The sequence below is a fragment of the Boleophthalmus pectinirostris genome, unplaced genomic scaffold (assembly GCF_026225935.1).
Source record: "Boleophthalmus pectinirostris isolate CB_2022bp ecotype Guang Dong unplaced genomic scaffold, ASM2622593v1 HiC_scaffold_22, whole genome shotgun sequence".
NCBI classification, from domain to species: Eukaryota; Metazoa; Chordata; class Actinopteri; order Gobiiformes; family Gobiidae; genus Boleophthalmus; species Boleophthalmus pectinirostris.
The window spans coordinates 30,976,053-31,048,141 of record NW_026571190.1 but is presented as its reverse complement, the minus strand read 5'-3'; the positions used below and the strand labels follow the sequence as shown (position 1 = coordinate 31,048,141).

Sequence of the window (72,089 nt, the reverse complement as noted above, 5' to 3'; positions counted from 1 at the left end):
ATTTTCAGAATTTGTAGGATTAAAACTAGTTCGTGGTGGGTTTGTTCATGGATTATGGCGTGTATGGGGCGGTGGACACTGTAGGGTTGTAGTAAATGCCTGTAGTATGGTGTGTGTAGTCGCTTGGTGCAGCCCGCGTGCGGCTGTTGCTGGGAGCCCTGGCCAATCACCGGCGCGACTCGTGTTGAAGTGCCGTGTGGGCTGAGAGGCATGACATCACCCCCTGCGAGAACACTCCATGTAACAGATGTATTTACTACATAGGGCTGCTGCTGCTGCTGCTGCTGCCTACTATTGCGCCGTGGGCAGTACGGTCCTCCAGCAGCACAGCCCTCAGCACAGACCCTGCCTCCGTGTGTAGCGTAGTCTGGGAGGGGCGTGCGTCTCCGTCTGTCCTCGCGTCTGTCCGTCCGGGGGAATGGCGGATGGGGAGACAGCCGCTTCTATGGAGTGGGACAGCGGCGGTGTAGCACACTAACATCATATCGCTTCTACCGGTGTCACCTCGGTTCTGTGTGATCTCCATCTTTCGCCATGGACCCAGAGAAGACGCTGACATTCTGCCACGGGCTCACGGCTGAGGAGGTACCGCTTTCCCGTTACTCTATCTCACACGCTGCTGCTGCTGTCAACAGCTGGGCTCCTGCGCATCTGCAACATGCTTCCACGGCCTGCGCGCTCTTGTTGGTAAACAGTGGCCTGGATGGAGGCATGCATAGCGGCCATAGGCACTGGATTCACACGCAGGATCCGAGCATAGATATAAGATATGTGTATCTCATTGTTATTGCCTATGCGTAAAAACAAAGTAAGAGGATTGTGTTAAATTTGAAATCAGAGACTGTTTTGAAGAGGCTAGGTGTTGATAAAACTCAAACCACATGAAGGAGAATACTTTATTGTGCACTGTGAACACCTTAGTAGTGTGCAAGCTGTGTGTGCGTAGGGTCAAATTATCACCAAAATGAGTTTAACCTCTAGAACCTAAAACTGTACCAAAAAGAAGATAATACCACATTTACTGTTGGGTCATGTGCATGGCGGAGCACGATACTATCAGGGGAACGTCTTATAACTTACAGCTTCAGAAACAAATGTTTGGTAATACAAGGGGAAATATACAACATCAAGTTCTAATGTTATTCATAATGTGTGTAGGACTGATGTAGATATTAGCAGAACCACGCTGGTGCCAAACAAGTATCTTTTTCAGTGCTTACAGTTCAGTGGTGACAGAGACCTCAGGGACTTCAAGTGGGAATTATTTGTGGTTACCATGTGGTTTTCCGCAGAAGACCAGAATGCCTGAACATGTACTGTGTTCAGTGGTGGGGCTCACCACAGGAACAGGCACTTTCCTCCACCACGTACAGTAATAAATCACATATGAGCTGTGGAGTCACTGTGAAAAAAGACAAATTAGTCATTTTGGTTTTGGGCTCTTTTGTTTTATTTACAATGTGTTTTGTTCTTTTTAGATTATAAGGACATGATTAGTGTGTAATTAAGTGTTTTGGATAGTGAGGCGATGGTTGGAGCTACTAGAGCTGACGTATTGTTAGAAGGATTTAGTGTTGTTGTTAGTGTAAAATTTTAATAGTAAGGAACAGGCTAGATATTCAAAACCAAATTGAATATAAAATGGTAATAACAATGTCTGTAAACTTCAAAACTAAATGTGGTCTTATAAGAAAGTTCTGATGCAGCTCAAGATCATTCTAAAAGTGTTCAGGAAAGGGCTTTTTAGTTTATTCAAATGAGAATATATTTCCACTTCTGGTTTCAGTATTGATTATGATTTTTGAGTGACTTATGTTAGAGGCCTGGGAGAAGTGATGTGGACTTTCCTTGTTATGGTAAATACTAAAATCCAGGACAATTATTGGACAATATAGAGAATATTTTAGACTGTATGAAATATCTATAGGCCTGTTTGGTTTGAGTAAAGAGGACCAAGTTTAATGCACATAAAATATAATGCATCAGTAGGATATACAAAATAAAGCACTGAGATCAAATGAGAGTTGCCCAATTGTAGTTTGAAAATAACTAATAGTGTGAAAAAGTAGGAGTAACTGGTCGTATGCCAGCGCGAGCAGATGGCAATGACAGCTGCTATTGTGTTGGTGTTTGCGACATAGATTATTGTTACATAGTAGGTGCGAAAGTGATTCTGTTTATAGTCAGCTGGAATGCGTTCAAGTACACAAAGTACGCAGAAAGTACAGACAAAGTACACTCATTGTTGTCTATAGGACCTTTATTGTGCTCAGTGCTGACTGCTGTTTGTGACAATAGAATGGTCTTTCATGTGGCCAGAGGTTAATTTCAACAAGGTCACGAGGTCCCCACATATTGTAGTGGGCCCACACAACTTTTACATATGTCTGTGTGTGAATCTACAGCTCTGAACTCATCTAAAAGGGACTGCTTAAAGGTAATGGGATTTTTTTGTCTACTAAGGACAACTTTGTATAATATTTGAAATGGCATTTGGATTAGAAGTGATAATAAATAGAATTATGACCTTTGAATATAGCATGTAATTTTTTGAGGACTTACACCAGCACTGATAGATTTGATTGGATTCGTTTTATTTTGAGTTTGTGCCAAAAGAGAAACAATAATCATGCATACTACATGTACATTGTAAACAACAGAAAAAGCAAATTTCTCAAAAAAGGAGTGGTAAGAAGAAAAACTTATATTCACATTAAACATTAAAACTAGTCTTGAACTATTCGATACAGGTCCTACTTACACCTATTGTAAGTATGTATTTGTTTTCATTTTCATTTTTGTATAGATACTTGCCTAAAGGACTATCAAGTTCTGACCATAGACTAAATCCAAATCCACTTTATTTCCACTTCCGCTTCCAACTCCATTGTCTTTGGCTCCAGTTGACTTTACATTGAAAGATTATCGCCCCTCTTTGTTTGACTGCTGCAGTGAGCTTTGTCATTTTGGTCTTAAAATGTTTGTATTAACCCACGCTACATGATCCTAGTGTTTTTTATTTTGCTATTTTGTCCGTTAATAAATTCCTATTCCAAATATGGAACTCGATCCAAATTTGCTCCTATAACTGCTAGCCTCATGAGCTTCATTTGACTGGAGCAGAATGCTGCTGGTGACGTCTCACTCATTTAGTCCACTTCTTTATATCGTCTGTGGTTTTGACACTGGTTTTAATATCAATTAGTATCTGGGTAGTGGCTTTTTTGACCTTCACAACTACTATTAAATACTCAAAAATGTGAAATACTTTTAAAATCCAAACCTAAAATATAATATAACACTGGAACTACACACACAGTCAACGACAAAACGGATCAATCACACATTTTGGAAACAAACTAAATGACCTGACCCAGCCTTAACCCCTGATATACCACTTTTATACATCCTATATTATGCAAAATTGACTCTTGTGAGCTTTAAGCCATGTTGTTACCTCATCAAAAACATACGTGGAGTTGTGTTTTGTTTCATTCACACATGTTTGAGTAACCGTTTATTATTAGTCAGTCTATATCTGTATCTATATATATTATGTAACAGATAATATTCCCAACAACTGTACAACAACTGACCCCTATGTAACAGATAACCCTATGTCCTGTCAATGATCGTATCATTGTTGCACTCTCTTTCTCTATGACCTCTTCTATAAAGCTGTGATTTTATATTTTATTACTTATCTTTCAATTTTATTTTGACTTGTACATATACATTTATATAATTATGTCTTTTTGACACATGTCTCTTGTTTTCTTTTTTGCTACTTATTTAGAATTTATTATTACCATTTATATTTCTTCATTGTTATTATATTATATTGTGATTTGTGAGCTACTGTGTCCCAATAATTTCCTAAGTCTAAGTCTATCCCCAAAGCTCAAAATGCTCTGTTCCACCTTGTGATGTCACGAAGTGGTAGTTTTCAAGTTAACATTTACCTTTTACTTTTAGTTCAGAAATTGACAATTCCAGAGCTGAAATTATCCAAATGTTTCTAGTGAAGGTGTACGGTGTTTAAAAACAGTGAAACCCCTCCTACTTACCACATGACATCACAAGGTGGAACAGTGTTTTCAGTTTGAGAGAAGAGCCTAAATAATGTGTCAAACATGTGTGAATGAAACAAAACACAGCGCCAGGTATGTTTACGATGACGAAACAACATTATAATATAGATCAGTAAATAGCATAATACGTTCGCTTTAATGAAGGAATTAACCAGTACAATGTTGAGATTCTACTTTCAAACAAATACAACCATTGCTGTTGTCTTTTGCCCCATAAAACCCGGAGTAATAAATAATTAAAGGGTGAAACAGATTCAGTGATCGATGTGGAGTGTGTGTGAATCGTGCGCCCGGCTTGCTGCCTCGTTAAATTCCCATTGACCTTCCCTTCTCCTTGAACACTTCACTGACTTTACTTCATGCTCCAAAATAGCCCGATGTGCACAGTGTTTCTTTACCTATAATGACAACCATGAATTCTTCTTCGCATTGATACTTTGCAGTGACGTAATGCTTGGGGGTGTTCTACATGTGTATCTATTGATGGAGTGTTCAGTGGTTACCATGGTGACACACATTAGTGAACACTGACAAATGCGTTTTAGTGTGATCTGAACACCCAAGAAAAAAATATAAAATGGACTGAAAAAAGACATTTTCAGGAGCCTGTGATCAATATGAGTGTTCATGGTCCTGTTTAGGTGTTTGATTTTCAACAAAAAAGTGAGAGTGACTGATTACATGCTGCTGTTACGACATGCCGCTATTTAGACGTCTAATTATCGGAGTAACCGCATACATTTTTCAGGTCTCCCACTACTTCTTTTTTTGCATAGTCGGAGTAGCGGCACTTTATTATTTTTCAAACATTCCGCTTTTCCGACATGAATAATATTAACGTTATAGCCTTTTATACTTTGGCTTGGGCTGGTGTAAAGCAATCAGAGAATACTTCGGCCACATTACACAGTAGTGCCAAAGTGCTTGTACATAAAGTGCAAAGAGATATTGTTGACCTGGGCATGGACGGAAAACATGGACTACAAATATTTGTCATTATGAAGTTGGTTACTGTGTGTGTCGGTTTTGTGTGTGACTTGATAGTTGTCGAGATTAAGAACATCGAAGAACAGTGAGAGACATGCCTGGGTAGACTATCGCAACTCGCAATATATATATGATGTGTCGGAATAGCAGTACTATAAAGTGTCGGAAAACCGGCACTAAATAGAGACATGTCGTAATGAAGAGATGTTGCAATAGGCGATGGACCCCATTTGAGGTTTTGGACCTGTTGTGGTTCCACCCAAGTCATCTTCTGGGTCAGACTGTGATAAACTCAAAAACTCAGATTAACCGTCAAAGCTGCACAATGTAACTTTTTGGTTGGGGGTCCGTCACCTGCTTGTTTCTGTGGATATGTCATTGCACGGCCTGGAATCTTCCACAATATGACATTAAACAGCTCCACCTTACATTTACCCAATTAGAGGTGGTTTTATATCTCAAAAATACCTAGAAAATCAGGCATTGTGACTGTGAGTAGGGCTGCCTCTCTACAAATCTGACCTGTAACTTGGTCTGGTTTGGTCTCCATACTGTGAAACATTCCAGACAAAGCAATAACATCTCCATAGAGAAAAGCATTTGACAAACCCTCCACTAGAAGAGTTACACAAAGCATCTTTAAGTCTAAATCAGGGTATCCCCAGGTTTGACTACCCCAAATTTAAGACTTTTTAAAGACCTTTTTAAGACCACTTAAATGAAAATTAAGACCAACATTGCACCCATTATGCAGACAAAAAACACCAGATGCAATTCTAATAATGACCATTACTCACTGCTTTAAATAATAAAAAATAAGACTTGGACAACATAATTTAAGACTTTTTAAATTTAGGAGCATGAAATTTAAGACCTTTTTAAGAATTTTAAGACCCCGCAGCTGCCCTGTAAATTGAGTAAGAGCTTCAGACAGAGCAGTGCTTTCTGTTATCATCAACATTATCTAGGGCCATGATGCTATCAGCTGTAAAGTATCAGAATATTCTAACTGCACTGGCTTATGAGGTGTTATTTATTAATTAACTAACACAGTGCTTTTTTCCAGATGACCATGTCGCTGCAAGGGCTGGTTCAGGGCGTGACGGTAGGGAGCTCTCTTGTTATTAAACCACATTACACATTTTCTGCTGTTATGTTATAAATACAAGATCTGACACATAATTAAAGTAGGCTTTGGAGCCAAGCCGGAGTGGTTACCATGACAACATTCAACATTTGTTATCACCTCCACCTCGAGTGTGTGTGGTAACTAAAACTAAAAGAGATACGGCAACCACCGGAGTGCCTTGTGTAATGGGAGAAGCCCTTTTCACCGTGATTATGCTCAATGGTAGAAATGTTGCCGGTTTTCTATAATGTTTTTGTGTTTATTGTTGAAACATTCACTTGCTGCTTTAGTGGTGCTTTGCTAATGGAGAAATAACACTTGAATTCACATCATCCATTTCATGTCCTATTTCAGGTTGCGCAGAAAGACCCTGGCATCAGTACTGTCACCGAGGTATGGGGTTTCTTCATCTCAAGACCTGCTGCATTTGCTTAACAATTTGCCATCAGTGAAAATTTCATAAAACCTTCAAAAATGTGTAGGTGGATGATCAAATAAATTGTCTGTAGATAAAGATCTCTGATAACACCAGGGAAGTGATGAGACGGTTCTGTTGCTATGGCGGTGTTCAGGATAAGACTGAGCTGCTGCTAAAGTACGTGAATCCCACTCTGAAAATAAAGTTGTTGATTGGAAATACTTTTAAGGTTGGGTATGCAGTAATAGGAGCGCTCCCTGGTTTAAGAAGGAACAACAATCACACACACAATGGTCAGTGGTCAAACGTAATAAAGTAAAAGTAGTAAAGTACTGTACTTAGTAAAAAAAAAAAAAAAAAGATCTGTACTTTACTCTAAAGTAGATTTTAATATGGATACTTTTTAACTTAATGTTTACTTTTCACTTAATGTTTACTTTTTACTTAAATTTTTTTAATGTGATACTTTTACTTTTATTTATTTTTACTCTTATTTTTACCAGTATCTGAGACTATGTTTTTTGGTCTACATTACACTGTTTTTTTACTTAATGAGATGGGATATTCTCACTTATTCCGGCTTTTTTGGGTAGGATAGAAGCGTGAATAGGGAAGAATAGTTGGGAATTACCTAATTCTGTTAAGATAGATACATTAGTCACATGTTAAAAACACATTATTATTTTTCTATTTTGTTAATTGTTGTTGTTAATTTACAAATCAGTAAATGCACATACAAATTCAAGTTAGTACTGGGTAGACAAAACTGCAATTTCAAAAAATATATATAATACAATATAGCTAATGAAAGTAAATAAATCATAGTAAAATATAAATAAATAAGACTAAGATGTAACAGAAGGCCCGTTTGTTGATGACTGTTGTAATGGTTTGTGTTTTGGATGTGCAGGTGGTGACGCAGCATGAGGACTCAAACAGCCTGCCGGTCCCAGTCAGCTCCAAGTACTGCCCCGGGTTAAATAACAAACAGGGGTACCTGTGTGAAACGGGCCACTGCTGTGGAGAGACAGGCTGCTGCACATACTACTATGAGCTCTGGTGTGAGTCGACCCACTGACTTTTTCAGATCTGTGTCAGTGCTGAGGCCTGCTGCTGTGGAGCCCTTTAGGCACCACATGAGTATTGACTGTCATCATTAGAGTAGGGATGTCGAGATTATATTGTTAATCGATAATCATCGTTATTCAGGTCTAGGATTACCACTGATCCAGCTTTTTTAGTTCTGCTACCAATTCTGATACTGTTACTTTAGAGATTGAAAATAGCATTTATTTCCTTTAAACTAAAAGAAAATGAGACAAAACTGGTCCAAATGTGTTATGTAACTGTTATTTATCTCTCAAGTAACTGCAGAATAGCTTTGTGTAAATAAAAGTTCAAACATTATGAGCCTTTCTGGAGGGACTCAATTTATGTGTTCAACCAGGAGATCAACTGAACTGATATTTGGAAGCCGATTTTTCAGGATTGGCAGCGATATCCTATACCAGTAGGTCACAATATAATTGTCAGGACCAAAAAATAATCATCAAGAAGCAAAAATAAGTGATTTTTGTTAAATCTATACTCCCCAAAGAACTTAGCCTTCATGTAAAGTGCTTTATCTGTTTATTTCATATTAACTTGACTTAACATTCAGAAAGTTTGAGTTCATAAACCAGGGCACATGTTTTAAGAATGCTGATCTGTTTAGACAATCTGAGTGAAAGTGCATGAAGAATTTCACAGTTGTTTGGTCATGGCGTCAATAATCATGAATAATCATTCAATCATTACAGTTTTTATAATAATTGTAACTAGGGCTGATACAATGCACAATAATATTGTTTATCGTGATAAAACGGGTAGACAAAATCACCATTGTATCACCAGAATGTGCAGAAAAAAGCTACTTAATACTCGAATATCATTGTTTTCCCTGATAACAAAGTACAATATTATAACAATGAATAATTATAATTACTCTTTACAGAAACTGTGATCATAATTTTGATATAATTGTTAATTGCAATTATTTACCATGATAATTGTGACACCAAATTTCAAAACTAAAATTTGATATCATGACCACAGAACTATAATAAAATCACAATTCTTACTATAGATCCATGGTCATGACACCCCTAAATTAGAGTTTATATTGGTTGATTTCCTGTTTATCTGGTGCAGGGTTCTGGCTGCTGTGGACTGTACTAATCCTGTTCAGTTGTTTCTGTGCTTATCGTCATCGCCGAGCAAAAATGCGCATCCAGCAGCAGCAGAGACAGAGGGAGATCAACCTCATCGCCTACAACGGAGCCTGCAACTACTCTTCCTCAATGCTCGACCTCAGTATGTCCAGCATTATTTACATTTTCATTGTCTAATTTCATAGACAGATGAGGATTAAGACTGAAATTTACACTAGGGTGTCAAAAGTACTAGTTTTGAAACTACTATTGAAACTAGATACTCATTTGTGCAGGTTTTGATACTGAAAAATCACATTCATAGAAAAGAAATTAACCTTCCCTTTTTGCTCTTGTCTCAGAAAAATCCTTATAATGTACATGATTACAATGACTAATGCATATTTTGGTCACCATTGCCCAGTCAACTAAAGGCCTACAAACCTACTACTAATTAGACCTGTCACAATAATTACTATATTGACTTTTCATTCAGTGTTAGCTGGAACAATAATTTTTAGGGTCAATATTTATCGGGGAGATTTTTATTTGTACTAGTATAGGAATTTTTCTTATTTTTCCAGACGATGATAAGATTTAAGCTAAAGAAGGTTGAATAACTAACTTCTATGACTACGGTGATCAGACATGCCTATTTACCCAGGATAGTCCTAGTTTTGAGTTTTGAGCCCTGTGTCCTTGTCCCAGCAGATTTATCCAAAACCAATAATTTGTCTCATTTTTATACAAGAAATGCCCAAGGTGTCCCTATTTTTAACCAATTTGATCCCTTCCAACAGTAAAGAAAGGCATAAATTGTGAGTTCTTTAGGTAAAATACAGAGAAGCTGCTTAAAAATTACCAAAACCAAAAGTAAATGTGACTATTCTGACTCACATGTTAGTCATAAATGGGCTGAGTGCAGAACAATTTTCCTTAATTACGTACTCATTTTATTATTACCAACCAATCCAAACCGGGGGTGTCCCAGTTTTTGATTTTGAAAATTTGGTCACCCTATGACTCATTATAGATACCTCCTATCAAAGCACTTTAAAGTAGCTAAGTTTTGGGGACAATTTTGCTTATTTCCTTCAGCAGTCTATCACACTTCAAATTTTGTTACCGTGACAGGCCTCATGTCTAACGCGAATTCTCTTGTTTGTAGGTTTTCTGGCTTCCTTCAAGTTACCGTCATACGAGGAGGTGGCAGCACAGCCCAGTACCCCTCCTCCTCCGTACAGCTCTGTTTTTGCCCTGCAGGGAGGATCCATGGGCGGCCCCAGTTCCTCCTACCTCCACCACCACTATCACCGCCACCCTTGCCCGCCCTGCCCTCCCTACTTGGGTCCCGGCCCGAGCGGCTTCACTTCCTCCCAAAGCTCCGAAAACTACACCAGCTGCTCCTGTGAGTCCTGCTCCATCACCTCCCCCTCCAGCACTTCTTTCTCCGTTCAAGTTACAGACGAGACCTATGACAGCAGCCGCATGTCCACGCCAAGCGAATCAGGAGACAAGTCCATGTTCACGCCATCGCCAACTACTCCGGGGCTGGCACACGCACACGCCATGCCCGATGTCATCCCTAGGGTCAAATCTGATGTGGTGCCCGCTCAGAGACAGTCATCCTCCACCATTGAGTCTATCTCCCCGTCGGCTCCTCATCTTTCTCTTCCTCTTCACTCTCTCAATGCCCCTGGTCCTTCACACCACCATCGGCACCCCCTATCTCCTCTCATTCTCCTGTCCACGCTTCCACCAGGCCAAGTCCATCCTCTTGCTTTTCCAGACCCACTCGCCTCCCTCAATGTTAAGAAAGAAAAATCCCAGTACGAAGCTTCGAGAGCTGCTCCGCGATCTGTCGTGTCCCCGCTCAAACCCACCATCGTGTCTCCAACCAACACGGAAAAACCGAAACGCGAAAAAGAAGACGAAGACTTTGAAGACGATGAAGACGAGGAGGACCATTTCCGCCATCGGAGGCTGACCGGGGACTCTGGGATTGAGGTGTGCCGTTGCCACGTGAAACGAGCTGAGCGAAAGGAAGAGACGGCAACTCAAAACCAAGAGACGAAGCCCGGAGCGCAGTCACCACACAGAGAAGATTGTGCTGAACGGAGCAGTGGACAGTCCCCAACCTGCAGTGTCAACCTGAAAACCGGCGATGCCATTATTACAGTGGAGTCCTCTTAGGCAAAACAACAGAGATGTAGACGAAGTACCCAAAGTGAGATTGCCTAGATTCATAGCATTCTCATAGATCAAGACTAGTAAGTGAAGTTGACTCACTGAAGATAAGTCTTGTGGTCCTTGGTTAGGACAGAGGCTGAAAGGTGCTCTTGATTATTCTTGTAGTAAAAGAAATAACAAGAGAATCACATGCCTCATTCGAGTTGAAGTTGTCAGCTAGTTTTGGTGTTGGTTGACACATGAAGTCTTGTGTGGTAATGATGTCTTGTAGCCCTAATTCAAGTGTCATTTGTCACTAGAGCAAAAGAAACAGCTAGAAGTCTTTTTGCAGTGCCCAAACGTTAACTTTTAGTATCCTTTGTGATGCAGAATTGATTTATGTAATAGAAAATATTGGTTTTAATGGTACCAAAATGTGTCAGATTAATTACATTGTGTTAAGAATATGAACTTAATCCGCTATACAAAGATATGCATATATATTTGTGAGACATTCACATAGCCTTTTCTTGTGAAGGATTCTAGATAGTTCTCTACCTCTTGAGGAATTCATAGATGGACATTCTCATCAGTGAAAATCCCTTTCTGGTGGAAATGCTGTTAACCCACTGACATGCAGATTGTAAGGAGCTGTAGGATTACAATGTAGAACTTTTAGGCACCTCGTTTGTAAATGCTTTTGTAGGACGAAGATCCATTGTTTTAAAAATCTTACTGGTTAATTGCAAACTGTGAGGGCGTAGGTCTAGGGTTTGTTTTGAGGCGATTTCCCTTTTCTTTTGACTAGAGAAAGCAGAGAACTATTCTGGCTAGTTGTGTATTTTGAGCTGTGTGCTTTAGGCTGTACCATGTCTCTCCTTTAAAATGGTACAAACATACTTTAGTCAGTGTGTTGGTGGCAAAGCTTTACCACGATATTGTGACTGTATATTGTTACTTCAGACTGTTACTTAGATACTTTTGACTGACTGTTTGACTTCACTGTTTTCACAGGCCCTCCAGGGCGTATTGCAGTTTTTGGCAAGCAAAGGCCTTTTTGAAGTGTCTTTTTTAAAGTGGAGGGTCCATTAGTCTAACTGTATTATTGAATGTAGACAATTACACAACATGACAGCTCATTCATGGTAAATATTTAGTAAAAAAAAAAAATCTTTCATAGAGAAATGTCTCCAGAGCTATAATGAAGCAGCAGCTGTGGACTTGGACTAAAGTGGTCATTAATGAACTTGAGCATGTGCGACTGAAATCTGTGTCCACATAAGAAATTATTTCATTTTATTATGGTTGACTCTGTAGTAAACTTGTACATTAATGACCACAGAAAATCTGTCTTTAGGACTCAATTAATGGACAGCAGTTACAATTAGTTCAGAGGGAAATGTATTTATTATATTTATTGGATTGCAGCTATTTGAAATATGTATCAGTTAATTGCCAGCGAGACATTAACTATAAATGCATGTCTGCTGTGACTTTAACTGCTGTTTATCTGAAGACAAATCATGTTTGAATCATGTTTGAAGAGGCTGTGGGGCACAGAAATGTGTTTAGACCAGGGCTTTGTGGACCACACTATACTTTTTCAGTGACTATACAAAAGTAGAGCCCATTTAGCCTGTGTGGTCATTACTTTGGTATATGGTGCCTATAAAGTGGAGTTTCTGTTAGTTACACCATTAGCTGCTGCTATGTAAGCATGTTGTCTGTATATAACTGTATAATATCAACCATCTTCATAGCAGCTTCAGCAGTCTCCAAAAATATAGTACAGGTGAGACTTGCAAAAAATGTATTTAGCAATAGTATTCACACCTTTTTCCTTATTCTAGTGAATGCTGGTTGATAGGAAACAACTGTTGTGAAGAGTAATTTACCTCTTTTAAACATTTTACTGTGTGTGATAGGCATAAGCACTTGATATTGAATAAAGCTATAAACATTTTATAAATTGTTGCAAAATATTGATGATTGAAAAAGATGCTCTTTTAATAGAAAACTTGTTTGACTTTATTTTTTATGTAGCTAAAGTTTATGCCTCACATGCTCTGGACTCAGCTCAACAGTGTCTTTACTTAAGTGTCATACTCTGTGGTTACAAAACAATGTTCATGTTTTGTATTTCATGTTATTCATCAAGTCTAAAACTTAAATCTTAATTATCCAACATTTACAATTTTATATTATTAAGTAATTATACTGGTGAAATGAGAATCTGGCTACAACATAAACTAAAGATTGTTATGTTCTGGTGCATGAGAGACAAAAACTGGGCTAATTATCAAAGAACGAGTAAGCTCAATGTAAATAGAATATTATAGTTTGCCTTATTAGCAGCTATCAAGTACGGTATAAGCTCAAGGCCTGATACAAGACTGTTACCTCGTGAGTTTTGACTTTCACTGACTTTTTTGGCTTCTTTTAGTTGGATTGTATTTTCTCAGTATTTGTTGCGATGTTTATTGATGGTGAGCCCGCATTGGTCTGAATCCAATCAAAATCACATCAGGAAATCCAATGACTGTTTCTCAGCTTTCTCCAGCAGCTCCGAGATTCATTATTAGCAGTATCTGTATACTTCTCTGTGGAATAGTTGATTCTTATTACTACAGATTGTAGTGTTCTTTAAGGGTAAAGTTTGTGCATTTCTACCAACTGCTCTTTGAAGTGTTGTGCGCATGTGTGAGCGTTACTGTGTTGTGCTATTCGACCATTGTTAATTATACTGAAGCCAAAGTTGACTGTTAGATTTTGTTAAATTGTAAGTTTGGGTATTAGACATTTTTAGAATGTAATCATGTAAAATTACATCATTTTGTACATTGGTGTTTAGAGAAAATAGGCCTATAACCTGATATCATGTCTTGATCTGTGCTTTTTGTTCATCCCTTATCGTCAGTTCCTATAGGCCCTATATTTTTACGTTTTATCCATTTGAGGTTTGCATTGCTTTGTTGTAAATTACTAAAAAAAATGGCAGTGTACATCTGTGCCATCTGATTCTACAAAACTGTGGATTTGTGTTAAAATAAATGCTTCTAAGTACAATTGTGCCTTGGTCTGTTTTGTTTTTTTAATGACATAAAGTGCATTTTTGACATGTTATGCTGTACATCCATTACACATCATGAACATAATTAACATTGCACTACTACTTGTCTACTCGCTCTGGCATCATGCCCGAGTTTTGACTGACATCTAGTGGCTGAAAAATAGAAAAGAGAAGAACCACATAACACCAAAACATACATTTTAAAACCGTGCACAAACTCTGACATGTGCATTTATTATTGCATAAAGTCGTTTTCCTACCATATTCTCAGTGAGGTCTTGTCGTGTAAGATGAAGAGCTCCACTTTTCTCCACACCTCAGCCTCTATGCTGCACGCACACAGCACGACCTCCTGAGCTGTGGTAGTGGTGGGCTCGGTCTAGGCATGGATCTGGGTCTAGGTGATGGTCTCGGGTCTAGTCTTGGGTCTAGTCCTGGGTCTAGTCTTGGATCTAGATGGTGGTAGTTTCTAGACGCCGCAGAGGAGGCCCGCTGCTCTGTGATTGGTCGATGTGGACCAGCACCCACCCTCCCGTCTGGCCACTCCCCGTCCGCGTTTTCTCCACGTGATTCATCTCGCTCGCTCTTTGCTAAGTTAAAAACAGACTTTGTTTATCTTACTGGCTGTTTGCAGCAATGCTAAGCGACTAGTTAGCTTATTTCCCTCCTTTAGCATCCGAGCTATTTGACTCTTCCCAGCTAAACAGCTGAGAAGAGCTCAATATTCTTGTTTACATTTTTCACGCGTACTTGTTTTTTGTATTGCCTAATCGTGTTCAATTGTATATTTAACTAAAAATACCGTGCAGTGCAAAAAGGGATCAGAAAGGCTCGAGCATCGTTTACCACGTGTTACTACTAGCTGTGCCTCTGGGACCTTTTGGATACCGTTTACATTGAAGGAGTTTTTTTGCAGGATCAGGCAGCTTCAAGCAGACGACGTGAGGATTTTGTCTGGGCGATTTTCGTAGAGCGCGATGGCGACTCAAGTGGATACGTGGTCCACGGCTCAGCCTGCTGCTGACGGTGAGTCCCCTGCAAACCCTGCGCTAAAAGCGGCTATTTAAAGCTCAGTCTAAATGGAAATAACAGCTCAGTGATTGCTGGTGTTTTCGCCGTGCCCCATTGTCCCTCTGCACGGGGATGGGCGCACTGCCAGCCAGCCTGTGCTCCACCATGTGCTCACAGATCACACTTTGTAGGATTTACACAAACCCCACAGCACTCACAGCTCACTGCATTGCGCTGCAATAATATGATTTTTCATTTAAAGCTCAGTGTATTTTTGCGGTTTAGCCTGAGCGTTCATTTAACCCTTTCGCGATTTTGATTGGGCCATGCTCACTTCCGCTTTGTATGCACATTGGCGCAGCTAAAACAAGCTTCATATTTGTTGCTCATACGTTTGCTTTCATGTAAAACTATACAAAATCTTAATCCACTGAGAAGCAATATAATCCACACGTTATTTCACTATTAACATTTGCACTTCGCTTATCGATGTCAGTGCGCTTTTGCTGCTTTCAATTTGGTTTGTCTGTGGAAGCGCCGTGTCTAATAAATAATCCGCTACTGCATTTATGTGTTCATTTGTAATATTTTTGTAGACATTGATTGTGTAATTATCTCCTAATCGGTTTGCTGTTTTTTTTAAACGTGCTCAAACTTTATTGGTGCGCGCTCGTGGTACACCGTGCTCTCTGTTGATGGTGACGTCCACATCTATAGGGCATCCGAGCCAATGGGAGGCCTTACGTAATGTGTGCTCGGCTCTATGTGTTCAATGTTACATAAGTTGCAGAAATGTATTGTTAGCTATATATAAAATGTTTTCATATATGGAAACGCGATACTAGAATATGCAATACAGCCCCGTCAGTGTTGTGGGTGTTAAATAAAGAGTGTTAAATCTTGGCAGCTGACACGGGGAGATTGCACTAAGCCAGATGCCGTTTTTATTGAGGATAGTGTGATGTGTCCTGGTGCTGTGTCTGCACTGTTTTGCATGAACTTGACCCCTAAGGAGCCACGCCTGATTGAGCAGGACTGTTGATGAGGCGGTCACAAACTGCTGTCAAACTCTATAATGTGCTGGTATGACGACCTCAATGCCTTGTAGGTCAGTAACCAAACACAACAGAGACCAGTAATAGTTTTAAAGGGTCCCTATTAGGATACTTTATATGTTTTAACATTGTTTCCTCACCAAAAGCATACCTGGAGTTGCGTTTTGTTTCATTGACCCATGTTTAACACAGAAATCCTGCATATTTAGGCTGTTGTCTAAAACTGAAAATACTCTCTTCCACATTGTGATGTCATGTAGTAATATGGGAAGTACCCCAATGTGTTTTAACACTCCATACACCTTCATTAGTATCATTTCGATAATTTCAGCCCTGGAATTGCCCATCTCTACTGAACTAAACTTGAAATTTACCACTACATGATGTGACATGTTGGAACAGAACAGTTTGACCTTTGGAGATATACACTAAGAATATGAATAAAGAGTTACTCAAACATGTGAATGAAACAAAACACAACTCTGGGTTTATTTCTGATAAGGGAATAACATTATAACATGGCTAAAAGCGTCAAGAGTCAATATAGGACCTTTTAAGACTCATAACAGTCTGTAAAGGCCTTATAATAATAACAATAATAATAATAACTTACTGCTTAGAGTTCAGTAGTGCACACACTGAAGGCGACTAAAAACTAAAACTTTGGGTAACCTTTCAATTAGTTAAAGGATGGTGCAGCTCTAATTTCGGTGGCAATGTGTGTGTTTAGACCTGCTGTTTTTGTTGTAGCCTTTTAATTATACGGTATATTTAAAAATAAGATTACTGGGATTATCCTGCTTTAAGTCAGTGGCATAAAATTGTTTCTATATTGATCACAATATTTCTCTGTAGCGCAGTATATTGTGTTTCAAAATGTGTTATCCTGACAGGCTTTTTTAAACCTACAGACTTATGGGATCTGTGTAAAATAAAAAGAATTATAGAGTTTATGACATTGAATACTAGAAAAATACTGCTCCTGGTTATATTGTATTGTATTATGCTGTATTATATGGTTGCATGCTGAGTGACAAGTACACACTTTGTTTTACTTCTCTCTTGGCCTCCACCCTTCTGTTTTGCCTTCTTCCCAAACCCACACATGGTCTGGACTTTTGTACACACAGTGTCGTTTATAGGCTTCAGATTACTGGACAATCCACTGGTCTGATGCAATGTGCTGCTTAAATTGCATTAGCAGATAAGGTTTGTGCTTTATCTCAGATGTACAAAATCTCTAATCAGATTGTTAATGAACTTGTTTTCACAGATTTGTTTGCACCCACATATAGAAGCACACATAGACAGTGTTTAAAGCAGTAGTCTGAGTCTGTGTAGATGACAGTTTAACTCCAGTTACATCCACACCCACTTGTTTTGCGTAGATAATCTACACATGAGTGTATTTTTCCACACTCTTTTTTGTTTATTCTGATATGTAGTTGTTATTGTGCTAAATAAACACATGTTGTTAATGCATTTGTACAGACAGTGACGTGAAGAATACTTTGTAAATGTAGTTAGTTACAGAATACTAAACGCCTGTATTTATAAAATGTATTTCAGAACATATTCTGATACATGAGCCAGTCAGAGTACTGCATTCTGAGTACTTGGAATACTTCTACACTGAGTTGCATTTACGTTATAGTGTAAAAACGCAACATGGGATCAAAAACAGCTTAATGTTTGCTTCACCGTTTGTTATGCATTTCCCATCACCAATTAGAGAAGTTCAAATCACACATTTACTCACCACAAGAGCAGTGTTTTATGTTTTTCTCACTAGTTACGTGCAGTTTGACTCCTAAGTTGTGTACTTAAGGACCTCCATGTATTCATTTTAGAAAAGTAACCGTTTTCTGAAGACCAAATGAAAGGGAAACTGTACCGAATACAGATACTCAAAATAAATATTCTGCATACGGTACATATATGAGCTTCCTTCCTATTACTATGTACAGATACTTTCTATGGAGCGCTATACATAGACCAAATAGGGTAAGTTTCACTATATCAGTCTTTAGACCTCTGGGAATCTATATGAAGTAACTGTTGGTGTTGGCAAGTGGTAAAATCTGCTGATAAGTAGGCTGTCAAAATGATTAAAAAATGCCTCTAGGATGAACTTGAAAGTTTTTGTATTTTTGCAAAGCAGCACATTGTGAAGCTTGTTTTGCAACTCTTGGCCCACACCTTTTCACTTTTATACTTTTTTCCTATTGGCTGACTGTGTGTTTGGCACGCTGCCATTGGCTAGTTCCTAATTTACTGCTCTTGCACAGCCTGTGGCCCACATTTGAGAGGAGGGAGGAGCTACAGGGGAGGACACATGGTCAGTTGTTTACAGGTTTTTGCGACAGAAGGAGGGTGTGTAACATAAAATATGAGTGCACTATTAGAGGTAGAAGCTTAGAAGTATTTTAAAATGTTTTCTTTATTGAAATAAATCTTGACCCACTGATGCACACATTTTTCCAGTTTTTCACTTGGTTGTAAACACTTAGAAATGGACCTGCTTTAATTACAATATGGACTTATAATTCAGTGTATGAAAGTTGGAACAGTATATTTTGGAGCTTGATATATATCATGTGTACAATTTCTTTGTAAAAGTGTAGAGATTCTGGATGTTTTAGTTGTAATACACTAAGATTTGAGCTCTAGAAGGTTGAATAAGTAATTTCTGTAGCTATTATTGGCTCATTCTTTAATCATTATTTATTTGTTGCAGCTCAGGACATTTAATGATACAGTCTATTTAAAAAGGCTTTGCTGGGATTATCTTGCATTATTGCTATTGTGTCAGTGGCATAAAGTAGGTTCAATATTATTATATATTGCTGCATTTCTCTATAGCAGTGTATAGTGCGTCAAAATGTGTTATCATTATCATAAATTTGCATGCATTTGCCCTTGTCCTGTAATCTATGCAGCCTTAGTTTGTTAGGAGCCATACTTAAGACCATGCGTGGAAATGCAAAAGTATTCATTACACACTGAGACATTCCTGCTCAGGCGGCCCCTCTCTTTTACAGTACAGGCATGTGACTCAGCCCTGACCAGGCCATATGTAGTCAGGTTATGTCCAGCAGGGGCACACCAATCGCGAGACGACAGACTCTAAAAAATGGTGTCAGTACGTGTGGAACATGTGCTTCGTGTAGCTGTAGGGATACTCAACTCCACCTCTCTCTCTCTCTCTTGTTGTTGTTGTTGTGTTTTGACTTCATACTTCATACAAGGCTGCAGTTGGCGTTTTTTGATAAATGCCATATTTATTTCTGACCCTAACACGAGGCTGTACCATTCTCTGTGACTAGATCGTTTACTTGCTAATAATGTCTGAAGCTGGTGAGTGTCCGTGAAGCATCTGTGGTGTAGGCTTTGTGCTGTCGTCTCCTGTGTTGTGTTTCACTTGTTTTGTGACCTTTGGCCTGATTTTCAAAGCACGACCATGAAATATGTAGGTGGGTTTGACATGCAGGGTTGCACAGTTAGTTTTATTTGCAGGTAAAAGTAGTAGTGTGATGTTAGCAAATGGGGCTGCACGAGTGTGGGGGAAAACAAACAAACAAAAAAAAAACATCACATTGCAAGTAGATGCACTATAGTCTACTCTTAAAGATGTGTAACTTTTCAAGAGGGGGTCTGCAACCTGTTTGTTTCCATGCAGATGTTAACGCTTTGCTTTACATTGTCCACTGTACAATATTAAACAAATTTGTCTTGCATAAAAAATATCCATTCTTACTGTGAGTGGGGTCGCCTCTCCACAAATTTAACCTGTAATTTGGTTTGCAGATATTTAAGTTTATGGCCATACTGTGGAATATTCTAGGCACATCTCTATGGAGACGATCAATTGACAGATCCTCCACCAGACAAGTTGCACAGTGCACCTTTAAAAGTGGGATTCTGTTCAGAGTTCACATTGTAAACAATTCCAGGAGCATTAACATTTCAGAGAAGAACTGGTGCATCAATTCATGAAACACATGTTTGTAGAGGTCTAATTACAGGTACAACAGGATCTCACTATAAAAATACAGGATATTTTGTCCGTGGCAGAGGACATTCTATTATCTAAATATTTGAGTTTTGAAAAATGTGCCAACTCAAATAATGAATTTGATTAGACAGTGATTTATTGTGCAGCCCTGTTCCCATGGCCGCCTACACTCAAAAAATCCCATTGGTTCTGTTGGAAGATAATTCAGCCATCAATGTGATCAGATGCTTGAGGCTTGAGATGTGATGTTTTGTACAGGCTGTAGATGCGGTTGTTTTGTTTTTATAGCAGATCTAATATGCAAAACTGACTTTTCAAAGCTTTTTAATAGGGGTGTGCAAAAATATCGGAATATCGATATATCGTATCATTTAATGTGATGATACAGTATCGATATAGTGGGCTACTGTATCAATATATCACCAAGAGTATTTTTAGGTGTGTTTTACTAAATTATTTTGTTACAGTGCTACAGTTTTGTTGCTTGTGGAGTGAAAGAAAGCTCATTTATCCGACACATTTGACATTTTTACAGTTTTGATGATTAAAATGTTTGTGTTTCATATGAACTTTGCACAAGAAATGGTTTAACAAAGCCTTTTAGTATCACAGCTATGATTTAGCCTTAATTTTTTATTAAACCGTATCGAATCGATTCGAAATATATCATATTGAATCGAAAGTGTACTGTATCGAGATATGTATCATATCGTGGCCTGTGTATCGAGGTATATATCGTATCGGCAACTTCTTAATGATACCCAGCCCTACTTTTTAACCATGTTATAGTTGTTTTCCCTTCTCATTTACCATCTCCAAGTTGTTGTTGGAGTGATTCGTGCGTGCTTGAAAAATCTTTAATTGCTTATCTTCAATATGCCATTTTGCCAATCAATCCTTGTTTTCACCACCACCAGCATACACCCACGACACCCACACTTACTTCATTCTCCAATTTTATTTTTTTAATCTTATGTAAGTAGGCTGCATTGCATAGTCATTTTGTTGCAGATGAAGAAAAATCTGCTACTTGCTAATGTGATCTATAGCTATACATAGGAGGTGGCGACTGTCGTCACAGTTTTGTAATGTGGAAGTCCGCGGACTTGTTTCTTTTTTGTTGTTTTAGATTAATATTAAATATATCAAAACATTATATATTAAAATGTGAAAATTAAAACATAATGATACATGGGTGTCATAGATAACTATAACTATAACTATATATAACTATAGAGCACAAGCATAGTAGGTCTTTAATGAACTTGGTAAGAGATTGATTTTTGAAAGAAAGATCCTTACAGTCTATTGATAGGTAACTTCTTGATGATTTTGTTTCACAGATATGTTACATGTTTTTAGAATGTAAACAAAACAAAAAAAAAATCAATTTTTTTTCTTCCAGTAGATTCTGTGACTGGCTACATCACTAACTCTAAATCTTTTGTCGATAGGCGTGTTCTCTTACGACGAGAAGCTGTCCGAGGCAAATCGTCATGGCAGCGATGACGACGATGCCCTGAACGAGAGCGAGATCAACGGGAACTGGACCCCTCAGGAGAAAGCCCTGCACGAGGCCAGACTCAAGGCCAAAGCCAAGCGCCGCCTACGCAAATCCTCATCCAGAAACTCCACTAGTGACTCCATCTCTGAGTCTGGCGAGATGGGAGGGGTCGACCCACATAGTCCGAAGGGCAAGGTCCCCACCAATGACCGCAAATCCAGGATGGGGAAAGGTCGGGGACTGCCAAAGAAAGGTCTGTATACATCTCCCTATTCCTAAAATAGACAGATTGAAATATGTTAACATGTAAATGATACTAGAAAGTGTAAACACTAAATCAAGAGCCATGGTCTTATTTTATGTTGTATAGTAAAGGCCTTATATTATGCTGAATTGACTCTTGTGAGATTTAATCTTTAATCTTTAACCTCAGAATAACCTTTTATGACTAGTCTATCTACATCTCCAAATCTCAGAAGGCTACACAACTCCAGGTCTGTTTGTGATGGGGAAACTACATTATAACATAGGTCAGAAAATTTGGTTAACCACATGAAGTCCTTGAGACCTGTGCATGGTGCATCATGGCAAAGACAAATGGGAAAATTCCTACTGCTTTTGTATACCCATATTCTTCAGGCTGTGTAGCTGTCTGACACATCTGTGGTCTCCTCAGGTGGAGCAGGGGGTAAAGGAGTGTGGGGCGCAGCAGGGATGGTGTATGAAGTTGAAGAGCCAGACATACGGGACCCCAACTACGATGAATCTTCTCAGGTGACTTAAGTTACACAATCAATTACCCTTATGTCAAAATCACAAGTAAACGCAAGACCCATGTGGGACCCACAAGAAATCCAATTTAAGACATCAGCAGGTCTGGGTCGTAATGTGAATGTTCCTGAGCTTTATTGAGTGAGTGGAAAAGAAATATTCAAGGCTGTCAAGCTCACTGACCTTGCATTGGCTGAAATGGATAACTAGATGAACAGGAACAAATTCATAATTGAAATAAAACACCAGCCTTTTTTTTTTTTTTTTTTTAGTTTTCAGTTCTAGCTGAGTCATATAGTCATAAAAATCTTGGGACACAACATTCCAGCGCGGAATGATGGAATTCCATAAAACTGCCCATGCAGAGGACGAGCAGAGACTTTGTTATTAATGCTCTGCTCTCACAGTGACAGAGGTCGGTCGACGCTGGTCTGGCCTATTGTGGGCTGCGGTGGTCTGTTGTGGCCTGTTGTGGCCTGTTGTGGGCTGCAGCTTTTTGTCCGGAGAGGAGAGAGGCCAGAGTTCTAAGCAGGGCTTTTATTTTTTCACACAAATGTGCTGATGTGGAGCGACTGTGGCCAGAACAAGTCTGCAGAAAAAGCTTGAAACAAGAAAATGATTGTCCTTCAGCACAAGAAACACCTGATGCCTTCACACAGATGGCCGAATCCCAGCACAGTCAGCAACTTTCTCTATCTTTGCAGCTGCTATCAAACTGTGTGAAGGCCATGTCTGCACCACTCAGTCCACTCCTACAGAGTGAATGTTAACAAAGGGAAGAGCAGGATTTGGACTGGGCAGAAAACCAGGAAGTGGCACAGAGAATTAGACTAGATTGGATTAGAAGACAGGGTCACACGGTGCATTAGAAGAACAGAGTTGTAATGTGTAAATAAAATGGTATCCTCTGCAACGACTATGCAGTTGTATTTATTTTCAGGTCACTCAGTTAAAATATTGTGCTTTTAATAAAATGTATACAACATAAACATAAATATTGCTTTCTACTGCTTGCTGGTGGTGTTGGTGGTTTAAGGCATTGGACATGTGGCTGTTGCCTTTGTGCCGACTCATGAGTTCACTTCCCAGCCACGATTCTTTGCAGAATGTCTCTATTCTTTTTTTTCCCTTTCCTCTTTAAGTAAACAATCATTTTATTGAAGGACAGACCAGGAAATTGAGCTTCAGTGCCTTATTGGCTTGTAGTGCTTTCTCTTGCCAGTGTATTTCCTATGTTGAGAGATTGCCCGGGTCAGATATTTGAAACAATAGACCAAAGGATATTTTAAAATGAGACAATTATTATTTTAAAATCCTGTTCATGGTTGTTTTGATCTGTTTTTCACATTTGTGTTTATGCTTTTCCAAAGGGTGACACAGTCTATGCCACAGTCGTTCCAGTAATAGACGAGAAGGAACTGGAAAAAATGGTTAACCCAATTGTACAAGAGTACTTTGAACATGGAGACACCAAAGAGGTCGAGGTAAGCACTGAAGTGTAATGACACAAAAGAGGGGTTATTATGTGAAATTGCTTCTACCATGTTATAATATTCCCCCATCCGAAACGTGCAGGTTTTAGATGTCATCCATGTTTGAGTATTTTAGTGATCTCTCCTCCTCTTTGAACTCCCCGTATGGTTAGATGTAAGATTCTGTGCAATGCTTCGCCCAGAAGCCTACGTCACCCATGCTCCCATATGATAATTCTACGTAAATATACAAAAACATGATACAAAATTGCACACAGTAACTTGACAAACATGATGTGATGTGCTGTCGTTTTATTAGCGGGATGCATTAGATAATGCTCTGAATGGGGAGTGACTTAACATGGGGAGGATGAAGAGACTCAAAAACGTAAATGTAACTTATAAAACATAATCTAAATATGTTACGTGTTAACAGTTATACCCCATAGAAGTAAAATACCCCCTCTTTAATGTAAACTATATATAATGTAAATGTAAATATATATGTAACTGTTGTTGTGTTGCTGTTGCAGTTGTTGCTGAAGGAACTGAACCTAGGTCCTCACAAATATGAGTTCTCTTCTTTGGCTGTGTCTCTGTCTCTGGAAGGCAAAGCCAGCCACAGAGAGCTCACCTCACGTCTGCTCTCGGACCTGTCCAACAAGATGATGTCCCAAAGTGAAATGGCCCAGGCCTTTGATAAAATGCTCAAAGAGTTGCCAGACCTCATCCTGGACACTCCAGAGGCTCCACAGGTAAACCAGACATAAACATAAACACACATATTGGACTCTTTTCTGAACCAAGTTATAATGTTTTCTTGTCAAAACATACCTGCAGTTGTGTTTTGTTTCTTTCACATGTTTAACACACTCTGTGCATATTTAGGGTGCGTTCTCTCTGTTCTACGTTGTGCTGCTTTTTAAACTCCATACACCTTCACTGGAATCATTTGGATGATCCCAGGGTCGAACAGAGTATTTTCAGGTTTGGGGATGTAGACAGACTAATAATAAAGGGTTACTCAAACATGCGTGAATGAAACAAAACATAACTCCAGGTATGTTTTTGAGGAGGTAACAACATTATAACATGGTATAAAGCTCACAGGAGTTTAAAATCAGGCTTCTTTATTCCACAAGATCCACTCTACAAACACTGTTTTGGTTCACCACTTTATTATGATGTTTTTCTTTTCCAGATGTTGGGCCAGTTCATAGCTAGAGCCATAGCAGACCACGTGCTGCCCATGTCTTTCCTAGACCGTTACAAAGGCAGAGTGGACTGTGAGCATGCCAGGTAAGGTCTTTGTTTGTCACTTCAAAGGTCATTAATAGGAATGTAACAACAACCGAAATCTCATATCGTATCGTCAAAAGTCTCTCAATAATATCGTGGGCCATCACAGTATATGAATCTCAAGTGTCCTGGATTAAATTCATTGTGATGGTACAGCAATAGGTAAAAGAAAAGAGGGAACTACATAGACCATGATCCTTTGCTCTGTTTCAGTCCAATTTATGAATGAAATAATATAATATAATAATATAATTATAGTTATTAAGCACTTTCCAGTCTTAATTCTTCGGTTTATCACTGAATCAAAGGTTTGCCAAGGCATTTAAAAAAAGAAAAAGTAGTATATTCATGATTTTGTTAACCTTTACAATATATCGCAATAAATATCATACCGTGAGATGCATATTCTGAAAATATTGTACTGAGAAATTTGGATATTGTTACATCCCTAGTCATTAATCATATTATCTATACACAATGTTAAAGGTGGAGGGTTCATCACCTGCTTGTGTCCATGGAGATACTAATGTTTTGACTGAAATGCTCTATGTTATGACATTAAATATACATCTAGTATTTCTTCAGTATGTGTTTCTATTGCTCAAAAATACAAAAACTCCGTCTTTCAGTAGGGATAACTCTCCACAGATCTGAATTGTAATGTAACTTAGTGCCGTAACCTGCTGGTCTCCCTCACAATAGTAATAATCTGTACTGTGCTGCAAATGTAACTGTATCTGTGGGATGAAGAACACCACCAAACTGCACTGATTTTTGTCTGCAGAGTGGCTTTAGACCGGGCGACGGTGCTTCTATCCATGAAGAGGGAGGTGGTTCGTCTGGATAACGTGTGGGGAGTAGGTGGTGGCCTAAGACCCGTTAAACATCTCATTAAAGAGGTAGGATTAAGTTGACCATTGCGTCAGTAATTAATACATTGTGCAACAGTCTGTACTCAGTGAATAATCCTGCATACATTTTTCAGTGGAGGCTTGGCGTGTGGGGTTATTGTGTAAGACACGCTAAGGACAAAATGTAGTCTGCCCAGTAAAAGCAGCTTTGTTAGTTTTCTACAGTGACATGTGCATATACGGGCCTGCCATGATGATTACAATATCAATTTGTGGTTCAATATATGAACACTAGAATAGGATATTTTGTGGCTCAATATTTATCTTACTTTGTCTTTGCAACAGTGGGGAGGTAGGTGGGTTAGTTTCAGAGTAGTTTCAGTGTAGATAGCTCTTCTCTTCTGGCATATATAAGCACTATTGGGAGTAGTGCATTATATAAGTAACAAATTACTGTAATGCATTGCTTTTTGCTGAAATGCAGTAATATCAGGCATTACATGGAAAAAAGTGGTAATATTTTACTCGGTACAAATGTCAGTAACGTGTGCTACAATGCATTTTTAACCTGGATTGAAGTGTTCGGTATTTTGTTTTTCTTCATACAAATTTGCTAAAATCACAGCGATATCAGCAGCAGTGAAATGCCATTGTTATGGTTCCAAATGTCGGGACAGGCCAGAGTTGCACCTGCCTAGACCGTCTGGTGACTGCAGGCAAAAGGACCGGCGAAGAGCTGCGCGGGCTTGGGGTTCTCTCAGGGATGGTCCTAGGCTCTAAATCCTGGTCCGAGATTAGTCCTGGTTTAGTCCTGGTTTAGTCCTGGTTTAGTCCTGGTTTAGTCCTGGTTTAGTCCTGGTTTAGTCCTGCTTGGATGAGCTGTGAAATCACAGCTCATCCAAGCAGCTTTTAATCAAAAACTTTTGTCCAGTTGACAGAAATTAATGCCTCTTTTGCTAATAGTAGGGAGATTTTTATAGATTTTTACAGTTTTATTTAATCCATGATTTGAGCTGTAGAGAGTAGAATAGCTAATTATCTGTTTAGTATTTTTTAATGATTGCAGCTCATGCCTTTTACTGATAGTGTTTAAAAATTAGTTCACTGGGATTCCCCTGCTTTATGTCAGTGACTTAAAGTAGTTTCAGTACTGTCGTTATTAATATTTCTCTGAAGCAATACCTCGATCTTAAAAAATTGTTATTGTGACAGGCCTGTGCACTTGTTGTGATCACTCTAACTCTTTATTGTAAAAGTTTATAGTAAGGCCGATCTTGTGTCTGTAGGCCTGTTACGATAATTACTATGTAGATTTATCAATATTTGAAAACAGGAAATGTATATTTTGGAGCTCAGGCTCAATTGTGTGTACTTTTTTTTTTTTTTTTTTTATAGATTCTGATAGGGGAGATTCTGGGTATTTTTTGTGGTGATGCAATAAAATTTGAGCTGTAGAGGGTTGAATAACAAATTATTGCTTCATTCTGCTGTTTATTTGTCGCAGCTCATGACCTTTTAATGATACTGTCTGTTTAAAAATGGTTTATATTGATTATGATTGATTATCTTGCGTTATTATTATTGTATCAGTGGCATAAAGTGGTTTCAGTATTATCAAAGAGTATCTCTGTAGCAATACATCCTGCTTCAAAATGTGTCTCCCTGCTTGACAGAGTAAATGAAACTAGTGTTGACACAAAGCCTGTTCTGTTACTGTTGTCTTTGTCAGTCTCCCACTTCATTTGTGCAGTAGTGTATCAAGATCATGTGCCCTCTTGTCTTACTGTGCAGCCTGTTGAGTTTCCACGCTCTGCTGTTGAGGACGCATTCCGTTTGTGCAGTGGTGGAACGTAACAAAGTAAAAATAGGGCTATACCTAAGTATAAATTTGAGGTATGTGTACTTTACTTAAGTGCATTTTACAGTGAATACTTTTTACTTTTACTTTACTACATCTGAGAGCATTTACCTGTACTTTCTGCTCCACTACATTTTTTAATTAGACTGAAACGTAAAAGTTTTTTTATTGTCTGCGACCTACAGAAAAGGCTGAAGGCTTTGTTTTTAATGCATTCAAAATTTATAATAATTTGAGCACACTCAAATATAACAACAAATAAGCAAATAAAAAATGCAATTGTTTCTGAACAGAATTTAGCACAAGTGTGTATCAAAGTCACTACATTTTAAGCTTCATTAGATCTCAGAATCTGTGTGAAATAATTTTACCTTTTACTCTTTAAGTACATCTTTAAACTGGTAAGTATTAATGTGATACGTTTACTTTTTAACTTTTTTTTTTGTTCCAGTATCTGTACTTTTACTGAATAAAATTGAGTACTTCTTCCACCACTGCTTTTGAGTTACATTTCTAGTGACTAGCAGCTCTGAGTGACTAATTGTCTTGTTCCAGAGATATTTACAGCAGTGGTGGATGTGTGTGTGGTTCTGCAGAGTGTGATGTAACCAAAACAAAAATAGACCAACCTCTTTGTCAGAAACATTAGTGTAACAGCACTTTTCAGAAGATGTCCTTGCTGCACTCTGAATGTTAACATAAACGTCAGCAGACTCTTGTGCGTTGATCCTGATGCCTTCGTGCTCGGGGTGTTCTACATGCATCTCTGTTGGTGGAATGTTCAGCAGTTTCCATGGTGACACAATGCACACATTAACAAACACAGACAAAAAAAGGTTTAAGACTCAAGAACAGCACATTTTCTGGAGTCTGATTATTTTGTGTGTCATAGACTTGTTTAAGCGCACAGATCATCTCACCTGTTGTAGTTCCAACCAAGTCCGCTCTTTCTGATCAGATTGTGTTAAAATAAAAATCTATTTGTTTCTTCTACCAAACAGAATATTTCTATTTGTGTTTCAGATGAACCTCCTGCTGAAGGAGTACTTGATATCTGGAGATGTGGCGGAGGCTGAGCGCTGTCTGCGAGATCTGGAGGTGCCCCACTTCCACCATGAGCTCGTTTATGAGGTGAGGAGCCATTTTACATTCGGTAACTGTGTTTTTTTAATTTATTTTTTTGGTATCTTTTTACATTTTGGAGTAAGCAAAATCCTACTGAGCCAGTATTTTAGCTAAAATGTATGTGTATGTATTATGTTATCTTTTACATTATTAGTCGAAATATTGGCACAATAGGATTTTCCTCACTCCAAAATTTCCCTCAGTAGAGCTCACACAAAGTATTTTATGTGTTACTCATGGTTTACAGAGAACTTGAATATTATTTTATTTTCCTTTTTATCATTAAGCCCCATTGAGATCTCATTTTCAAGGGAGTCCTGAGTATAAAACATCAAACACTTTTTTTTTAGCAGAAACTTGTCACACTGCAGTTCATTTAAGTGTTGCACCTTTGTGTCAGAGACAGTTAATAAATGTGTTAAACAGAAACATTAAAATGACTTTCAATATGTAATTGAAAACGAGCAGACGTTTACTGTTACCCCGAGGTCTGGCAGTGTGATGCAACTCACATGTTTAATCATCATTTATGCTCCAGGAAACACTGTGGGATTAGGGGCATAAGATAAAGAAATACAATCATTCTGTAGTCTTATTTTTAATTAATGTCAAATAAAAAACTTTGTACTAGATGTCCTGCTCATAGCAGTGCTTACACCGTGTAATCCAACGACTGAGTCATGTCTTGAATGACGTTTTTCAGGCTGTGGTGATGGTGCTAGAGGCCAGTGGGGACAATGCCGGCCGGATGATGATTAAACTGCTACAGTCGTTCTGGAAGTCTGGCCTGGTCACTCTTGATCAGATGAACAGGGTACGTCCTAATGTCTTTTTTATGACTTTGTTTTGAAGTATGCACAGATCTCTAGTATTGGTGTAAAACCCATAGACTGATAGACTGTAAAGAAGTGGGCTAAGTGAGTGTGACATCACCCGTAGCGTTCAGCTCCAGCCAAATGAAGCTCACAAGGCTAGCAGGTATAAGGAGCAAATTTGGAGTTGCTACTTTGTCTTCCTAATATGGACATTTTTTGAATTTATTTACTGACAAAATAGCTAAATAAAAACACCAGGATCATGTAGAGGGGGTTAATACAAACATTTTAAGACCAAAGGTTCACAGTAGCAGTTCTAGAGAGAGGGGTCACAATATTCCAATGTAAGTCAATGCGAGCCAGGGTCAGTAGAAGCCGGAAGTGCCCCCATGCGAACTTCCTATTTGGAACACAGCAGCTTGTGCATTAGCTATGTCTATTTATATATACAGTCTACAGTAAAAGCACAGACTCATTTATGAATGTGTTTTGAAAAGGGCTTCCAAAGAGTCTATGATGAGCTCCCTGAGATCAGCCTGGACGTGCCACATGCCCACACTATCATGGAGAGCTTTGTGGACCTCTGCTACCAGGAGTCCATCATCTCCAAACACCTGAGAGACGCCTGTCCTTGCAGGTGTGGAAATAATGCTGAACTATACATTATATATATATACACACGTGCTTATTTCAAACCAAAGTTAAATCTGTGTGTTCTACCAGGGGACGTAAGCGGTTTGTGAGTGAGGGCGACGGAGGCGTCATCAAGACCTAAGTGCAACAGGAGCAGCAGGACAATGGGTGTCTACTCATTCTCTGACCCATTTCCACTTGGGCATGGACTGAAGAGTGGGCTGGGTGTCCACTTCTTGTTATTCACCGTCTTTGACTGGTTTTGTAAAAAAAGAAACAAAAAAAATCTTTATTTGGGAGTTACTCCCCTTTGCCTAAGTCTTTGTACTTGTTTATCCAGAGGGATTTGCATCTGAGTTGCAGATAAAAGGTTGAGAATCCTTTTCCTTTGCTTTACTGGTTTACTGTTGTTAATGAAGAGGCACTTACAGCGGAATATTTTGTAAAGTTATTTAGAATACACTCTAAAGTTTTATTTTATACACAAACTGTTTTTCCAATCTCAGTGGTGTTCTTTTGCTCATGCGCTTTTGTTTTCTTTCTTTACCTTTGCAGTCGGGCGAGTATATGGTCACTGTTTGGTTGTTAAATTGGCACTTGTATATGGGCAAATATATTTTGAAAATTGAATAAAAAAAATATGGGTATTGCTTATTAAAAAACGCTAATGCTGCGTCACAGTATTCTGCCATGATTATTACCTGAAACTCTTACATAATGGCATACATCAGAGAATAATATGCATATAATATATTTGAATCATTTATTCATAGATTAGAGCTGTTAAACTGAACATTGTCATCATGCACAAATGAGGCTTCACGATTTCACGATATGTTTAAAAAGGAAGATTCTGTTCAGACTTCACATTGTAAACACCATTAACATTTGAAAGAAGACTGAAACTTGAACAAACTTATAAACAAATACAAGAATACAATGTATTTTATGTTTGTAGAAGTTTGATAAAAAAAAAAAAAAAAAAATCATTTCTTTGCAGAAGACATAAGATGCAATTATTTAGATATTGTGATTTTAGAATTGCTTCAACTCAAATTGCAAAATCGTGCAGCCCAACAAACAAAAAATGTGCCCACTACAACAGGCGTGCATCACAGAGGTTGCTATAAAATGACACAAATAAAGAGGTATGTCTGGGCAAATTGCAGTCACTTAAAGGAACTGTATGTACAATTTTTTTTTATTTTTTAATAACTGCAGACACAGGTCATGTTTATGAGGTAGACATTTTCAAATCAAATATAGTTTTTACTGATGACAATTACGGAAACAGTGGACATGACTGCGAAGTTTATGATAAAATTTGGTATTTTGGTTGTCAAAACGATTATCCATTTCATTTAAATCTTTAAGGACTCAAAACTGCCTGAGGACAAAAAGGCACGGGCAACCTGCTTGTTCAACTGAATGTAGTACCTTAAGAGTGCAGACTACACACAGTTCCTTTTAATGGAAGATCTTTGACTCAAAAGTAATGACATTTTTTCCAACTTGTACCCTCTCTGTGAGATCTGCATAATGTGTGTTGTATTTGTAGTAATAGCATCAGTCATAACTTAGCCCATGTACACTCATTTATCATGCATATAAAAGGTTGGAAAGCAATAACTAAAGGAAAGAAATAAAAAGGACCTATAGATTAATGCATGCAACAGGTTTTATTTAGATTCTACTGGCCTATTCATTTACTGAGAAGAAAGCTCTGCGGAAAACACTGCCAACTCAAATATCTTTTTATAAAGTTCAATAAATGTTTACCCCCTCTGCTGTGCCGCCTATGTGTCAAATTTTACAACTTTATACTTTTCTATACACATTTATAGTTTATTCTGCACACTCTTTATACTTTGTTCCACACACCTTTATACCTTATTTTACACATTTATACTTTCTTCTACACCTTTATACTTTATTTTACACTTTTATAAATTTTTATACACCATCCATCCATTTTCTTCTGCTTATCCGGGGCCGGGTAGCGGGGGCAGCAGTCTAAGCAGGGACTCCCAGACTTACTTCACCCCAGACATGTCCTCCACCTCCACCCCGAGGCGTTCCCAGGCAAGCCGAGAGACATAGTCCCTCCAGTGTGTCCTGGGTCTTCCCCAGGATCTCCTCCCGGTGGGACATGCCCGGAACACCTCCCGACGGAGGCGTCCAGGGGGCATCCAGACGAGATACCTGAGCCACCTCAGCTGGCTCCTCTCGACGTGGATGAGCAGTGGCTCTACTCCGAGCTCCTCCCTTTGTGACTGAGCTCCTCATCCTATCTGTAAGGGAGCGCCCAGCCTCCCTGCAAAGGAAACTCATTTCGAGCGCTTGTATCCGCAATTTTGTCCTTTCGGTCATTACCCAGAGCTCATGACCATAGGTGAGAGTAGGAACGAAGACTGACCGGTAAATCGAGAGCTTCGCCTTTCAACTCAGCTCCCTCTTCACCACAACGGTCCGATACAGCGACCGCATCACTGCAGACACTGCACCGATCCGCCTGTCAATCTCAAGTTCCGTCCTTCCCTCACTTGTGAACAAGACCCCGAGATACTTGAACTCCTTCACTTGAGGCAAAGACTCTTCACCCACCCGGAGAGGGCAAGCCACCTTTTTCAGGTTGAGAACCATGGCTTCGGACTTGGAAGAGCTGATCTTCATCCCATCAGCTTCACACTCGGCTGTAAACCGCTCCAGTGCACATTGCAGGTCCTGGTTCGATGGAGCCAACAAGACAACATCATCATTTTTATACACCTTTATACTTTATTCTACACCTTTATAGAATAAAGTATAATACTCACCTATTATACTTTATTTTACACCTGTATATTTTATTCTGCACTTTATACTTTTTTCTATACCTTTATAGTTTATTCTAGACTCTTTTATTCTTTACCTATTATACTTTCTTCTACACCTTTATACTTTATTTTACACCCCTATACTTTATTCTACACAACTTTATAATTTTTCTACACACTTTTATACTTTATTTTACACCTTTATACTTTATTCTGCACCTATTATACTTTATTTTACACCTTTATACTTTATTCTGCACCTTTATACTTTATTTTACACACCTATTACCTTTTATTCTACACTTTTATACTTTTTTCTACACAACTTTATCATTTTTCTATACATTTTTATACTTTATTTTATACACCTTTATACTTTATTTTGCACCTTTATACTTTATTATGCATCTTTACACTTTATTCTACACCTTTATACTTTATTCTGCACCTTTATTCTTTATTCTACACCTTTATACTTTATTCTGCACCTTTATACTTTATTCTACAACTATTATACTTTATTTTACACCTTTATACTTTATTCTACAACTATTATACTTTATTTTACACCTTTATACTTTATTCTGCACCTTTATACTTTATTCTACAACTATTATACTTTATTTTACACCTTTATACTTTATTCTACACATCTTTATGTTTTATTTTACTCTTTTATGCTTTTTCTGTACCTTTATACTTTATTCTACACCTATTATACTTTATTTTATACACCTTTATAGTTCATTTTACACCTTTATACTTTATTCTGCACCTTTGTACTTTATTTTACACACCTATTACGCTTTATTCTACACTTTTATACTTTTTTCTACACAACTTTATAATTTTTCTACACACTTTTATACTTTATTTTATACACTTTTATACTTTATTTTACACCTTTATACTTTATTCTTCAAATATTATACTTTATTTCACACCTTTATATTTTATTCTGCACATTTATACTATATTCTACACCTTTATATTTTATTCTGCACCTTTACACTTTATTCTGCACCTTTATACTTTATTCTACACATTTATACTTTCTTCTACATCTTTATACTCTATTCTATACCTTTATACTTTTTTCCTACACCTTTATTCTTTATTCCAAACACCTATTTGCCTATTTTGTGTAAAAATAAATAAATAAATAAATTAAATAAATAAGTAAAAGCCTTTTTGCGTCGGGGTGCGTAGTACACGTCAGCGGAAGTGAGTAGCGCTCAATCAGGAAGTGGCTACTGCGCTAGCGGGAGGAATGAGGGAATGAGCAGCTGAAGCGGCGGTGGTTTGACAGGTACGAAACAAAATACTCAATGAACATGACACTTCTCAACATAAGCATTTCGAGCTCTCCTTCTGCGTTTAATTCCTACAACATTACCTCTGCATATACAATATTTACCTCGCGATCGTGCATTGTTTCCAGGCTTCCTGTCAATAGCGTCCAGCGTGTAGCACTTCATTCATTCACCGAAATATTCTAGTATCAATAGTTGTGTTTGCTGATTTACACGTATTTATATATTCTTATATTGTAGACTCAGTGGAAGAGTCTTTTTTTCAGTATTTGTGTGATTTTGTGTCATTTTCTTAGCAGTGTGGACCTCATTTCTTTACTGCAGGAGGTAATCAGGAAACCAATGACGTGATTATTACAGAAGGCCCACAATGCTTTTTTATTTTTTATTTTATTTATTTTTTTGCTTTTGTTGTGTTCACCCATGGATCTAGAATAAAAACTTTTATTATTTTATTATTTTTATTTTTTTATTACATTTATTTTATTTGTTATAGTCCTGCCCTTACCCTGTTAAGAACATGATGCACCTGTCACGCTTATTGTATCTCCCCTTAAAGTGAAGAGATGCAATTTAAATTTCTGTCTTAAAATTTCTACAATTTAAAATTCTGTATTCCTATGACTTATTGTATAAAGCTGAGATTTTATATTTTATTTTGACTTACACATCAACATTTATATAATTATGCCTTATCTGACACCCATCTCTTGCTCTTTTTTGCTACTTATTTAGATTTTCATTATTACCATTTATATTTTTTAACTCTTTGTTATTATATTGTGACGTGTGAGCCACTGTGTCCAAATGAGTTCCCTTGTGAAAGTCTAAAATTTATCCAGTCAATGAATTCCTTAAACAAAAATTCTAATTTGAGACATGAATATGTGTTTAGTGACACAGGGGAGGAGGATTTGGAACATCTTTTCTTTATATGTGAGTTTGTGTCAACAATTTTGGTTTGATTTTCAGTCTTGGCTTCAGTCCAGGGGAATTCAGTTTGCCCCTCTAACCATAAAGAAAACAAATACAATTTGGTGTATTAATAGATTATAAAAGAATGTAATTTGGTATTAACAATTTATTGATTTTAGGTAAAAAATGTGTTCACAAATGTTTTTTTTTTTTTGTTTTTTTTGATGCATTATGTTTGGTTTAATCTAAAGAATGACCTGAAAGTTTTTTCTAGCTCATTGGGCCTAATTGAGAGAAAAGAGGCTGGTTTTCTTATGTCCTTTTTGAATGATTTTAATTTATTTGTTTAAATTAGAGCTTTGAAATCATGCATTTTATACAGTATGTGAGTATATTTTTTATTCACTATTGTGTTTTTTATGCATTTATTTTATTTTCATGTGAACTACAATAAAAAAAACAAAGAAAAAACAAAACTGTCACACTTAATATGGATGGTCTCATTTTGATGACTATGATGTGTACATTTGGATTTCACAGAATAACAGACTGCCATGATTGAACTGTTTTATTGTGCATTCACTTCCCAGTAGTAGTTAATTATTACCAGAGATGGGAAGAAAACTTTGAAAATGTATTTATTTAGTTACAGACTACTGAATACCTGCACAGAAATATATTTTGATACATGGTCCAGTCAGATTATTCTTTTCTGAATGCTTGCAATACTTTAAATTAGTAAATAAGTAAAAATCCAGCATAGGATTAAAAGCATCTTAATGTTTCTTTCACCGTTTGTTATGCATTTCCTGTCACTGACTTCACTATCATTGAAATCACACATGCGTTCACAGCGTTTTTGTGTGTGTTTCTCAGTATTTTGGGCAGTTGAAGCTTAAAGTGTGTGATCAAGTACCGCCGTGTATGCCATTTTAGGAAAGTAAATTCTGAATACCACCAAATAAAAGACTTTACCGGAGAACAGTTACTCACAATGACTGTATATGTGTTCAGTTACTGCCCACGCTTGTTATTTCTAATTTATAAACAATAGAAAAGGTCAGCTGTTGAACTTCTCCTCATGTACTTTGTGTTTGCAGCTTTGGCCGGGCAGGATGGGAAGGCAGAGGAAGAGGGTGGTGACAGGTGAAGCGCCCCCACCTCCCAGGAAAGATGACAAGCCTTCTGCATTTCATCGCAAAGAAAAGAAAAAGAAAGTTGATATCGGGAAAGTCTTCATCAACATCTCCATTGGCCTTTGTATATTCAGCCTCATCTGGTTCTTCTATGCCTTATACATGCGGTCGAGTCTCGCCAAAAGGGTGGTGACTCTACATCCAGCTCCCCCCGTCCTGGATGCCAACAGCAGCAGTGCCAAGGTTTCACCTGAGCGGTTCTGGGGCTCCTACAGGCCTCAGGTGTACTTTGGAATGAAAACCCGGAGTCCCAGATCTGTAGTTACTGGTGAGTCAATGAAGCAAAAGCTACAGTTCGGTTTAAACTCACTACAGTCTTGATTATAATCAAATCTCGGGATGGGTTCATATGGATTTTTTGAGCCATTTGATACTTTGCAGTTGATACCTTTAGGGATGTGCAAAAATATTGAAATATCGATTTATCATATTGTTAAAAATTATGATACAGTATCGATATATCACCAAGAGTATTTTTTGGTGTATTTTACTAAATGATTTTGGTACAGCTCTAAAGTTTTGTTACTTGTTTCATAAAAGGAAACTTGTTTATGTGACACATTTGACATTTTCACTGTTTTGATGATTAAAATGGGCATGTTTCATATTAACTTTCCACAAGACGTGGTTTAACAAAGACGTTTAGTATCACAGTCATGACTTAGCCTAAAGCTGTGCCATTAATTGAATTTTGATTGCGATTTTGATTTGTGTGTCAAATGATCTCCAAACTCGTATAATCGATTTGGAATGAAAGCTTAACAAAGTTTATTTTGGGATATTTTTTATATAAATAAGTATATTTATCATATTTTTTAAATATAGATTGTAGAATAGCTGGATATAAATATATTTTATTTATTTGATGTTTTATATATTTCAAAACTGCTCTACGGAACATATTTGTAGCCTATATTTATTTTCAATTTGGAAGTTTTGCGTAAATTATCAATAACAAAGTGTTTTTTTGTTGTTGTTTTTTTTCTGAAAGAGAGAGAGAAATGCTGAATAAATGCATTGTGTATCTAAAAAATAATTGTTTGAATAATTGTGATTTCAATATTGATCAAAATAATCGAGATAATGATTTTTTTTCATAATTGAGCAGCATTAATTTAGCCATTATTGTTTATTGAACCTTATCGAATTGGTTTCAAATATATTGTATCAAATTCAAAGCTCACTGTATCCATATAGATATCGTATTGTGGCCTTTGTATCGAGGTATGTATCGTATCGGCTACTTCAGAATGATACCCAGCCCTAGATGTTACCAACCCTGGGGCTGTGATTCTAACAGTAGGCACTGCTCTGTCTGATAATCTGTGCTTTATTTTAACATAATCGGACCATTAAAGACTGACCTAGCTGATCTGTGCTCTCTCACACATATTACAGTCACAAGCAAACTAGCATTACAGTTTCACCTTCTTGTTGAAACCATGAATCCTCATATTGATCAGTCTTTTCTGTCACCATGGTAACTCCTAAACCTGAGATGTATGCAGAATAAAAATAAAGACAACTTAATTATTTTTACATTTATAATACTTCAGTTTGTGGCATTGTTGTAATATTTATTGTGACTTAAAATTAGCATTAGCATTGAGGTACAAACATCTCTCTTTCTAAACACAAAAGTGTCCTCTGTTCTGCTGAGTCATTTTATTTGTGTGCTTTTTAACGTGTTGTCAGTAACATCAACCCGCAGCTCTCTGTTCACTGCCTTATCTTTAAGTATTTGGTCTTTTTAGCACGATTCAGCAAAAACCACAAAGTGATAATATTAGACAGGAAGTAACACTCTAGCACTGAGTTTTTCCCAGGTACTGTTGTGCACAGAGACTTTTAACTTTTCACTTTTGTAAAAAGAATAACAAACTCTATTTATGAGAGATGAAAAATAATTTGCTACATGTTTGTGTAAACATAAAGCTGTAGAACTTCTGTCTTTTTAAACAGACTAATTGAAATATAAATCTGATGCACTGGGGACACACTGGAGGGAAAATAGAAAGAAATCACATTACATCATATACTCAATATTTTAAAGGTCCTATATTACATAAAATGTTATCTTGTGAGTTTTAAGCCATGTTATAATGTTTCCTCCTCAAAAACATACTGTACCTAGAGTTAAGTTTTGTTTCTGATGTGCAGCGTTTGCGTGTTAAACATGTGTGGATGAAACAAAACGCAACGCCCGGTCTGTTTGTGATGAGGAAACAACATTATATCAGAGGTTAGAAAGTGTCATATGTGGCCTTTACTTAAGGACATACTCCTGCTTCTTACTAATTAAGTTTTTATTGTTAGTTAGTTTTTATTGTTAGTATAGGTTTTAAGCACTAAACGGTATTTTTTAATACTAAATCATTAATATGTTTTAATTGTGCTTTCTTCAGGCATGATGTGGATGCGGCAGTTCACGGACTTTGACATAAACCTGAGGCACACGTGTGAACAGGGAGATCGTCTTCAGAGCTACGGCTGGCTGATGCATGATGGGAAGAACTTCGGCGTCCAGGAAATCCGAGATAATGATTTTACACTGACCACAGAGTTTGTCAAGAGACTGGGAGGAGACCATGGAGGAGACTGGACCTGGAGGATCACAGCCAAACAGCATGTGAGGCCAGGCTTTGTCATATACTCTGCTGCACAAAAATGAAGAATGAAAAATGCTTAAACTCAAATTTTGATCCACACTTAAATTCATTATCTAAATTTAAATTGGTTGTCTTTATTGGTATATTTTATAATATTTTATTACACAAAATGGATTCATATGAGCCTTGGGCCATGTTAGAATGTTGTTCTAAAACGTACCCAGAGTTGTGTTTTGTTTCATTCACACGTTTGTCTACATTTCCTAAGTTCAAAATGCTTTGTTCCAGCTTGTTACATCATGTAGTGGCAAGTTAACAGCTAACTTTTAACTTTAGTTCATTAGTGATTGGCAGTACCAGGGCTGAAATCATCCAAATGATTCTAGAGAAGCTGTATGGAGTTTAAAAACCCAGTGGAGCCCTTCCTGTATTACCACATGACGTCACAAGTGGAAGTGTTTTCTGTTTGAGACTTAGAGCTCAGCCTAAATATGCAGGGTTTGTGTGTTAAACATGTGTGAATGAAACAAAACAAAACTCCAGGTATATTTTTGATGACTTGTTTGTTTTCTCAGTTCTGTATCTATAAACTCTTTTCTTTCTCTATGACACATTATATTTTCCATCAGAGCTCGTCTCCCCACGCACCCGTCCTCTCCCTGATGTTCTACGCTGCAGCAGACACACAGGGGTCTCTGGAGGCTCACGTGGAGGAGAAAACGCGCCTGGCCTCTATCACTGGCTCTTCAGAGGAGCTAGGAAACTTCAAGATCTCCTTCAGAAAGCCTGTGACCGGGGAACAGTCCAGTGCTAAATATGCCAGGTAAATGACCATGCTTTCTCAAACAAAACCATATATGTCTATCCAATAACTAAAAAACGAACAAAGTCAATCAGTTTTTATTTGTAGAGCCTCAGTGTGACCAAAGTGCTTTCCAATAAACTCGGCACAATGTACATGAAAAATATTAAACTGTAAAGTAAAAACAAATGGTGCGGAGTTCTGTTACTGCAATACTAAGTGTTGAAAGCCAGTCAGACGTCTTGAGCCTAGATTTATACAGGACAAAGTCTGTGATAGTACATTGACACATAGGTCATGATACGATACATATCTCGATACAGTAAGCTTTTGATTTTATACTATATATTTCAAATCAATTCAGTTCAATAAAAATTATGGCTAAATCATGGCTGTGATACTAAACATTTTTGCCACTTCTTGCGCAAAGTTCATATGAAACGCACACATTTTAGTCATCAAAATTGTGAAAATGCCAAATGTGTCGCATAAACGAGTTTCCTTCCTCTGAATAAGCAACAAAACTGTAGTGCTGTAACAAAATAATTTAGGAAAATATACCAAAAAATACTCCTGGTGATATATTGATACAGCAGCCCACGATGTTGATATTGTATTAGCACATTAAACAATACGAAATATTGATGTTTCAAAATTGTTGCACACCCCTAGTGCACATATCAGGACAGTTTGTTCCAGAGTCACCAGTGTTTGAGCCTGACTCTGGGGACTTCCAGTAGATGGTTGGTTGACTGTTTGAACTTAAGGACCTGTTTTAGTTTCAAACAGACAGGAGTTCAGTCAATCAGTCCTATTATTATCATTATTAAAAACAAATTCAAAATTTAATAGGCGTTTGAATTAATCACTTTGTGCTTGACTGCTCAACTATGTGCAAACAGTAATGCCTGGTAAAGACTTGTCCACAAGATGGCAGCACTGGGTCTACAAATCATCACTTCCCACTCATTAATATGCAGCTGACCACACAGATTTAAAAATAGTTTACCCAAAACTGTTTTTGCCACCAGCTTCAAGCTATTATCCACCCAGCAAGTTAAAATCAGCCTAGAAAAAGAGTATGGAGGCCTGGGACAATATAACAGTAATTAATACCTGGTCTGTTTGAGTCATAATTTGGTGATGTCCTTTTTATGGTTAAAGTTGGAATACTTAAAGAAGACATACAGTATCATGTTTTATTTTATTTATTTTTTATTAAAGGTGCACTATGTAACTTTTCACCTGCTTGTTTCTGTGGACATGTCATTGCTTTGCCTGGAATGTCCCACAGTATGACATTAAACAGCTCTACTTTACATTTATTCAATTACATGTAGTTTTTTAGCTCAAACATACATAGAAAAACAGGGATTCTGACTGTGAGCGAGGTCACCTCACCACAGATCTGACCTGTAACTTGGTCTGGTTCGGTCTTCGTGAAGATAGAAAGGTTTAATACCATACTATGAAACATTCCAGAAAAAGCAATAGCATCTCCATGGAGACAAGCATTTGACGGACCCTCCAGCAGAAAAGTTAGACAATGCACCTTTAAACTATAACATTCATAAGTTATTATAGTACATTTTGTTCATTGTAAAGTGTAATTGTAAATATTGATCTAAAACAGCTCAGTAATAGAAACAATTGCTCTGAAAAGTACAGAACTAGATCCCTACATGTTTTGACAGATTTTTTGTAATAATCAAATACAGAGCAGTAGGCGGAGATGGGGGTAGTTGAACATTTTCTGAGCACTCAAGTAGACCTGTCACAATAAATACTATATCGACTTATTGTTTCGTTCAATATATGAAAACTAGAGCAAGATATTTTTGGAGTCAGTATTTATTGTGTGTACTTTTTCTTTGCACTTCTGGGAAATTAGTGGTTATTTTTGGCTATATGAATAGATTTGAGCCATAGAAGGTTGATTTTAATAACTTCTATGACTCATTATACAAACTAAGTACAAAAGGCTTTTATTCTGCTGTTTATTTATCTATTTATTGTATTATTATGTTTAATCAATTTGGTGATTTAGAATAGTTTTGTGGTTTAAATCTACTCTGTATTATTGTGTTAGTGACGTCAATTAGCTTCAATATTATTGTTTATCGTCTTTATTTACTTTAGCAATTTATCGTACTTCAAACTTTTATTATTGTGGCATACCTACACTCAAGCCTCAAATGCAGGACAATATAGGATTACTCAAACGTACAGGAATCAATCAAAATACAACTCTGGGTAAGATATTGATGAGGGAATGCAGTAAAAATGTGGTTAAAAGGTTATAAAACTCTCTTATTTTTCAGCTACAACTATCTGAAGACTGTCACCCCGGGTTTGGAGAAACTGACTGACATTGTGAAGCACAGTCTGAATCGCAGGTTTGTCTACAGCCCGTCCTCTGGAGACAAAAGGCATTACATCGGTGTTGACGTTTATAGACCCCCGCATCACCCCAACCAGCAGAAACCGCAGGACCCCAGGAAGGAGAGTGACTTTGTGGTTCACCAAGTCACTGTCCAGACACCCTTCCAGGTCGAAGTTTTGTTTGAATCCGGCAGCTTTTCCAATCGCCCTAATCAACTCGTGGGCTCAGTTTTGACCCAGGAGTTGGAGAGACGAAAGGCAGAGTTTAACACAAAATTTGAAAATACTTTTGGTCTTGAAAGCAAAGGGTTTAATCAAGCAAATATTAAATTCGCCCAAGCTGCGCTCAGCAACATGTTAGGTGGAATGGGCTACTTCTATGGACAATCAGTAGTGCAGTCTGTGTACAACGAATACCCGCTCTTGTACCCTGAAGGTGCCCTCTACACCGCCGTGCCCTCCCGCTCCTTCTTTCCTCGTGGGTTTCTCTGGGATGAGGGGTTCCACCAACTCCTCCTGAGTAAATGGGACCCACAGGTTACGAGAGAGGCCATCGCACACTGGATAGACCTCATTAACATTGAAGGCTGGATTCCTCGTGAGCAGATTCTGGGCGATGAGGCACGCAGCAAAGTCCCCGGGGAGTTCATAGTTCAACGCAACGAAAACGCCAATCCTCCAACTTTGTTTTTAACTCTTCAAGATCTCATTGGACAGTTATCTTCAAGTCCAGATGAGAAAACGCTAACATTTCTTCAGCGTCTTTTCCCCAAATTGAAGACTTGGTTTGACTGGTACAACACCACTCAGACAGGCCCCAAGGCAAACTCGTACCGTTGGAGAGGCCGCGACAAAGACACGAATCTGTTCCTCAATCCTAAAACTCTCACGTCAGGGTTAGACGATTACCCCCGCGCATCTCACCCTTCTGCGGATGAACGCCACGTGGATTTGCACTGCTGGATGGCGATGTCTTCGGGAATCATGGCCAGTGTAGCTCGTCTTTTGGGTGAGCCTCATGAAGAATATGAACTCACTCACAACATTCTCAGTGATAACAACCTGCTGGATGAATTGCATTGGTCAGAACAGTTGAGAGCGTACAGTGACTATGGCAACCACACACAGGCAGTCTCACTACAGCAGGAGAAAGTGTATGTGCCTCCCGGACAGCCACGGCATCAGTTCCCTGTAGCTAGACTTGTGAGATACGTGAGAAAAGCCCCAAAACTCCAGTTTGTTAATGCTCTGGGGTATGTGAGCCTGTTCCCCTTCCTCCTGCACATCCTCCAGCCTGACTCACCCAAACTGGAGCAGATCTTCCAAGACATGAGGGACCCCAATAAGCTTTGGACTCCCTATGGTCTGCGCTCCCTGTCCAAAGCTGACCCTCTGTACATGATGAGAAACACGGAGCACGACGCCCCCTACTGGAGAGGGGCCATATGGATTAACATCAACTATTTGGCAGTGAGAGCCCTCCATCACTACAGCAACACACAGGGGCCGTACCAAGAGAAGGCAGCTGCTCTCTATAAAGAACTCAGGACTAACATTGTTAATAATGTTTTTAAACAGTATGTTGAAACAGGGTATATCTGGGAGCAGTACAATGACAGCACAGGCAGAGGCCAAGGAAGCCACCCATTTACGGGCTGGTCAGCGCTCACGGTGTTAATAATGGGAGAGCATTACTGAGCGAGATTTATCTATTGCGGGACATTCATTCATCTGCATTTGTTTGTAACAAAAGATTCAAGGTTTAAGAACTGAATATGGTTTTATAAAGGTATCAAAGCACCATAAAAACTGCAGCATATTGACACATAAAAGATACATTTTCACAGTTTACAGCAGCTTTTTTCTAGAATAAAAACAGATAATTTGTAAAAGAACAACCCTGTGTTAGTACTTGACAGATAAGAGCCTCTGTCTTTTATTGTGCCATGTTTGGAGTATTGAACTTGCTTTCTTGATCATTTTGTATTTAATTTATAAAGACCTTTTAGATCATGGTCTTTCAGCTGCAACTGGTCACTGCTACTGAAAAATGCAGTATTTGGTACTTGAGCCTGTGGTCTGCACTCAAGAGTGTGGTATTGTTTTGTTAAAAACAATAAATTCTTTAAATTAAATGTTTATGTCTCTGTGTTGGCAGTGGGTCACGTCTAAATAAGGAAAGGTCTACTTTCACACCACATTTAGAGCCTGTCCATAACTGTGATATAATATGAATACATGTTTACATTGTGTCTACATGTTTAAACATGTGTAAATAGCACAGTACACAATGGGTCCTTTCAGTAGCCAGTGAATAGCTTGTTCCTTGTCCAGACCACAGACTGAGAGAGTACCTCTGTCATTTCCACAGACAGGAACTTCAAAACACAGTGACCTTAAGTACAGCAGCTCCTCTCTCTTTTGTCTGATGGCACATTTGGAGGACTCGAGCTGACGTCAATCAGTGGCAACTTACATCCTTTTTGCATGGTTTCCATGGTGCACAGTCGCGCTGGCCTGGTGTTTAATTATTAAACATCAAAAGATATGATGAGAGTACACTGATGGTCCCTTTTACTCCCTGACATTAGCTGACATATATTCACTCAGAACCACACAGGGCAGGTTTTCTAAATACTTGATATAAAACGTTGCACCTGGCTGTTAGTTTGTCTGTGTCTCTGTTGGGTTCCAACCTGGACTTTTATGAGTCCTTTCAATGGGCTAAATGTGCAGTTGTATAGTAGAAAGCTCAGTGCATTGAAGAGGCTAAAAATAGTTGTCGTCAGTTTGCAGAGCTGCAGTACAACTGAAAAAAAACCTTCATTTGCCCAGTCTCCGTTTGATAATGGAGTGTGTCTGAAGCCTGGAACAATTCATCAGAGTAACTGTGATGAGTTAACTGGACAAACAGAAAAATACACTTTTATTTGTAAATATTCACAAGATATTTCAGACTTTATTTAGTTCAAAACGTATTTAAAAATCTTTGTGTTTAATAGAAATTATTGTTTGACTATTCAACTAATAGAAAATAATCACTGACTAGTTTCAGTTACTAAAATAATAGTTAGTTCCTTGAGAAGATGTAATTAATATATATTTATTTTACGGTGCTATATTACACAAAATGGATTCTTGTGAGCTTTTCACTCACACCTGAAATTGTGTTTTGTTCTGTTCACATGTTTCAGTGACCTTTTATGATTAGTCTGTCTACATCTCTGAAGCTCAAAATACTCTGTTCTACCTTGAGATGTCATGTAGTGGCAATTTCCAAGTTAACAGCTCCTTTTACCTTTAGTTCAGCAGAGACTGGCGGTTGCAAGGCTGAAATTATCCAAATACTGCTTGTGAAAGTATATGGAGTTTAAAACCACAGTGAAGCACTTCTTGTTTTACCACATCACAAGGTGGAACAGAGTGTTTTCCGTTTGAGAGAAGAACTCAGCCTAAATATGCAGGGTTTGTGTGTTAAACGTGTGAAACAAAACACAACTCTGGGTATGTTTGTGATTAGGAAACAACTTTATAACATAGATATAAAATAGTGTAATATATGCCCTTTAAGTATTGATGCATTTTTCCACATAGAAGAAAAAATCCAGTGTCAGTAATCCTATTTTTACTATTTTTACTACCTCGACCTTTGGAAGTCTGGCATATACTGTATTTTTGCCCTGTTAAATTTCCATAATAACCAAATTTCAGCCCTGGAACTGCCCATCTCTTCTGAACAAAAGCTAAGAGGAGCTGTGAACTTGAAAACTACTGCTTCATGACATCACAAGGTGGAACAGAGCATTTTGTCCTATTAATCCACCTGATAATATACAACATTTCAGCTGTAAATCTGCTTTTACTTGATTTTTAGATGAATTTTGACATAGATGAGCCACTTCCTGTACAGTTAACAATGTCCTCTGATCCATTTATTCCTTTGAAGAGAGCAGATTTCTGTCACTAAAGTACTCGCCCCACTCACCCAAGACCCTTTTTTCACAGGGAGACGGGATAATAGGAAAACAGCATCAGAGCTAACTAATGTGACTGCATAATAAACATATGAGTCAGGCCTCATTCACTCACATCCTCCAGAATCGCCCAAACCAACTCTACGGGCTCTGGAGCTGTTAGATTAAGTCGGCTTTCTTCTTATTGTCACTAAATTACTGTTTCATTGTATGCGGTGATTACCATACTGATTTGCAAGCAATTGGATCAGATGCTCTTTCACGATTAAAAACATTTCTACCACTTGACAAGGACACAACTCTCCACATTCAGACTGAGATCAGACTTTGCTCCGAAATGGTTTATTGTTTAGAAATATGGTAGTGTAAATATTCTGTCTACATTGTTTATATTAACCCTTTCCAAACCTATGGGGGAAATTTTAGTACATTTGTCCTCTCCTGGATTCTGATATTAAAACTCCCCCTTTTACCCACTAATGAAGTGTTATACATTATTTTTTTCAGTACAAACTTATTTTACAATCTGCACACTGTAGTTGTGTCATATGTCTGTAATAAAAGCTATAGGACCAGAAATACAAATGAAAAAAGAAAACAGAAAATAAAATTCACATTCTATCATACAAAACACGCAGCAAAAATGTATAAACAACTTTTTAGACATAAGAAATGCTTAATTTAGGGCCTTAGCTACAAAATTGCAAAATATCAAGTCGGTACCTAAACTAAAAATATCCTTATTGCCTCAAAACATACAAAAAAGTGCAATGGCCCGATAACTTTCCTGGTGCCAGTCATGGAAACAGCTGGTGTCAGGTCGAGGGCACAGAGCCACATCACTTCCTGCGTTTCCATGGTGTTTATTACATTTATATTTGTACATTTTGAGTGAACTAAACCTTTCAAATAAAAATAGCAAGGGATGTGCAATTATGCAGACCAAGATGCGTAATTTGAGAAATGAGTGCACTTAGATTGGCTTTTTTAGTTGTTACGTACACAGACACTCAGAGCCATGTCAACTATCTTGACTCAGTCTCAGCTTTTCAAGGAAAAACAAAAGTAAGGTTTTATCTTTTATGGTTGGAAAGTTATGCACGGTTATATAAAACATCTTCCCAGGTGTTGTATACGATACCATTGGTCTGGAAGGGTTAATGTGGTTTTAAACTCTCTCAAGCAAAGGAGGAATACAGTTCTGTTTGAGAGATTAGATGAACAAGTTTCTCAAGACTTTACTCTTTTTGAAGGCTGAAGGTCGAGACATGCTCAGGTAATTTGATTTTACAGGTTTGAATCTGTAAATGTACACAGTATAATATGAAGTGCTTCACCTAAAGAGTTACAGCCCTGCTTCAGTATTTTAATTTAACTTAATTTACAGAGTTTGTCAAACAGTGGGCAGAGTCTGTGCTGACACTGTGTAAGTAAAATATCAGAATTTGGTCCATAGACTGTCCCTCGTCATTGACTTGATAAGAGTCAATTCTGTATTGTCCTGTGTTTGGAGCCTGATTCATTAGCCGGTTTCACTTCATAGAAACTGTCTGACCTCGCAGCATTAGAATCTATTCCCTCGACAGTAGGTGGGTACTTTTTTTTATTAAACCAGTTGCTGCTATTTGGTTGTGATGTATGTAATGCTCCGCTAATGGGACTAACTGGTATATGAAGCTTTTCCCAAATCCTGTAGGAAGAAGGGCAATAACGTCTTTCCCCTTGATCAAATTCACCAAACATTCTTTTTGTTCCGGCTTTAAATCCTCGATCTTGGGAATTGTTGCCAACACAGAATGTATTGCTCTTCGCTGATTGGCTGGTGCCTGAACTTGCACTTTCAGGGTTTTTGCAAACCGTCTAGTTCTGATTCCTGACCTTGTCGCTGGAGAGAAATGAAACTGAGCAGAGGCACTAGGTGGTGCCAGCCTGGCCACTGTGTTTGCGCCTTGGTGCTAAAAAGAAATGTCCATGTTTACCTACCACCTGTCCCCGGCCATCGCTGTATTGGTGGGTCGAAATTCGAGAATGGGTTGATGTCGTACTCCCTATTACATTGTACTTTGCCATGAAATATCCAAAAGGTAAATTCACAAATGTAATGTACCTAATCATTTCTATCTGTGACCAGACCCACTAACTTTATTGCAACAAAAAGCTGCATAACAATATTCATTTAATAAAAAAATATAAGGTATAAAATATTAAGACCTTATCTGAAAATCAGCAATACTTAGTTGCCTATAAAACATGTGGACTCGTAATAAATACAAAATTATGATCTAAATATGGGACTTTATACCTAAATAAAAGGAAAAAAAAGCTTAATGCGTCTATCAATACCATTACTTTGTTTCCTTACTCACCTATAGAACGTATAAGGAGTGCTCAAAGGTACAGAAACACTGAATATACTTAAAAATGACCCATTATAATACCAAATTATTGCCGGATTTTAATTGTACAGATCTAATCACAGAGCAATTCCAAACTTGGAAATGCCCTCTTATTCCACTGTTGTATTGAATGTAATTACTGGGACTTTGTGCTAGAGGGAGCTAATTATTCAGCCATTTATGAGTGGTAAGAGGCCTTTTAAATACACTTTGGCTGTCATTTTACTTACAGTGGAGAGCTATCTAATTAAAACAGTCAAGGGATAATTGTACTAATGCTTCAATATGATTTTATGATAGCGCTGCATTGTAAGTCAGGAGTTCATTTGTCCCATGGTCAAGTCTGTGATGTACTTGTGTGTTCGGGAGGCAATGTCTGTTTGTATTATTATGTTTTGTTTCAAATTTTTAGGCTGGACGCGCTGGAGATTTTATTGGTATGCCTAGAATGTTCCACGGTATGGCATTAGGCAATCTCCATGGAGGCAAGTGTACATGCCAGATCTGTGGACAGGCGGCCTCGTTGAGTATAAGAATGCATTTTTCATGTTATTTTCAAGCTATAAAAACACCTGTAATTGAATGAATTCATGTTTACAGCCGAAATGTTGAACACTCCTGGCAGGGCAAGTATATCTCCATGGAGTTAAGCAAGCGACGCCACCATTTACAGGTCAGATCTACGAAAAAGGCTACCCTGCTTACAGCATAAGAATGCATTTTTCATGGTATTTTCAAGCTATAAAAACAGCTTTAATTGAATTAATGCATGTTTACAGCCAAAATGAGGAACACTCCCGACAGAGCAAGTATATCTCCATGGAGACAGGCAGCCGACCCCACCATTCAAGCTCAAGTTACAAGTCAGATCTGTGGAGAGTCGATCCCGCTCACAGTAAGAATGCATGTTTCAAAGTATTTACAAGCTATAAAAGCACTTGTAATTGAATGAATGCTGAATGTACCGCCGAAATAGGGAACACTCAGGCAGCTGACTCCACCATTCAAGCTGAAGTTACAAGCCAGATCTCTGGAGAGGTGATCTCACAGTAAGATTACATGGTTCATTGGTATTTTCAAGCTTTAAAAACACCAATAATTGAATGAATGCATGTTTACAGCCGAAATGTGGAACACTCCTGGCAGAGAAAGTATATCTCCATGGAGACAAGTAAGTGACACCACCATTTACAGGTCAGATCTTTGGAAAGGCTACCCTGCTTACACTATAAGAATACATGTTTCATGGTATTTTCACAGTTTTAAAATGCCAGTAATTGAATGAATGCATGTTTACAGCCAAAATGTGGAACACTCCTGGCAGAGCAAGTATATCTCCATGGAGACAAGCAGCCGATCCCACCATTCAAGCTCAAGTTACAAGTCAGATCTGTGGAGAGTTGATCCCGCTCACAGTAAGAATGCATGTTTCAAAGTATTTACAAGCTATAAAAACACTTGTAATTGAATGAATGCTGAATGTACCGCCGAAATAGGGAACACTCCAGGTGACACAAGTATATCTCCATGGAGACAAGCTAGTGGCAGATTCCCTTCCAAAAAAAGTTACATACTGTACCTTTAACTACACACACACATTATAATAATCCACACAATCGTGCCCTAAAATGTGTTGTCAAGATGCTTGTACTGTACCCGTGTTTTCTGCTCCAAATCATGCAGTGCAGCCATTGTTGCACACAGGTCTATCTATGTTATGTAAGTGCCACTATAAATAGGCTCACTCGGGATCTTTTGTCTTTACCTGATTCGCTCTAAGCTCAACAGTTTTTATTTCTGGAGAGAGCCACGGTAAAGCTAGAGCAATGTTAGCGCCCGGGCCGTTTCCATAGTTACTTTTGTTATCCGCGAGCTCTTAACATTCTTCATCTGTTTCCCCTCACATGTGTGCCGTTGTAAGATGTTTGTTTCAATGTGTTTTTGCATGCCACGTAGAGAATGCATTGCGTGAACAGATGAAAACAGTGCTTAGTAATAATTAAAACTCTTGTCATTCAGGGTACTGTTAAAAGAGATTGAGCAGTAAATAGAAGCGTGTGTGTGGGTGCCCATGAGTCACTAGACTAGAATATGTAGACCTATTAACTTCTGCTGGTCAAAAGTACACACAATTAGCACGCTGTTGTGATCAAATATTTTAGTGGAGTGGCTGTTGATGAGATAATGTCATGGTATAGTAGCTTTGAAAGACAGTCTATATTCACAGTGTACTATAGCGTCTAAAAATATATCTTGATTTTTACATGTTACAGGTCAGAGCGGGTTAAGGCAGGTTCAGCAGGTCAAGGTACTGATACACGGAAAACTAATGGTCACATTTTTAGATAGCGCTTTTCCACCTTTAAGAGCTTTACATCAAAGAACCACTCAAACGTTCACATACCAGTGTACGCAGAGACTGGAGGGCGAGGTGGGTTAAGTGTCTTGCCCAATGGCACCGCAACAGCATTCATCTGTGGGAGCTGGAATTGATTCGCCAACATAACATATTAATTTGCAAGGATTTGAATCAGATATTCCTTTACAATTAAAATGTTTTTTTGTTAGTAGAGAAGGAAATTTCAGTTTTTTTTAGAGTGAATTTTTGTTTAATGTTAAAAATATATGGTATTAATATGGAGTTAATATTGTGTCTTCATTGTTCATATTAATCTTAGTGATTTGGTGTCATGATCCAAATGGGGTTGTAGTCTATATCCTTGTTGTTGTTTTGAAAATTTGTTAAAGTTTCTGAGATTGGGAAAATTCTATTTGCTGATGACACAACATTATTTTACTCTGGAAAAGGCATAAAAGAGACCTCTTTTCTTTTACAAGTAAAGTTAACAAAGAGCTAAGAAAAGTAAAATATTGGTTTGATTTAAATAGATTGATTCTGAATGTTAAAAAAAACAAATTTCATTTTATATAATGATAAAAAAGAAAAAAGACAACATAACATTAGAAATAGAATGGGATACAGATTCAAAGAGTAAATTAAACCAAATTTTTAGAGTTATGACTGATGAAGGTCTAGACTGGAGGTCTCATATAAATTACACAAAAGGCAAAATTTCCAAAGCCATTGCCGTTCTGCATAAAGCAAAGTTCTCACTAAATAGTACAGCATTATTAACTTTGTATAACTCTATAATTGTACTATATCTGATGTACTGTGTGGAAATTTGGGGTTCAACATGTAAAACTTCCCTACAACCTTTATTTATTTTACAAAAAAAGGCCTTAAGAATTATCACCAACAGTCACTGTAGAGAGCCATCCAACCCAATATTTGTTCAACTTAAAGGGTTCAAAATGCAGGATATTGTTGACTTAAGTCTCCTCAAAGTCATGTATAAAGCAAAGTGCAATGTATTACCTGTAAATATTCAAAGACTGTTTGAGATGAGAACAAGCCACTACAATTTAAAAGGAACCTACATGTTTAAAAAACCCAGATTCAGAACCAAGGTTATGGAGCGAAGTGTCGCTGTGAAAGGAGTTAACATAAGATTTTTTCTTCTTTCTGCTCCTTTTCATTCATTTCTTGTGTCTGCTGTTGTGACAATGTCGATGTCTTTTTATGCTTTATGAATGAAATAAATAAAATAAACTATTAAATACAATACTATTAATAAATAAACTACTAAATAACTATATAAAATGTTAATAATAATAATAATAATAATAATAATAATAATAATAATAATAATAATAATAATAAAAAGAAATGACTTTCTTTCTGTGTGTAGTTTGCATGTTCTCTTCATGTCTGGGTGCTCTTGTTTTATTTTATTTTTTCTTGGCTTATTTTACCGGTACACTATGTTCTGATTTACAATATGTTATAATGTCATTTCCTCAACTATGTTATTTTCCAGGTATGTTGTTGATGAGGAAACAACATTATAACATGGCACACTGATCAAAAGAGTAAATTTTGTTAATATTGGACCTTTAACTTAAATTATTCAAAACATACACTATAGCCTGATGAGCTATAGTTTTTACAGAAAAATATCTTGACTCAACAGTGTAATTGCCTCATTGAATTCATAAATACAAATAGTGCATAATTTAACCCTCCTTTCGCTCTTTCGCTGACACCCATCCACCCAATCATGTAATATGTATCTTAAACACGGAGCAATTTACACAAAGTGATGTTGATTGTTTTTCTGTTTTTCATTTTGTGCCGGTGCAGACTTAGCTTGGAGGCCAGGAAATCCAAACTGATTAATTGATGAAGTTTAAAGTGGGTGGACACAGGGTGTATGACCTGATTGCGGAAATTGAGAGATTCAGAAGCCAGTGAACTTAGACTCTGTCCCCACAATTTGTATTTGCTCATATTTTACAGACTTTATTGTTCAGGAAAAAATGTTCCCTTTTTGCATTTGACCCATTTTTCAACCAATGCAGTCAGTCAACCTGGGTGAATAAGGTGCACCCATAGACTGTATAAGGCAAGGCAAGTGTAATTGTATAGCACAATTCGTACACAAAGTAATTCAAAGTCCTTTACAGAATAAGAAATACATTAAAATCACAATAAAAACTAATTGAAACATAAATAATCATAAAGATTAAAATTAAAAAAGAGAGACATAAATTAGAGAGAAGAGTAAAAAAAAAGTGAAGTGAGTGTGACGTCACCTGCAGCATTCAGCGCCACTCAAATGAAGCTTGCGATGTTAGAGGTTATAGGTGCAAATTTGGAGCCAGACTCTATACTATGAAGATCTTTTTTTTTTTTTTTTTTTATGGGATTGTGGGCACTCCCTTAGAGATAGGGTGAGGAGCTCGGTCACATGGGAGGAGCTTGGAATAGAGCCGCTGCTCCTCCACGTTGAGAGGAGCTAGCTGAGGTGTCTCAGGCTCCGGATCGGTTCCGGATGCCTCCTGAGCACCTCCCTCAGCGCTCAGATAAACATTTTAAGACCAAAATGAAGAGGCTCACAACAGCAGTTACAGTGAAAGGGACGACAATATTCCAATGTAAGTTTATGGGAGCCAGGGTCAGTAGGAGCCGGAAGAGCCCGCATTCGAACTTGCTATTTGGAAAGCGACAGCTAGAGCCTTATTTATGTCCATATGGGTGCAGCCAGCAATCTTGATCAAAAGTAAATGGTAAATGTTCACATTTTTTTTATAGCACCTTCAAGGCACACAAAGCTCTTTACAGCAAGGAACCACTCACTCACTGACTCACACATTCATACACCAGTGTACACAGAGACTGGGGGCGAGGTGGGTTAAGTGTCTTGCCCAAGTGCCCAAGGACACAACGACAACATTCATATGTGGGAATTGGAATCACACCAGCCAACCTGTGGGTCAGTGGATCTGACCGCTTTACCAGAGATATTTTATTGTCGAGAACAGGATTTGAACCGCCAACCTTCGGATCAGTGGGCTCCACCAGCTGAGCTACTGCCGCCCACTGAGCTCCTGCCGCCATAGCTGGAGGATAACAATTTATATACAGTATTTTTTCTCAGGTTCATGCACAGAGTAAACCCTATCTTTAGGACTTTAGGAAACCTTGAAGCAGTCATCATGACAATGTACTATTTTACAAACAATTCTCAAAACTATGCAGTGTTTGATGCTCTAAGGAGGAGTCTGTCAGGAGATGGGAAAGAGGACAGTCATGTCTATTTTCTAACATTTAAAGTCAGTTTAATCACTTTTTATGTGCAGGTTTGGCTCTTGTTCATTCATTTTGGCCATTTAAGGACTTAAGGCACCTTTGTGCTAAACACTATTTTGTTGTTTTTCTTTGACAATGACAGTAAAATCTTGAAACTTGAATTACAGGAATAAATAGTAATGCTGTGTAGTACAAAGAGTTAGGTAACCACAGGTAGCAGTTGGCTCTCTTCCAATATTTTCTGAACTGTTCTAAGCACGGCTCCGGCAGAGAAGAGGACAAGGAGGGAGCCATGGTGTATGTGAGTGTGTGTACGTGTATATGTGTATGTGTGTGTTGGGGTGTGTGTGTTTGAGTGTGTGTGTGAGTCCACGTTTGTGTGTGGAGGAGTCTGGGGCCATTCCACCATCATGAAAAGCTATAGGTTTTTTCCCTTCTTTTCTCCAGCCCATCTCCTCCCTCTCCGCTGTACAAGCGAAAAGCCGTCTGGGGACCGAAGTGGGCGAGTGCGAAAGTATATTTTTGGATCACACGGGAAACCTTTCTCCACACCACCATCATCACCACAATAACAGGCAATGCAGCCATATACAGTGAGCGGGCCTAGTACCGGGCTTCCCTAACCCACTCCCACTCACAGAGGAAGAGGAACAGTGAATCTACTCTTCGCTTCAAAAGATCCAACCACGCATCCGCCGATTTTTCACTTTTCTTAGTTTACTGTCAATTGCCCGGCCTTTGAATGATGACTCTAACTATGCGAGCTCAACATGACAGAAAGGAGAGAGAGAAAGAGAGAGAGAGGTTGGGAAAAAAATTGCAAGGAAAAAAATTGGCAGGAGAAGCGAGTATCTTGTATTTATAGAAAGTCGTGTTTCCGGCAGAGGTTTTCTGTGCTGCTATAGCTCCCCCAATCCGTTTTTTTGCGGTGTCTTACAGGGACCATTGTATGCTGGTTTGAGACTGTAGATGTTCCCTCTTCTCAACGCCTTGGGGGGAGATTTGGATGTCAGGACCAGATTTGAGGGAGGCAGATGGAACCCTCTCCTATGTCTTGGGCTTTCGTAGGATTTCTGTACAAAAAAAAGCTGTTTTGCATAAGAAATTGAAAGTCCATAACAGCACTGGAGGCAGAATTTAAATTTGTTTAACTAAAGGTTTACATGCACTTAATTAAATCAGTAGTGCAACCTAGCTTTTCGTCATATTTTCAGTTTCATACCTCATTATGGTTTTGGAGTCGAGATTGGGTTTAAAATGCGGAACAGTCTCTGCATCTCAGTTCCTGGTATAGTTCAGCCTTTTCTGTTATTTACTCTTCAAGTGTGTGGGCTGCAAAGTTGGTTGACAGGTTGCCAAGGCATTGAGGCATTTTTTAGATCTATTGTACATGAAATAGTATTGAATCATAAATAAAAAGTTGCTCTAAAAACACATCCATTGTTACTGTTTACGGGTAATTTAGAAATCTAGCAAAGTCTACATGCTTCTTTACGTGCAATTAACATTATAAAAATACTTATACTGTAACTACTGTGCTTTTAAAGGTCCTATGTTAGGCAAAATACATTATTGTGAGCTTTAAGCCACGTTATAATGGTGTTACCTCATTTAAAACATACCCGGAGTTGTGTTTGTTTCATTTACACATGTTTGAATAATCCTTTATTATTAGTCTGTTTATATCTCCAGAGCTCAAAATGCTCTGTTCCACGCCATGATGTCATTTAGTGGTCGTTTCCAAGTTTACAGCTGCCTTTTATCTTCAGCTCAGTGGACACCAGCAATTGATTACAGTGAAGGTGTATGGAGTTTAAAAACACAGTGGAGTACTTTCTAAAGCCTAAATATGCACATTTTTTTGTGTTAAATGTGTGAATGAAACAAAACCAAACCCCAGGTATGTTTTTGATGAGAAAACAACATTATAACATATATCAGAAAATAGCTTAATATGGGACTTTAAACAACCAACTTAGAAATGCAAACTCATCCCTTAGAACACCAGTAAATATGTGAATGGACAAATCAGATATTGATCTCTAATGGTCAATAACAGGGGTTAAAGTCCTCTGCTTAGTTGTAGTAATTCTGTATTTACACATTATTTTGAGATTTTTAGTGAATACAAAACTTTCCAAAGGCCAATTTTTTTGTGTTTTTGTGTGTGTGTGTGTTTTTTTTTATCAGTTTTGTTTCTGATGTTACGAAATCAGTAAAACTCCAGCAGCTAATGTGAACCGCCCTAATTGGGGGTAATCCTATGCATTGGAGGGTCAATAGATGTGTCAATAGGTGAGATTGTACATTGGTCTCTAGGGATCATTTAACAAGCTTTATAGACAGTGGACAACAGTCTGTAAAAAAAATCTATGGTTACAATTTACCCTGTTTTTGTTTAATAATCTGAGCCTTTAAAGTGCCCATATTACAGTATTTTGAGATCTCTGTTTTAATGTTGATTTTTCATCAAAAACATCCCTTGAGTTGTGTTTTGTTTCATTCACACATTTAAGACATAAACCTGCATATTGAGGCTAGTGCTGTGTTTTTAATCTCCGTACATCTTCACTAAAATCTTTAGAGCTCTAAAAGCTTTAAAGATCTAGACAAACTAATATAAAGCATTGTGAATGAGACAAAACACAAATGCAACTCTGTTTTTGATGAGGTAACAGCATTATAACATGTCATAAAGCTCACAAGAGTCCATTTTGTGTAATATTGGATTTTAATTAAAATGTTTTTCCCATATTTAACCGTCTTTTGAAGAGTTTTAGCACTAGTTGCTTCTGCTTTAATATCACTATACACAAATCAAATGAAATGAAGAATATGTAGATTTGTCCTGCCTGCCTCCTCAAATGTTTTGGCTCCCAGCTGCAAACAGAACTCCCACAGCCAGTCCAGGGCACAGCACCACTGAGCTACACACGCACAGGCTTCTGCAGGGTCTAACTCAAACCTCATCAAAAGACTCAAAAAGCAAAATACCATTGACCTGCCAATGTTACCAAAGAGATGTAGAGATCCAAAGCACTCTGTAGTATGAAAAACGAAAGGTCCTATATTATGCAAAATTGACTTAAGACATGTTAAAATGTTGCATCATCAAAAACAAACCTGGAGTTATGTTTTGTTTCATTCACACGTTTGTGAGTAACCCTTTATTAATGTTATTAACTATAACTATAGTTAGAGCAGCATTTTTGGTTTCAATAAAAGGTAATTGAAGAATTGAAAAAAAAAAAAAAGGTCTCATATCTTCACAAAAAGTCTGTGTCAAATATTTTCTGTCACCATGCTATATTTATTTTAAGATCAAACATTTTTGGTTTGTGTGTGAAAGGAGCTTTTAATGCACAAGACTTTTTTCTGGTATTTAGTATTATAATATTACATATGCAGATCACAATTTTATATCTGTTCACTGTAAATGGCAATATTTTTCTAAAGGTCCATTCACTTCTTCAAACCCGCAGGACTGATCATTTGGTAATTGTTCATTTATCTGTATCCCAACAACTCCCAACAAGCCCCAACAACTCCAAACACAATTTAATGAAGACTCCAAACCGAAGGTGTATGCAGTCTGATCTATGTTATAATGTTGTTTCCTCATCAAAATGCATACCCTAGAGTTGTGTTTTGTTTCATTCACACATGTTTAACACACAGACCCTGCATATTTAGGCTGTGTTGGTCTCTCAAATGGAAAAAAAAAAAACACACACTCTGTTTCACCTTGTGATGTCATGTAAAAATGGAAGTGCCCCTCTGTTTTTTTCATTATAATCTTATGGATGATTTCAGCCTGGAATTGCTAACCTCTACTGAACAAAACATAAAAGGTAGCTGTTAACTTGAAAACTACCACTTCATGAAATCACAAGGCGGAACAGAGCATTTTGAGCTTTGGAAATGTAGACAGACTAATAAATGATAACTCTCTCTCTCGTGAAGGTGTGTGGAGTTTAAAAGCACAGTGGACTGCTTTACCATATGGCATCACAGGGTGGAACAGAGTGTTTTAACTCAAAATATGCAGAATTTGTGTGTTAAACCTGTGTGAATGAAACAAAACACAACTCCAGGTATTTTTTTTTTGATGAGGGAACAGCTTTATAACATGGCTTAAACCTCACAAGAATCCTTTTTGTGTAATATAGGACCTTTAACTGCTTAATGCTTATATTTAACTGCAAATTAGCTGCTATTTTGATGTTTGTAAGTATTTCCTTGAATTACCTGTAATCAAAATTAATACTAAATTTGAGAAGCCTGAAATATTCCTTACTGCGTTTCTCCATAATTCTATCATTAACCTCTCCATTGGATTAGTAAAGTCGTTTTATGTCCTTTTTCAATGCAAGTCTTTTTTTCTTAGCAGTAACTGTAGCTGCTTAAATATACTGCGTCCTTACCTCTAAAATAGGCTTTATCTGAAGTCAATGGCATATGACCTTCATACTAACACATCTGCGCATTAAATCATTTCCTTTTCATCTTTCTTCATTTCAAGTCTGTATTCTAACTGGAGTCCCTTCTATAAAGTTCAATATCATTCCCACAATAAGAGAAAAACTTAAACCCACTTATCTCCCGTCATGTATATAGTCCACTCCGCGCTGTAAAGCTGGTAAGTGCTAATATTACATAAACCCATTAGCTGGGCTTTGGCATTTGCTGGAGGAGAGGTTAGCCACGCCGCAGTTGTCATTACAGCATCCTGTGATCTGAACTCTTGTGTGATCAGATTGGTTTTAATAGACTCTGGGATTTACTTGAAGGCAGCTCCTGAACGCCAAACATGCGCGAGGCCTGGAATTAGCGAGCACATTTGAGGTGAAAGCGATTTGTTCCGGAGAATGTCACCGCGATGCTGAAAGAGCTTATAGACTATTATCACAGAGGCTTTAAAAAGATGACAGGGCAGCCATCACGCAACATCTCTTTGATACGTTTCTCCAGGAGTGCGTACAATAGAAGACAACATCAGACTGGAGTAGTTTCGAGAGAAAGGAGAATGTTGAAAATGTCCAATAATCACAGGCTTCTTGTTCGTCTGTCTGTAACACATCACAGTGAAATGTCATATAGTTAGAGCAGCGTTTTGGGTTTCAATAAAAGGTAATTGAAGTTAAAAAAAAAAAAAAAAAAGACTCATACCTTCACTCAAAGTCTATGTCAAATATGTTCTGTCACCATGCTATATTTAATTTAAGAATTTAAGATAGAACGTTTTTGGTTTGTGTGTGAAAGGTGAAAGGCACTTTTAATACACAAGATTTTTTCTGGTATTTAGTATTATAATATTACATATACAGATCCCAATTTTATATCTATTCATTGTAAACTGCAATATTGTTCTAAAGGTCCATTCACTTCTTGTTCAAAACTGTAGGACTAATCATTTGATAATTGATCATTTAACTGTAAACCCCAACAATCCTATAACCCCCAACAATACATAATTTAATGAAGACTCCGAACCTCCAACAAAACTACATCCCTATAACCCAACAACAACGCCCAGTCAAACGTTTAATGACTGTTTATTGCCCTTTATTAATCTTTTAATTGTTTTAATGTTTGCTGAAATGTGTAAATTTGAACTACATGGACACCTGAATTTCTCGTGATCAATAAAGTACTCTATCTAGCTAACTCCCAACAACCCTATAACACCCAACTAATCAATAACCACCAACAACCCAACAACCCCCCAGCACCCCCCAAACAACCCCCAACAATTGAACAACCCCTAAAACAAACCCCAACAATCCCCAACAACAACCCCAAAACAATCCCTAAAACCCCCAATCTTCCTACAATCGAACAACCCCAACAACACCCCGAACAATCCCTAACAACCCCCAAACAATCCAAAAATAACTTCCAACAATAAAACAACCCCAACAACCCTATAACCGAACAACCCCCAACAACCCAGCAACTCCCAACAGCCCCCAACAACCCCCAGCAGCTCCCAAACAGCCCCCCAAAAATCGAACAACCCCAACAAACCCCCAAAAATCCCTAACAATCCCCAAACAATCTAAAACAACTTCCTACAATCGAACAACCCCAACAAACCCCCAACAATCCCTAACAACCCCCAAACAATCTAAAATAACTTCCAACAATAAAACAACCCCAACATCCCCCAACAACCCAACAATCCCCCAGCATTCTTCAAACAACCTCTAACAATCGAACAACCCCTACAAACCCCCAACCATCCCTAACAAACCCCTAAAACAATCTAAAACAACTTCCAACAATAGAACAACCCCAACAACCACCAAAACTCAACAACCCCCAGCATCCTCCAAACAGCCCCCAACAATCCCTAAAAACCCCCAAACAATCTAAAACAACTTCCTACAATCGAACAATCCCTAACAACCCCCAAACAATCCAAAATAACTTCCAACAATAAAACAACCCCAACAACCCTATAACCGAACAACTCCCAACAACCCAGCAACTCCCAACAACCCCCAGCAGCTCCCAAACAGCCCCCCCAAAATCGAACAACCCCAACAAACTCCCAAAAATCCCTAACAATCCCCAAACAATCTAAAACAACCCCAACAAACCCCAACAATCCCCAACAACCCAACAATTCCCAGCAACCCCCAAACAACCCCCAACAATTAAACAACCCCAACAATCCCTATAATCCAACAATCCTATAATCCAAGAACCCCCAGTAACCCTATAATCCAACAACCTCCAACAAGTCCCAACAATCCCCAACAACCCCCAACAACCTTATAACCCCCAATAACCCAACAAGCCCCAACAACCCCAAAACCCAACAACCCAACAACTCCCATCAAATCCCAACAACTCCCAAGAATCCTATGACCCCCAACAACTCAACAACCCAACAACCAGTGTTGGGAAGGTTACTTTTAAAATGTAATCCCCTACAGATTACAGATTACACACCCCAAAATGTAATTTGTAACGTAATCCATTAAATTACTTAAAGTGAGTAACGTAATCTGATTACTTTGGATTACTTGATATTGTCATGTTTTTTTAAACGACATGAATGTAGCAACCACATTCTCAAAATTCTTGTTTGTTGTCTTCAAATTGTCTGAGCCCAAGTCTCCATGAATAAGCAACTGTTTGCTGTAGAGAAACAAAGACCAGGATATCTTAAAATAAGAGGTTTTGTCTGTTAAAAGACAGTAACAAGATAAGCCTTTCCTTCACCAGATTAAAAAATATTATTGATAGAGAAATTATTTTTTATATGAGATCACCTTAAATTATGTCAACCTACTGTTAGGTGTCATGTTGTTTAGACCTGGTTTAGTCCTGGTTTAGTCCTGGTTTAGTCCTGATTTTTAGACCTGGTCTAGACCTGGTCTTTAGTTCTGGTTTAGTCGTGGTTTAGTCCTAGTTTAAACCTGGTTCAGTCCTGCTTTAGTCCTGGTTTAGTCCTGTATTAGTCCTGGTTTAGTCCTGGTGTTAGTTCTGGTTTAGAGGCGCACAGGAGGAAGCGCGGTTTATGCGAGAAAACACGGTCCACACGCGGCGCACGAGACGGCGGTGTCCGCGCTGTAACTACGGAAGGAGACGTGGTCCGCGGGTTCTCAGGTTGATGACGATGATGAAGGTGTGTGTGTGTGTTTGTGTTTGTTTGTATGTGTTTGTGTGTTTGTGTTTGTGTGTGTGTCCCCTCATGTCGCAGGTCATTATAGGACAGTAGTGCAGATATTGTGAGTCTATGCAGGTTGTTTTCACCAGTGCCATTAGCTCCGGTTTCACATTTAAGTTGTAGGCGATTTTATATATATATATATATATATATATTATATATATATATATATATATATATATATATATATATATATATATATATATATATATATATATATATATATATATATCTCACATCAGGAGAAGAATTTCCAAGACACAAATGCGTTTTTACCAATGCCCTGCTGCTTCCACTGTGTGACCGACATCGCCAACTTTAACATGACGTTTCCATCGCTCTTACTGTCGCGTTCTGTTTGGGCTTCAGGCAATGAGTGAAATTACCGAAATAAAAAAATAAATAAATGGGATGTAGCACAAAATGTGAAAACAGGAAAATACCGCCTTGTAATCCACTTATTTCAGCAAAGTAACTGTAATCCAATTACCACTCATTGAAACAGTAACTGTAACGGAATACAGTTACTCATAATTTGTACTCTGATTACGTAACGGCGGTACATGTAATCTGTTACTCCCCAACACTGCCAACAACACTATAACTCCCAACAACCCAACATCTCCAAACAACCCCAAACAACCCCCAACAACCCAACAACTCCCAACAACCCCTAACAATCCCTAACAACTCCCAAACATTCTAAAACAACTTCTAACAATCGAGCAACCCCAATAACCCCCAACAACCCTATAACCCAACAACCTCCAACAACCCAACAACTCCTAAATAATCTAAAACAACGTCTAACAATCAATCCCAAGAAACCCCAACAACTCCCAACAACCTCCAACAACCCCTTAACAACCCCCAACAATCAAACAACCCCAACAAACCCTATAATCCAACAACCCGCAACAACTCTATAACCCACAATAACCTAACATGGCCCAACAACCCCATCAAATCTCAACAACTCCCAAGAACCCTATGAAACTCAGCTACCCAACATCTCCCAACAACCCCAAACAACCCTATAACCCAATAACCCCAAACAACTCCCAACAGCCCAACATCTCCCAAACATTCTAAAACAACTTTGAACAATTGAACAACTCTCAACAACCCCTAACAACCCTACAACCCCAAACAACCCTATAACCCCAAACAACCCCCAACAACCCCTAACAACTCCCAAACATTCTAAAACAACTTCTAAGAACCCAGCAACTTCCAACAACCCCAAACAAGTCTATAATGCCAAACAACCCCCAACAAATCTCAACAACCGCCAACAATCCCTAACAACTCCCAAACATTCTAAAACAACTTCTAACAATCCAACAACCCCAACAACCCAACAACTCTCAACAACCCCCAACAAGCCTATAACCCAACAACCCCCAAAACTCCCAACAACTCCTGAACAATCTAAAACAACTTCCAACAATCGATCAACCCCAACAAATCCCAACAACTCCTAACAACCCCCAACAATCCCTAACAACCCCCAAACATTCTAAAACAACTTCTAACAATCGAACAACCCGACGACACCCAACAGCCCCCATCAACCCAGCAACTCCTAAACAATCTAAAACAACTTCCAACAAATCGAACAACCCCACCAAATCCAAACAAGTCACAATGACTCAACAAGGACGGAATGTTGCATGCATGTGTGCGGAGACCTAAGCCATAAGCATCACGTCAGAAATAAATAAGATCCACTAGATACAGTAAGTGTCGCTGACATAACTACTATTGTGATCTTGCATTGATATCAAAGTGCTGCATTTAAAATCATTTGCCCACCACTGACCTTTCATGAATAATTACAGCACTATTTACAGCTAAAGAAAGAATGAAAGAGTTAAATCATAATGAACAAATATTAAAGAATGTGAAAGACCACCTATTGTGCTTGTGTCTGCTACATAGTTATAATCAGTGACTGCTGTGGATCATTTTTTCACATTTGAAATCGCAGAAATTGTTAGAAAACTGTGGTACCCAAGGGGAGCTGACATCGCTGCTAACGTCATCACAACAAAGTTTTGGCAACCCTGATGACAGCTGATGATCACACTAGTGGATTTTTTATTTATTTTTTTCATATGCACCAAAATGACTTTGCGATGCTGCCGAATCCTATGTGTATTACAGATTAAGAGAATTAAATTTGGAGAACAAAGTAAGTACAGAGCATTGGACGTTTACCTATAGCGGTGAAAACAGGGGCTGATCAGCATTATGAAAATGAAAATAAGCATTTAAAGATTGCTCAGACATGCATAAATCACTCTAAACACAACTTTGGGTGAGTAAATGGTGAGGGGAAACATCTATAACATAACTAAAAGCTTTCAAAAGGCCAATTAAGGTGTAGTTATTATGTAATGTTACCAATTTACCTTGCAACCCAATGAACAAAACATTATCCTTCACCGGAAGAAATAGAGTCATCGTAAACAGACAATCAATACATCTACACATGGTTTATATAAAACAAGGGACTCAAGTATAAATGGGAACATGAGGGAAAACAAGAAATGCGAATTATATAAACCTTGACAAAGACTTATAAGCACATAGATTAGCACAACATAATGCTACACAGGCCAACACATGCATTATTTTTATGGCTCTGCTTTAAGGCAATATTGTTTTCATCCTCTAACCTGTTTTATTGCAGTGCCAGGGGCTTTTTCAAAACATCCGCCTGATTGTATTTTCAACGCGTTTGCAAATGAGTAACGCAAACCCATCTTAAGTGATTGCAATCCTGAAAGATGACGGTGCTGCTAACTACTGCTTTGAGTCTTGGGTGTGATAGAATTGATTTAAAGAAAAAAATAAAACATGTACTAACAGAAACAGCATTCGGGGGGAAAAAAAATAATGAAAAACCTGGCCTGGCTGTGTTCATGTGTGATTATACTGTGAATGCAACCAGGGAGCTATCCGTGGTCCTGAACCTACAGCCGAATGCCAGAGGTCTGCGTCAGTGCTGCATTCCTTATGAAAGAGTATCGACTTTTTGTAATAGGAAGTGTGACCACAGAGTTCACCCGGCAACAGATCGGCCTGAACCAAGAAGAAGAAAAAAAAGGCTTTAGGGGTTGAAATGTCATGTGAACAGTTGGGTTCAACCAGTGAACACCTCAGGGGTGATATCGACTCCCTTCAATGCTTTTAAAGGCCAAGGGTTGGTTCAGACGGGGAGCTCTGCAGTTATTCTCCCCGGCGGAGCAGAGCGGACACAGGAGAGGTGGCAGATTTGTAAGGGAAAAAAGTGAATCAAATCGGACCAAGGAAAGGTGTTGAGAGTGACTCTGAAAGCGCAGAGCCAGACACAGGCCTAATAGAGATAGAAGCCAAGTTATTAGCTGCACTGCTACATGTCAGACTCTACATTTTTCAGTTCACTCCAGTGGTCCATGTCGATAAATAAATCGTATACCAGAAGTTTAAAAGACAAGTAGAACAAAACCTTTTCCAGACAGGGTATTTTAAAGGTAAGGGCAGTTTCACTGCATATTTGCTAGCACGAAAAGACACCAAATACTGGGTCCAACCAGGTTCACTTAGGTCTTTTATTTTGAAAAGGCCTTCTGTATTACAGTATGTCTTTTTGGCTTGAAATACATTTAGACCCCTGTAAAATTACATTTCAGTTTGACTCTGTATCTGTTGCCCTCAAGTGTGGGGATGGAACATGCTAAAACTGGCAACAGTGGTTTAGTGGTTAAAACGTTCAGACAAGTTCTGTCTTTGTCTTTAATTAGGACACTTCACCCATCTTACCTGATGTGGTGTTTGAGTAAACAGTGATGATTGGAGCTGTTGAGGGACAAGATGACAGCCTAGCTTCAGTAATCTGCCCCATAGCAGCTGTGGCTACAGAAGTAGTTTACGACCATAGAGTGTGGAGTGAATAGATGAACACAGTGCAGTGCTCTGAGAGGCTCTGACAAGCCTGAAAAGTGCATTACAAGTGCAACACATTATATTATCATTAATTGAAATGGACATTTAATTAATTGCCATCTCTTAGCAACATGAAGACAAGAGCTGACATTGCAGCAGTACTTCTTCATCTACAGTGTTGAAACAACATTTTCATCCTCAAGGAAAGCAATGGGTTATTCAAGTTATTCAAACTCAAATGAAACAATACTAAGAAGGATTTTGAAGAGCACCTTTGATACTAACCTGGATCATACAGGTTGAGGCGTGTAGCACATGAATTGAGTTATTTGAGAACTCATGTAGATAGCTAGAATCCATCTTTCTGCGCAAGGTTACTTTATAACATGGACAGAAATGTATTTAGCAGAATGTGATGTCTTTGAGTGAACTCCATATTTCCTTTTCAGGCAGTAAAGGTAAAGGTGGACACACAGACGAGACACATAAAGGCCAGTGACCTGGACCAGCAGTTTGATTGAAGTAATAACTTGGCTCTACAGGAAATCTTTGATTCTCATATGCATTTCTTACATTACCTGGAGAACATTTGAAGCGTCCTTGATTTAAACTCTGATGGCTGTCATCTCAACAAAAGACAGACACTTAGGCTTTTAAATGTGTCCCGTCTGTCTGGAGCTCCACTGCGCGCCGTGCACCGCCATTAGCTTGTGTACCCATCTGCATTAGCATTTCCTTAATGAAAAAGAGCCTGTGTGAAAATGCACTTTATTGTACTGTACAGTTCTCGTCTGTGGTGAGACACTGTCACAACACTCTCAGTTTGACAGGAGTTAATGCATTTTTACCACACAATCAAATGTATTATTAAGGATTGCTATTATAAAAAGTAAATCACTATATATACAAAATACTGACAGCATTCACCCAAACTCCAGAGCCACTTTTCATCAAACACTTTCCAAATAAACCAACTTTTTTCGAGATAAAAATCAGCCACACTATGAAATAATTAAGCAATAATACAATTCTCAAAAAATGTGCATATTTACTCAACCCTGAACTGGAATTTTACTTGAGATGATCCGTTGTGTGTCTCATCCATTTTGGGGCAGTACAATGTTTTTCTGGTGAGCTGACTTATAACTTCTAGTTTCACATGAACTGCTCTTTTATTTGTATGTAAAGTGAGTTTGCTGGTGTGTTCAGTTTGCTTTTGTGTGATTGTTGCTGCTTTTTTCTGTTTAACATCAGTCTGCCCAGAGAAAGAAGATGGAAATTAACTACGCTGGCTACAATCTGAAAGGGTTCATATTAGGTTAGTTTCTGGTCTATGTTGTAATATTGTTTCCTCATCAAATACATATCTGGAGTTGTGTTTTGCTGATAAGGTAACAATATTTTAAAGCTTTAAAGAGTCAATTTTGTGTAATATAAGACCTTTAACATGTGCTATCCTTTTACAAATAAATACAATTTGACTTGACATCGTGTTGTAATGACTTTCCTACACTAGTCTAGACTCAGAACCCAAAATAAGAAAGTGCTAATTGATCATTTCATAACATAATAATTAGTACATTTTTGATCCATCCAAATAAAGGTCAAATGTAGTGTTTAGCGCTCGCCACTTGTTGCAACGTCAGACTCGCATCTCTCCGGCAGCTTCGGGAGGACAGTAGAGGAAAGGAGGGGAGAGGGAGGAGAATAGGGGGTACTTCGTCACATCCTCTGTCCATATATGGGCATGAAGTTTTACACGCAGCGGGGAATCCTCTCACTGGAGCTGATGAATGGGGAGGAGGGCCGAGGGAGCTGCCAAAGTGTATATAAGGAGAGGAAAGGGAAGTCGCTCATGTGAAATCCACTGCAAGCAAAAACCTACCTACAGAGGAGAGGAGCGAGCCATCAAGCGAAAGGAATACCAACATCACTCTCGTTTTTTACAACCTTCTGGATCATTTGTTTAAAAAATACCATCAAAGGGAGTTGAAATAAATACTAGCCTTCGCCATTTGCGCCACATCTTCCGCTTTCTACCTCTTTGTACGATTTCTGTGGAGAAACGGACTTCTTCTAAGTGCAGCACTATGTTGAATAATATGGATTTGAACGCAAAAGATTCATTCTACCCTCAGTTTGACAATAGTTCTTCCTTGGGGATGGAGAGCAGCGCGCGCAAAGATAAGCAGGAGGTGTTCGTCGACGCAGAGCGAGGGGTACCTGCCCAGTTTGGCCACGGTGAGTACGCAGCTCTCCAATGGATTTAAACATGATTTTAGGAATGGTTTGATGTGACATTAAGATGAAGTGAATACGTTTGTGGCGGTTTCTACTACTGCGCACTTTGAGACGTGTTGCCAAGCAGTTTAGTGTGCAAATTACGCACGAGTGTTTATGTAACGCTTTTGGCGATATCTGCGCTGGTTTCTGAAGAGTGTATAGGTATTTTGCACATAATATTGAAGTCGAACGTTGAAATGCGCTCATAATGATCCCAAATCTGGTTATGCAAATTACAATTGCAGGGACAATATGTTAAAACGTTTGAGGTGGTGTTTCCCCTGCTAGAAACACTGAAGACCTTAAAATACAAAACAGTCGTGATGACAAAGTTTTTTTTCTATTGTTTTATCTTCAACAGAAGGAGCCCCAGCCACTCTTAAAACTGAAGCTTCCAACTCAGAGTTTGCCTTCAACCCGTGCGAGTGCCCCAAAGAGAGCTACCCCCCCTCCTCGCTCGCCTACTCTGGTAGTTTCTATGTGGAGGCATCTCAGGGGGCGCCGTGCAGCACCGAGACCTTGCTCAACATGATCACAGAGATCGTGGGCATCTCCACCATGCCCCTGACAGACATGCAGCAAACCACCGGCAGCTCCGTGGAAACCAGCAGCGCCACATTTGGGGATCTGAGCGCCAAGAGACACATTTTCACCTGTTCTCCCTCCACGTACACGCAAGAGCAGACGTGCCCCAGTTATACAGAAGAAAAGAAGTCAGAGCCAAAGTCCGAGGCCGCGTCCTTCCCCGTGGTGGTGAAAAACGAGTTCGAGAGCAGCTGTTATGAATGGGGCGCGTTCAGCAGTAAATCCGACTGTCTCGAGAGCACATTCCAGACCGAAACCTTCCCCATGTCCAGTGACTTCCCGCCCGAGCAGCACGTAGACGTCAAGGAACTTTTGGACACGTTCCCCTCCATGTGCCCGAACCCGGACATGGAGTTCAAAGTGGAGGGAGGAATTAAGCAGGAGCCGTGTTTCAATGACACTTGCTCCAGCTACTCGAGCCCGCTGTACAACAGCTACCTGCCGCCTATGGGCCTGTCCTCCAGCCAACCCCCATCAGAACCCCTTTACTCACCGCCAACGCTGCCCTCTACCATTGACTCTATTCTATACTCTTCCCTGTTGCCAGATTCTTTTGCCCAAAGTTACAACTCACGCACTACCAAGACCCCGCGCGCGAGAAAGGCCCCCTCCACATCCCACGGCCCTGCCAAAGAGAAACCCTTCACGTGCCCGATGGAGAGTTGTGACCGGCGCTTTTCGCGCTCGGACGAGCTTAACCGCCATATCCGCATCCACACGGGACACAAGCCATTCCAGTGCCGCATCTGCCTGCGCAGCTTCAGCCGAAGTGACCACCTCACAACCCACACCAGGACTCACACCGGGGAGAAGCCTTTCTCCTGCGACGTCTGCGGCAAACGCTTTGCGCGCAGTGACGAGAGGAAACGGCACGGACGCGTCCACCTCAAACAAAAAGAAAAAATGGAAATAAAGCCACAGGTTTCGACTGGTGCGTGGCCCTTCGCTCTTCCCGAAGGCATATGAGCGCCTCGCTTCAAACGCACTTGACGAGCATCTTTCCGTCTTGGAAGATACGGCCGCTGACTGTAGGTTGGACGGGCCTGAAGTCGCTCACTGACCCTGGGGTTAAAGCAGCGGAGCGGGCCTGTGCTATAGGAGCGGGAAAGTGACCGGCAAAGCTGCTGTGAGCGTCCGCGAGGCAGAGCTCTTTGCTGCGGCGATGCATGACTGCTGTTCAGCACCACTCCATGGGGACAGCTCCAACCTGCTCCTCCGGGCTGGATGTTTGCACTTACACTTAGTACTATCTCATTTAAGATTCCTATTTTCTGCTTCTAGCATTCATAGAGCAATGGTTTGGACAATGTCTCTAAAACTGCATGTTTTTGTTAGTGTTTTTCCTTTAAGCGGAATATCAGCCACTGTCAAGTTTCCCCTTCACTGTAAGTGGAGGCGTTTGACATGAATGTACACTATATTTATGGCTTTGACTAAAGCTGACCCTTTGACCATATTTAGTGTTTTACTTCTTATCATTTGGTTGTCAGTGTTTAGTCACTGTTCTTTGTGTTGTATTACAACTGTTTGGTTTATTACGATTGTGAGAGATATATCATAAATGGGAAATAAATATATTTGTATTACTGTACTGCTTTGTATTTTTATAACTGACTGTATATTTTACATGGATCACATTTGATCATCATTTTTATGGTGAAATGTATTCTAAGTCATTAATAATGTCTTGGTTTTGAGGGCTATTGTATAAGACAATATTTTAAATGTAATGATTTCATATCAGAAACATGTGGCACTTCATTCCATTGGTTGGTTTGATAATAGTACATGGGACTGCTGATGGACTTGTGAAATGGACCCGTATGTTCTCCATTTGAACAGATTGTACAGAGGTTTGTACAGAGCTAGAGGTACTAGCCCACCGCAAACATTGCTTTGGAGTAATGAGGTAGCACACATTGCTGCGAGGTGTGGACTGTCTGTGTTATGAAGAGTGGACGCTCTACACATGTTTCATGAGCAAAAAACATCAGAGACTTTGGTGAAACTGTCACCAACAGGGTACTGCAAAAAGTAATTCAAATCGCCTTAAGTTATATTAACTGTTAAAGTAAGATTTTGTACATATACTTTCTACAATTCTTGAAATTAATATTGATGTTGTTATTTTTATGAAAATTTATGAGCAAAATAAACATTTTCTGGAAACTTCACATCTTTTGCATTTTGTGAAAGTGAATGGACATTGTGATGATTCATGAGGCAGTGATCAGAGCAGTGAAACGAGCACGTCTGAGAACACGCTGTAGCCGGCCACCTGTGGCACCCTCTGGGGCCTAACTTTAGACTTCACAGCTCCTCCCACCAGGCTTTGACTCCAAGTCAATGGGCCCTTCTTCTGGCCTGCCTTTCACGCTGCACGCTCAGTAGGAAAAACCAGAAATACAGTCGTGGAAGCTGTATTAATCAGTTCTTATCAGTAAATATTCTGCATTAGGGGAAATAGTCATCTAACAACTTTACATTTACAGCTTATTTTGAATGTTTGAAATTTGCATCTTTTTGACTGCTTAAATATATATTTTTAAATAATGAGCAACGGGACATTTTAGAAGAAAACACAACATGAAATGTTTGATTTGAGTGTTGTTGGGTTAAGGCTTTAGAACAATATTCCTTCTTATAAGGTTATAACATTTATTTTAATATAAAAAATCCAACCAGCCAGAATCTGATTTTTGTGAGGATCTGATTGAATTGTTAAACGCCTGTGTTAGAATAATCTCCATTTTGAGAAGTTTAATTTCATAATGAACCATTACAAAATTCACTAAAAACATGGTCTTTTTTCGCTCCTTTTTCCCGGTGATGGTCGTCATGCCAAATGATTTCCAGGCTACAGTGAAGTCCAGACCGCTGGTTTTGACACTGAATGTTTGCGCTCTGCTCTTATCAAAGCCTGGAGCACCTCAGTGTAGTTCACCTATAAGAAAAAATTGTTTTCTTATTTGCTGGTATGGACAACACTTCACCGCTGCCATCATCTATGTCAAGTTCAAACATATAGAAAAAGCACAGGATAATACTGCACAAGTTTCGTCACAAAGTGTACACAGAAAATGACAGACAAGAAT

At 38.5% G+C, this 72,089-nt stretch overlaps 4 protein-coding genes and 2 long non-coding RNA genes across 6 annotated transcripts; 5 read left to right on the top strand and 1 right to left on the bottom strand.

The window, feature by feature from the left end:
- The first annotated feature begins 274 nt into the window (after positions 1-274).
- Positions 275-14,031, top strand: LOC110165263 (atrophin-1-like). The gene is made up of 6 exons (XM_055158047.1): positions 275-585; positions 6,145-6,183; positions 6,562-6,600; positions 7,536-7,686; positions 8,816-8,977; positions 9,983-14,031. The coding sequence occupies exons 1-6, from the start codon at positions 535-537 to the stop codon at positions 11,005-11,007; spliced, it is 1,467 nt and encodes a 488-aa protein (XP_055014022.1). The 5' UTR covers positions 275-534; the 3' UTR covers positions 11,008-14,031.
- An 18-nt stretch (positions 14,032-14,049) lies between these two features.
- Positions 14,050-14,474, bottom strand: LOC129410314 (uncharacterized). Its single transcript, XR_008632812.1, has 2 exons — positions 14,314-14,474; positions 14,050-14,206 (listed from the first exon to the last, which is right to left on the bottom strand). It is a non-coding gene; the product is annotated as an uncharacterized LOC129410314 (long non-coding RNA).
- A 134-nt stretch (positions 14,475-14,608) lies between these two features.
- pdcd4a (programmed cell death 4a) lies at positions 14,609-32,252 on the top strand. Its single transcript, XM_055158045.1, has 11 exons — positions 14,609-15,079; positions 21,589-21,891; positions 22,315-22,412; positions 23,780-23,893; positions 24,415-24,636; positions 25,083-25,180; positions 25,965-26,079; positions 28,913-29,020; positions 29,718-29,828; positions 30,327-30,466; positions 30,553-32,252. The coding sequence occupies exons 1-11, from the start codon at positions 15,031-15,033 to the stop codon at positions 30,602-30,604; spliced, it is 1,410 nt and encodes a 469-aa protein (XP_055014020.1). The 5' UTR covers positions 14,609-15,030; the 3' UTR covers positions 30,605-32,252.
- Positions 32,253-34,499: 2,247 nt separating this feature from the next.
- Positions 34,500-44,630, top strand: mogs (mannosyl-oligosaccharide glucosidase). The gene is made up of 5 exons (XM_020930485.2): positions 34,500-34,587; positions 36,607-36,970; positions 39,108-39,331; positions 39,941-40,134; positions 42,435-44,630. Exons 2-5 carry the CDS (start codon positions 36,622-36,624, stop codon positions 44,191-44,193), a joined length of 2,526 nt encoding a protein of 841 aa, XP_020786144.1. The 5' UTR covers positions 34,500-34,587; positions 36,607-36,621; the 3' UTR covers positions 44,194-44,630.
- A 4,645-nt stretch (positions 44,631-49,275) lies between these two features.
- Positions 49,276-49,722, top strand: LOC129410265 (uncharacterized). The gene is made up of 3 exons (XR_008632804.1): positions 49,276-49,387; positions 49,466-49,538; positions 49,645-49,722. It is a non-coding gene; the product is annotated as an uncharacterized LOC129410265 (long non-coding RNA).
- Positions 49,723-68,096: 18,374 nt separating this feature from the next.
- On the top strand, positions 68,097-70,149 carry LOC110165264 (early growth response protein 1). Its single transcript, XM_020930431.2, has 2 exons — positions 68,097-68,367; positions 68,771-70,149. Exons 1-2 carry the CDS (start codon positions 68,217-68,219, stop codon positions 69,958-69,960), a joined length of 1,341 nt encoding a protein of 446 aa, XP_020786090.2. The 5' UTR covers positions 68,097-68,216; the 3' UTR covers positions 69,961-70,149.
- Positions 70,150-72,089: the final 1,940 nt, after the last annotated feature.

Bases quoted from the DNA above. Each gene is read 5' to 3' on its own strand.
- mogs (XM_020930485.2), top strand. From the start codon at position 36,622: ATGGGAAGGCAGAGGAAGAGGGTGGTGACAGGTGAAGCGCCCCCACCT. The intron at 36,971-39,107 runs GTGAGTCAATGA...TGCTTTCTTCAG, and splicing joins TCCCAGATCTGTAGTTACTG to GCATGATGTGGATGCGGCAG. The intron at 40,135-42,434 runs GTAAATGACCAT...CTTATTTTTCAG, and splicing joins TCCAGTGCTAAATATGCCAG to CTACAACTATCTGAAGACTG.
- LOC110165263 (XM_055158047.1), top strand. From the start codon at position 535: ATGGACCCAGAGAAGACGCTGACATTCTGCCACGGGCTCACGGCTGAG. The intron at 586-6,144 runs GTACCGCTTTCC...GCTTTTTTCCAG, and splicing joins ACGGGCTCACGGCTGAGGAG to ATGACCATGTCGCTGCAAGG. The intron at 6,601-7,535 runs GTATGGGGTTTC...TTGGATGTGCAG, and splicing joins GCATCAGTACTGTCACCGAG to GTGGTGACGCAGCATGAGGA.
- LOC110165264 (XM_020930431.2), top strand. From the start codon at position 68,217: ATGTTGAATAATATGGATTTGAACGCAAAAGATTCATTCTACCCTCAG. The intron at 68,368-68,770 runs GTGAGTACGCAG...TATCTTCAACAG, and splicing joins ACCTGCCCAGTTTGGCCACG to AAGGAGCCCCAGCCACTCTT.
- pdcd4a (XM_055158045.1), top strand. From the start codon at position 15,031: ATGGCGACTCAAGTGGATACGTGGTCCACGGCTCAGCCTGCTGCTGAC. The intron at 23,894-24,414 runs GTAAGCACTGAA...TTGCTGTTGCAG, and splicing joins GAGACACCAAAGAGGTCGAG to TTGTTGCTGAAGGAACTGAA. The intron at 25,181-25,964 runs GTAAGGTCTTTG...TTTTGTCTGCAG, and splicing joins GTGGACTGTGAGCATGCCAG to AGTGGCTTTAGACCGGGCGA.